The sequence below is a fragment of the Castanea sativa genome, chromosome 1, assembly GCF_040712315.1.
Source record: "Castanea sativa cultivar Marrone di Chiusa Pesio chromosome 1, ASM4071231v1".
NCBI classification, from domain to species: Eukaryota; Viridiplantae; Streptophyta; class Magnoliopsida; order Fagales; family Fagaceae; genus Castanea; species Castanea sativa.
Window position 1 is genome coordinate 70,265,382 of NC_134013.1, and position 72,089 is coordinate 70,337,470.

Sequence of the window (72,089 nt, forward strand, 5' to 3'; positions counted from 1 at the left end):
TGCCGATTTTTATGAATTAGTGTGCAGTGCAAATTTTTGAGACATTTTTTCAAACACACATCATGCATTATTGTTGCAACCATTCCCTGCATATAATGTGATCAAAGAACTACCTTGTTGTCAAAAGAACTACCTATAATTTCAACAATAATAAAATACCATAATACCTCTAAAATAGTCAAATAAAAATTTCAACAATAACTGACTCTAATCAAGAGTATAGTCGAAACAGACAACTCAATAGTTACAGTTCCAAAGCCAAAAAATAAATGTCGTTTCCAATTCTTTCAAAATCATCTATGTTTGTATATGCAATCAAGGAAGACTCTATTCAGCCTTGCAGTAATAAGAGCAACAAAATATCCAATAATGAAAACCCAATATGCACTTTAAGATATTTCATTAACATAAAAGTAACATTCTAGGCAGCAAAAATCCAGACACTACAAAAAAACAACAACAGATGAAACATGACAAACATCAATTGCCTTGCCATAATTCAAAATAAGGAGCACCCAGTTGAAATCAGAAGGAAGAAAAGTTCCATGTACCTAGCATATGTCTTCTTAGTTGAAAGTTCATGTCCTAAAAATATATGTATGAATTTCAAAAAATACTTGCTGCAAACAAAAGCCATCTGCAAAGCAATAGCTACAGCCTAATTGAAAACATAAAATTAAGACCTATAAATTACAATTTGACACAAACCAAGACAAAAATATTATATTACCCATTGAAATGGCTTTAAAATACACAAACAAATTACCTGCTATATGAAAAAAAAAATCATTAATGTAAGCATATATTGTTTACACTTTAAAAAAAAACTGAAAATCTTCAAGACAAAGTAAGCCTAGATAACTTTTCACTCTGCTGCAAAACTTAGATTAAGAACCAATTGGAATCCAAATATCTACCAAAACTGAAAACCCAAAGAGTGAGAGAGAAAAACCTGAATGCCCAGTGCTCCAAAGAGAGAAAAAAGAGAAAAGAAGTTACCTGTGAAAGAGGAGATCGGTGGTGAATCAATAGCAAACACTATGAACGCAGATATTAGAAAACAAACGATGGAGATGCAGAGAGAAATCGATGTGGTGGCGGCGATTTGTGGTGGTGGTGATGACGGCGGCGAAGGCGGTGGGAGGAACTGAGTTTTGGGTTTTGATTTTGGGGGAAGGAAAGGGTGAGTTTTAAGTTTGGGGGAAGGAGACTTTAGTGTGACAAACTGAAAAATTACTGTATTTTGTAATTATAATATTTAATTAATTAATGTTGATGTGGAAAACTATGGGAGCTTCAGACTTCGATTTTATATATATTGATGATATAATTTGAATTTGAAGATCAATTTATAATTCATATAAAAATTAGGAGATTATTTAACTATGGTTCTCTTAAACCTTTAAATGATTCACTTGAGCACATGAAAAAACACTTCTATTGACATATGCGAAGTTCATCTTGCAAAACAATATATCCACCTTTCTTTCGTTCACAATTCACAAAGCAAACAATATATTCACCTTTATCGTGTTCACAATTTACAAATCAATATTCTTTGCGGAAACAGATGCTGCTTCTGGAATAATGTGGTGAATTCATCAAGCAAATCTGGATGACCATCAAAAAACGTGGAAATCTGAAATTGTAAAACAGGAACCTCTAAGAATACTGACAATTACATTAACGAGAAAACATTCCAAAACAAGAGCAGTGAAACAAATAGAACCCCTTCCGGAACTCATTGTGGACCTTATTTATGTCCTTGAGCCCCTTCCGAAACTCATTTATAAACGTGTTCATTATTTTGAAAGCGTCTCTGTAGAACAAAGGTCATCATTAAACCACAAGGAACCAACATTTGCAGTTGAAATTTAACAGAGAAAAAAATATTTCACGTTTATCTTGGTCACAAAGTTTGGTACGTAGCTTCTTCAAATTAAACCTTCTTAGTTTGTGGACCAGCTTTATCATCCTCAAGGGCTATTTCATACTTCTTCGGCAAGAAGATGTTAAATCCAGAAATCAAGTTATTATGCCCTTCAAATAATTCCTTCACTCTGATCGTGACGTCAACATTGCCAATTCTGCAAGTAGAAACAATGGCACAATCCACAAGGTTTTAGATGCAATGTTCCATTATTCCAAGACAAAAACTGCATAAATGCAATGAGTGTACCTTTTAGCCTTAAAATCTTTGATGACCTTAAAGAACCTGCCATATTTCTCTCTTTGGCTTTGAAACGTTTCCTTCACTTCCATTAGATAGGTCCAGGCATCATTCAGTGTTATTTTCCTTGGAGTACCACCACCACCACTACCGCCACCACCATCTACTAGGATTTGTGATTGCCCATAGCTTCAAATCCACAAATATATATATATATATATATATATATATATATATATATATATATATATATTTATATAATTAGCATAATAACAATTCCTCCCAAACTATGAACATCTATAGTACAGTGATTCCATAAAAACAACATATTCGTACTATCAATGTGATCTCTATGACAGTACAAATGTTTATAACTTGTTGATACCCAGTCAATTTTAACAGCAAACTAATTCCCGGCATTGAAATTCTCCTCAGTGGCGTTGCCTACTCTTCTTTGCTTGGAAAACTAGGATTCAAATCCCTCTCCCCCTCCATTGTTGTAATCTTCAAATAATCAACCAGAAAAAAAAAAAAAAAAAAAAAAAAACCCACAAAATGAAAAAATTCCAAGCTTTCATATGTCACAAGTCACTTAAAAAATCCTCACATGAAAACTTGCCAAAACTTAAATTTCAATTACAAAAAGCAGAACCTATTTCAAAACCAACCGAGAGCATGATTCAAAAAATTCAGCAAATTCCATCACACAAAAAATATCAAGCAAAAAACTAACCTTACACAACATTTTCTAGCAAACCAAAAATAACTTAAGGAATAAAAAAACTGTACCTCTAAAAAAAAACTTATAAACAACAGAAGAGAAAAGCCTACAGAGGAAGAAACTTATCACTCTTCACTCAAAGAACCAGACGGCAAAGACTAATGGCCTGTTTGGATGTTTAAAAAAGGAGGGGGAGTAGAGTAGAGGGAAGGGGAGTAATTCAATTACCTTGTTTGGGAGTTTTTTAAGGAAGGAGGGGGAGGGGTTTGAAGGGGTTTGAAGGGGTTTCAACTACCTCCAACCCCCTCATTTTTAATTCCCCCAAATTGGAGAGATTTGGAGGGAGAGTAGAGCACATAAAATTATTGATAAAGTAAATTACCTAATTTACCCTTATTATATTTATAAAATTACAATGTTAAAAACAAGGGGAAGGGCTAATTACTCCCTTCCCCCTTACTAATTATAAAAACATCCAAACAAGGTGGAAGGTAATCATTCTCCTCTACTCTCCTCCCCACTACTTCCCTCCCCTCTACTCCCCTCTACTCTCCTCCTTCTCTAAACTCCCAAACATGCCATAAGAGCTATCATCGTCTCTTAATCTCTTCATTTTCGAAATTCTCAAATCGATCACTAACCCAAAAGAAGAAAAGAAAAAGAGAGATCTATAAGAATTTGTGAAAACACATATTTCCCATGAAATTTCCCGATCTTTCTCACAACTCCCCCCCGCCCCCTTCCCTTTCTCTCTAAAGTCTAAAGTTAAACCTGCTTTCATTTTACTTTTGATAACTCGGATTTGATTAATGAACATTTTCTTTGGAAACACTACCAATTAAATTATTGATGTTAAATTACCGATTATCTCAAAAGCTTAAATTATTGGAATATGGTAAATTTAATCATTTAACCAATACTTCTAACACTCCCCCTCACATGTGGGCCAAAACTACCTTTTAATAGATGAGGCCCAACACGTGGAAATTTAAATGGAAGGTAGAGTAGAGGAGACAATGATCGAACTCAGAATCTCATGCTCTGATACCATGTTAAATTACCGATTGTCCCAAAAGCTTAAGCTATTGGGATATAATAAATTTAATCATTTAACCAATATTTCTAACAATTGACCTTAAAAATGCAACTACAAAGTTTGTGTTGGCTTTATAAAGCCTTGACTTAAAATTCAACAAAGTACTCACAAGAAAGAGAGGAATGAAAATTTTATAAGAGTACTACAAACTCACAAACAAAGAGATTAGGCTACTGACTTGAGAGCTCGCTGCAACTTTTTCTCTTACACACTTTCACATCATACATCTATTCTCTTTAATAGGGTGAAGTTACAAGAGCTGTCATGATTGTCATAACTCTTTATTTCATAACAGAAAACTCTAAAATGTGAAAGACTTAAAAACACAAACGTTATGGAATGACAATAGACACAAATAGTTATGGAAAAACTAAAAACACAAACTGTTATAAAATATCAAGAGGCATCTTTAGGTTTACCACTTCCAACAATTTGTGTTTAACCCAAATTTGTATTCAATACATTGCCAAAGTTTAAACATAAAAAAAATTATATCGAAATTTTATAGCAGGGAATTTTCATTGCTTTGCCATCGTCTAGCTCTGGCTGGTCAACACTATCAACATGGGAAGTAATGATTGAATGCTGAATGAAATAGATTTATTGGCTTACCATTTCTTTGCTGAAACAGGTTCAGCGTTCGGGGGAAGAAATATAGTGAACTCATCAATTAAATCCGCATGACCATCAAAAAGAATGGAAATCTGAAAATTGTAAAATAAAAACCTCTAAGAATACTGAAAATTACATTAACAAGAAAACCTTCCAAAACAAGAGCAGTGAAACAAACAGAACCATAGCACATATTTACCTGATTTTGGACTGTATTTATGTCCATGCGCCCCTTCCGGAAGTCAATTAAAATGTCTAATAATTCTCTACAAACACTCGCATAGTTCCTTATTAAAACGCTAGGAACCAACATTTGCAGTTGAAATTCAACAGAACAAGACAATAATTTCACCTTTATCTTGGTCACAAAGCTCCAAGCTTCATTTAATAAATCCTGTGGCTGAGCCTCATCATTGTCAAGGGCTATTTCAGATCCCTTTGGCAAGAAGAAGTTAAACCCAGAAATCAAGTTATTATGCCCTTTAAATAATTCCTTCACTATGGCAATGACATCATAAGCATCAGTTCTGCAAGAACAAACAATGGCATAATCCTTTATAGGTTTTAGATGCAATGTCCATTAATCCAAGACAAAAACTTCATAATGCAATTACTGTACCTTTGATCCATAAAATCTTTCATGACCTTAAGGAACTTGTCATATTTCTCTCTTTGGTCTCGAAGCGTTTCCTTCACTTCCTTGAGATAGGTTAAGGCATAATTTTTTCTTTGTTCCCGCAAGGTACAACCAAGATCACTACCTCCTCCGCCTCCATTACATCTATAGTACAGTTATTCCATAAGCACAACATATTCATCATATTTACTAATGTGATCTCTATGAGAGTACAAAAGTTTATTACTTGCTGATACCCAGTCAATTTTAACAGCAAACTGATTCCCAGGGTTCAAATTTCTCATCTGTGGCATTCCCTGCTATCCTTTACTTGGAGAACCAAGATTCAAAACTCTCCCTCCCACAAAAGAAAGAAAGTCCAAGCTTTCATATGTTTCAAGTCACTTAAAAATTGTCACATGAAAACTTGCCTAAAATTAAATTCCAATTGCAAAAAGCAGAACCCGTTACAAATCCAGCCAAGAGCATGATTTAAAAAAATTCAGCTAATTCTATCATACATAAAAAACTAACCTTCCACTAAATATTTTCTAGGAAACCAAACAGAATTTAAGGAATAAGAAGTTCTACCTAAAAAGAAAAAGTAAAAACAACAAAAGAGAAAAGGTACAGAGAAAGAAACTTACGAATCTCCATGTGAAGAACCAGACGGTGGCTTAGGTTGCGAAGAGCTACGGCCGTCTCCTAATCTCTTCATTTCTGAACTAATCCCACAGGAAAATTTCAAATCACTAACCCCGCAAAAAAGAAAGAGACCAATAAGAATTTGAGAATTTATAATAAAAACTATAAAAACATATATCTCCCATGAAAGAAAAAAGAGTTTTATCAGACCAAAGATACCCCAAGAACGACATTGCAACATGATAGTGACGTTTTTAAGAAGGCTGACGGGAATACACAACCCGTCAGCCAATCTCATTAAGATGCCTCCTTTTTCGGCGTTCAGGGCTATGTCCCTTACATAGCAACGATAAGCTGACGGATCACGTTGACGAGACAGGGCTGACGACCTTGGCTGTAAGGTCCTTGGCTGACGTCCTTTGTGGAGGCATACATAAGCTGACGATAGTGTAGGAGGTACACGTGGGCTGACGACCTTGTCAGGTGAAAGCTGAAGGAGTAATCCAACTTTCATTTTTAGCCTATCTTGATTTCTGCTTATGTGAATATAAGGAAAGTTCTTGCGATACACGTTTGACTTTAGTCAAGAAGATTCCTATAAGGAAAGGGCTCAATACAATAGGCAAAGATCCGCGAATTACTCTTTTAAAAGGAAAGTACTTCTTCACCAAGGCGCACATTTCAGCCACATACCACTATATATACCCCAAGACCCTCATGACCCAAAGATACGCACAATTATCTCAACTCTGGCACTCTAGGGTTGTTTAAGACTCTAACTTGATCGTCGGAGGGTTCTTGGCCGGCACCACACCGGTGCTCTCTGTCGATCATCTATTTTCTCTTTGCAGGTGTTGCTTCAATCGGAGGAGTACCCGCAGCTTACTGGTGATTTCTTCGGCATCATCACAACAGTTTATCAACATGAGTCTTCAATAGTAAGCAGTGAAAGTAAATTTGTGTGCCCAAGAAGGACGAAAAAGACAAAAAGAAACCAAAGAAAGTGTTGAAAAAGAAAACCAGCTGTTGCAAATTGTAGAACACCAGCTTTTCTTGTTTTCCTTTGGATAGGAGTATTAGGAGAGAAGAGATGTAAGCATATAAGTAAACGTACAGGTGGGGTGGCCACCGATGCAGTGGAATGAGGCATCAGGCGTCAGCAGTGGAGGGTCTCTCTCTCTCTCTCTTTTTCTCCCTCGCCAATACAGAAGTGTTCTTTTGTTTTTGTTTGTTTGTTTGTTTTTGTTTTTGTTTTTTTTCTTTCCTGCTATTTTTTTCCCTCTCATTTTGATGTTAACGTCTATTTAAATGATATATGGGACTCGGGTCAAAACTAGACCCATTGGGATGAGAACTTGGGCCAGAACTAGACCTGTTGGAATGAGAACAAATGTATTTGAAACACTTGTCAGGTGTTCTCATCTTAACGGATATCCTTGCCTTAAATCGTATCGCGTTGAGCCAAGAGTTGGTAATTCAACTAGTTATGTAGTCATGTGTTTGGGGTGCACTCTTTTAGTCTGATCTTGGGTGCCTTATCGCCATAAAAAATTTACATGGGATGGGGCTAAGGTTTAATTTGTTAATTCTTAGTTATAACCTCATAGATTAATTTGCAATTTGTTACTTATACTTTTTAAAACACAATTTAACTCTTAGAACAACAGGTTTTATTTATCATACCCTAAACTTTACAATGAAATTTCCCTGTTTTTCTCACAACTCCCCCCCCCCCCCCTTCCCCCCGCACCCACAAAGTTAAGCCGCTTCCATTTTCCTTTTGATAAATCAATAAGTGGGGTGGGGATTTGAGCAATGAACATTTTTTTTTGGAAATACCAGAAGGTGCTAATTAAATTATTGACCAAAAATACAACTAAAAAGTTTGCATTAACCCAAACCTACCACGTGTGAGCATTGGTGCCAAGTAGTTTAAGAGCAAATATTCAATAAATTACGAAAAATCAAACATAAAACAAATATATCAAAATTTGATTGCAGGGAATTTTCTGTTGCTTTATTTGTCGGCGTCCAACTCTGGACGGTCAACACTAAGATCTTGATTAACATGGGAAGTAACTATAGGTTGCTGAAAGCAGCCATTTAAAGAATAAAATGATGAAGCATAACATGATCTTGAGTCCATTTGAAGTTAATTCTCCTTCTGATTTGTCAAGTGTATTTCTTCCCCCTTTGGCAAGAAGATGTTAAACCCAGAAATCAAGTTATTATGCCCTTCAAATAATTCCTTCCCTTTGGCAATGACGTCAGCGGCGTTAGCTCTGCGAGAACAAAAAATGGCATAATCCGTTAGGTTTTGGATGCAATGTTCCATTAATCCAAGACAAAAACTTCATACATGCGATTACTGTACCTTCGATACTTGAACTCAGTTAAGACCTTAATAAACTTGTGATATTTCTCTTTTTGGTCTTAAAACGTTTCCTCCACTTCCTTGAGAAAGGTTTTGCCATCACCTATTGTTAGTTTCCGAGAGCTATCACCAAGACCACTCGCTGGGACTTGGGATTGCCCATCTCTTCACATCAACAATATATATAACATATAATTAGCATAACATCAATTGATCCAATCAATTAACATCTATAGCACAGTTATTCCATAGACACAGCATGTTCATATTATCAATGTGATCTCTATGAGAGTACAAAAGTTTATAACTTGTTCTTTAGTGACATTGCCTGCATTCCTTTACTTGGAATCATCCAATTATCAACCAAAAATTATCCCACAAAAGGAAAAAATTTCCAAGCTTTCACAATTCATTTGAAAAATTCTCACACAATAAGTTGCCTAAAAATACAATCCAATTACAACAAGCAGATCCATTACAAAATAAGCCAAGAGCAGGATTCAAATTCGAACAAAAATTCATATCTCCCTTCGCTCACCAAAAAAAAAAACCTTCGCACCAAACATTTTTTAGCAAACCAAACCGAACTTAATTTAGGAATTGAGCAATTCTATTTCTAACCCCCCCAAAAAAAAAAGTGAAAACAACAAAAGAGAAAAGCTTACAGAGAAAGAAACTTACGAGTCTCCACTCCAAGAACCAGACAATAGCTTAGATTGTGAACAGCTACCATCATCTCCTAATCTCTTCATTTCTGAACTAATCTTCCACGAAATTCTCAATTCTCAAATCACAAACCCAAAAAAAAGAAAAAAAGAAAAAGAAGTAAAGAACTATAAAGAGCATATATCTCCCATGAAAGGAAAAGATACTGCAAAAGTTTCAGGGATGTGGCAGAGTTGCTCGACATGTCTCTCCAATAATATGAGTTAAAGCAAACTTGAATGGTATCTTTGCCACCCCTTAAATGGTGCTGCCCCAAGGCTCAAGTCAAGACCTTATAAGTCAATTAATTGACACAATGAGACTCTTCAGATGTTTTAATATAAAACACTTAGAATTCAAGTCTCTTAGTACCCCTAACTATTTATCAAAAAGGTGTTGCCCCAATTTTGAAGGGATTTAATTTTTTAAATTTCAAAAGTTCATGTTCAATTAATTAATTAATTATATATATATATATATATTTTTTTTATATTTTAAAGAAAAAGTTGGTAAAATTGAAAAATTAATTAAGCATATATCAAAATTTAGTGACAAATTTTAAATTAAGTTAATAGTTGACTATTTGGTGATAATTATCTTTATTAAAATAAATATTAAGATAAACTCTTTCAAGGATTAAAAAAAAAAAATTCTCAAGTTAGAAACTTCAAGAATCATCAAAGTACATAAAAAGTAAAAAAAAAAAAAAAAAAGTTCATAACATATTCGATTCCAAAGATTCCAAAGAGAATATAGTTCAGATGCAATAAAAAAGGTCATCAAGGGGTGTCATGTTTGGAGGAGATATAATTTGTGTGGAATAGAGACCACATGCACTTATTATCGGTTTTATTCTTATTTCGATACAATGATTCTCATACTAATTAATCCACCGTGAAATTTATCTCTCTTGTGAGATCTGTGCATGTATAAGCAACGTGAAAGAAAATCAGCATGCAAAGAAAACAAGAAGAGAAAAACAAAATTCAATGAATAGAGAAGAGGACAAGTACCTGATGCAAAAGAGAAAAAACAAAACTCAATGAATAGAGAAGAGGACAAGTACCTGAAGCAAAAGAATCTGAAGTGCTGGTGCCTTATAACAACAGTAAAATGGTGCCTTATAACAACAGAATCTGAAGTGCTGGTGCCTTATAACAACAGAATCTTAAGTTGGACTTGTTAGAGTTAGAAAGATAGAGTTTCAGTTTTTTTTAAATTTGGACTTGGCTGTTGATGTCAAATATAGTCCCCCTCGGATTGAAGATGATATAGTTAAAAAAAAAAATCTTATCCAATATCCATAGTATATGTAACACCTACAGTCATTGTGTCCGAGTTTGAATCCAACATGAGTCAGTGGGCCCAGGATATCTGTGCACGCATATAAACAGACAAAGGAGTTGACAAAATTCACTCCTACAAGAACTCTTCTTCCTTAATTTTCTCTTATAATTGCCACCCAAGCCTTAACTCACACTACTTTATGTTATCTGACTTCACAGTACACACAGAAAAAAACTTTTGGGCCCTTCAAGCACCTCTTTTCCGCTCAACTTAAAGCGCTGGTTCGAATCTGATCCATTGTGTCAGCGAGTTCTGGCCACAGGCAGGTAACCATTATACTCCATAGGCTTTTTTATTCGTTTTGATCAGTTGGGGTCTGTTTTTTGTTGTCTAGAAATCTAAGGCTTTGATGGGTTGCGTTTAGATTAATGGAGAATGTTTTTTCGTTTGTTCTTTTGTTGAACCTGAGTTCTGGTTTAGATATATAGATATATTGAATAATGTGTTTGTGCACAGTAAGGAAAACACGCATGCATATTTCTGGGGACTGGTTTTGTTTTGAGATTATTAAACGAGAATTTGGTGGAACATTAACTTAAGTGGGTCTATTTTATCAGGCAAAATTGTGTGATGAAAGCCTTATAGAAGCAGTATATTTTTGGACTTTTTTCCTGGTTTATTTGTTCATTTATATTATTATTATTTTTATCAAAACTTATAATTGAGTTTCAGTTTGTTCTAAGTCAAGAAAAAGAAAATTTTATATATTAATCTAGATATTTCTAGGGACTGGTTTTGTTTAGAGATTATTAAATGAGAATCTGTGAACCATTTTATTTATTTTCCTGGTATATTTATTTATTTATTTATTCATTCCTTTTTTTGTGTGATCAAAATTTATAATTAAGTTTGAGTTTGATTGAAGTCAAGAAATATAAAATTGTATATTTTACTCTCAGCCAAATTGATCTAAAGTAGGATTAAGTTAAGGATATAATTTGATTATGCGTTGATGTGTTTATATTTGATCCCACGCTCCTGAAAGCTTAAATTTTCTGGGAGATTCATTCTACTGTAGTTTGGTGCATGAACGGAGTCCACATTGACTGTGTAATGAATAAGAGTAAACTGTAAAGATGTCACCTTTTAGAGATCATGAATATCTTTTAAGCAGAATTATTAGGCTTAAAGATATCACCTTTAGAGAGCATTATTATCTTTAGAGTGGGATTATTAGACATCATCATTAGAGATGGAAGGTGGGTCTCCACCATGTGTATGTGACTGTGTGTGTGCGCGTGTAGGTTCATAGTTGTTTGGTATGATGTAGAGGATGCTAGTGGATTTCTTGTGGTGGTAAACAAGGAATATCATGCAAACTCAAGTCTAATCTCAATCAGGTTTTAGAGTTTGAGTTTGATAAGGTGTCTCTCTTTGCAGGCTCTGAAGTAAACTAATTTTTGTGGACTTCGTTAAAGCAAAATGGTTTCCAACGCTACAGCAGGACTGATATGTCCATCTCCAATGAAACCTACATCAAATGGAATATTTCAGGGAGATGATCCTCTTCAATTTTCACTGCCTCTTGTCATTTTGCAGATATGCCTTGTACTTGTAGTTACAAGGGGTCTGGCTTTCATCCTAAAGCCATTAAGACAGCCACGAGTTATTGCAGAGATAATTGTAAGTTCGTTTCTTCTTCCCATACTTGCATTAAATTTAATTAAATATCAGTTTCTCTTGCCTGATATGACATACTTTTGTGCACCCACTATCACTTTAATCCCTTAAGGCAGATATTAAAGAGTAGTGCATAGGTCCTTTACTCTAAGATATCTTTACTAATTTTTTCCCCTCAACATCTGAAGTTCAAAAAGGTAATAAGAAAACCTATGTGGGTTAAAAGTTTTCCAGTTTATGGTGTAAACTTGGAGTTCTGATGATGTGGTTTAGGTGCCACAAATTTGTCGGTTACAGTCGCAATATACCTTGTAAAGTGCAAAAGAAGTTTTATTTTTCAGTTTAAACAATCACTTGGTTCAACACACCTGCATTCTTGTTTGCGAATGTATTTATCTATCTATCCATCTACTGTTTTTTATTTGTTTTTCCCTTGGACATGAACTTCAAGTCCTTAGTTTTCTTGAGGTTTACTTTTCAGAACAGAGGAATGATGGTTGCTTTTGAAAAGATTAAAAAATGAAAAGAAAAGAAAGAGAAATAACTGTTTTTATATAGGTCAGATCACTGAATAACGTAAAATGTTGGAGTTATGGAGCCTGCTCTATGGGTTTCACCAAATTGACATTTTCACATTTAAAATTACTCAGCCAGACAGAAATTGCTACCATTGCTTAAATTTGTTTTCATTTAGTGAGTTTACCTTGTGTTGCTATTTGACAGGGAGGAATATTACTTGGGCCATCAGCACTGGGACGAAGCAAAAGCTATATGCAAGCAATTTTCCCACCAAAAAGTCTCCCAGTCTTAGATACTCTAGCAAACATTGGTCTTCTATTATTTCTATTTCTGGCAGGACTGGGGTTAGACCCCAAATCTCTTCGTTGGACTGGAAAGAAAGCATTGGGCATTGCTCTTGCAGGAATCAGCCTTCCTTTTGCATTAGGAATTGGTTCCTCATATGTCCTAAAAGAAACAATATCTAGGGGTGTAAATAGAAATGCGTTTCTTGTCTTCATGGGTGTGGCCCTCTCCATAACTGCCTTCCCTGTCTTAGCTCGTATTTTGGCTGAGCTGAAACTTTTAACCACTGATGTTGGAAAAATGGCTATGTCAGCTGCAGCAGTCAATGATGTGGTTGCATGGATTCTACTTGCTCTTGCCATTGCACTCTCTGGCACTGGCAAATCTTCCCTTGTCTCGCTTTGGATCTTCTTATCTGGCTGCGTTTTTGTTGTTTGTGCAATTTTGATTGTCCCCCCAATCTTCAAATGGATAGCCCAGAGATGCCATGAAGGCGAGCCAGTAAAGGAGACTTACATTTGTGCTACATTGGCTGTTGTTCTGGCTGCTGGGCTTGTTACTGATGCTATTGGAATTCATGCCATGTTCGGTGCTTTCGTGATTGGAGTTCTCATTCCAAAGGATGGGCCATTTGCAGACACTCTTGTGGAAAAAGTTGAGGATCTTGTATCTGGTCTCTTCCTGCCACTGTACTTTGTTTCAAGTGGATTGAAGACAAATGTAGCCACAATTCAGGGGCTTCAATCATGGGGTCTTCTGGTTTTAGTCATATTTACTGCCTGTTTTGGGAAGATATTTGGCACTCTTTTGGTGACTCTTCTTTGCAAAACACCTCTTCGTGAAGCTCTCACATTGGCATTCCTAATGAACACTAAAGGCTTGGTTGAACTCATTGTTCTCAACATTGGTAAAGATAGAAAGGTAATGTGAGTGTTTTATGGTGGGAATCAAAATCTTATGGTTCTAACAGCTTTGCTTTTTCCATTTGCAGGTATTGAATGACCAGACTTTTGCCATTATGGTTCTAATGGCCCTGTTCACTACCTTCATCACCACACCTATTGTCATGGCTATATATAAGCCAGAAAAAAGGAAAAGAATGGCTGATTACAAGAATAGAACAATTGAAAGGAAGAATCCAAATACCCAACTTAGGATTTTGACCTGCTACCACAGTGCAAGAAACATTCCATCAATTATTAACCTCCTTGAGGCCTCAAGAGGATCTGAGAAGCGTGAAGGACTTTCAGTGGATGCACTGCACCTCATGGAACTCTCTGAGAGGTCCTCAGCTATAATAATGGTACATAAGGCAAGAAAACATGGGTTGCCCTTCTGGAATAAGAGCCAGCAATCAGATTCTAACCATGTTGTTGTGGCGTTTGAGGCTTACAGGCAATTAAGTCATGTGTCCATCCGGTCAATGAAAGCAATCTCATCAATTCCAGACATGCATGATGACATCTGTAACGCTGCTGAGACGAATAGAGCTGCAATTATAATTCTTCCATTCCATAAGCACCAAAGAGTAGATGGTTCGCTCGAGACTACCCGAAATGACTTTCACTTGGTTAATCTTAAGGTTCTTGAACATGCACGGTGCTCAGTAGGGATTTTGGTTGATCGTGGGCTTGGTGGAACCACTCAAGTAGCAGCAAGTAATGTTTCTTATTTCATTATGGTCCCCTTCTTTGGGGGCTGTGATGACCGTGAAGCCCTTGCTTATGGGGTTCGCATGGCTGAACACCCTGGTATAAGACTAATGGTCATTCGTTTCATAGTGGAACCTGAAAGCATGGGAGAAATTGTCAGAGTGAGTATAGACTCCTCTTCTAGCACCGAATTGAGGTCATCAGATGAGGAGTTCCTTGCTGAATTCAAGCAGAATATGGCCAAAAATGACTCCATCAAATATGCAGAGAAATTGGTCAGAAATGCTGCAGATACAATTGCTGTGCTCAGTGAGCTAAAGTGCTGCAATCTGTTTTTGGTTGGTCGAATGCCTGAATGTGAAGCAGCATTGGATTTAAGCAGGAGTGATTGCCCAGAACTGGGGCCTGTAGGAAGTTTGTTGACTTCACCTGATTTCTCAACAACAGCATCAGTTTTGATAGTCCAGCAATATAAAAGCGGAACATCTCCAAATTTGACCCTGCAAGTGGAGGATGAGTCACCTGACAAAGACTCAGAATCCAACTAATTGAATTACAGAATGTACTACAGAATGTAATTGAAAGCTGTCAGATTAGCTTGTCTTCTTAGGTTATGATTCTCACTCTTAGACAAATCATTGTCTCCCTTGTTATGTAAATATATATATATATATAAAAGATACTCATCATATGGTCATCTGTTTAGAATCTCATATGTTCTTATTCACTTAAAATGATTGTCATTTTACATCTCAACACATTAAAGAATAAAGAACAAAATGAAATTTCTTTATCCATTATCTTGTCCTTTGTGAATGTTGTGTTATCTATGATAATATGAATCGACGCATAGTCCATTACTGTCTAGATTTTTCTCTAAACACAAGCGTAATAGTGAATGCTTAAGGGCTAAACTAAGCATCATTTTCAAGAATAGAGGGGGCTGCCACAATTCAGAGTTCAGACTGGTATAAATTGTTAGAGTGTTACCTGACATAGAATAGCTGGAATTTTATAATTGGAGGGATTCTTTATATGTGTTTGTATTGCTTTATGGAATTATAAATTTGTAAGGTCACTAGAATGGAAGTTTTGCTAAATTGCTATAATCTGCAACCTTCTCTTTTTATATCCGTTCTTTGCCTATTCTAATTGTATCTTTAATAAAAAATAAGGCTCCATGGGATGCATAATGCGAGTTAATTTTTTAATGCAAATTAATTAAGGATATTCAATATTTAAGGTTATTCAAGTCATTTGCAAATTAAGTGTACCATTCCGGGTACCCCACAGGATTTAATCAACTTGGCCAATCAACCTGGCCATATGGGTGGTTCTTTCAAAAAGGGCCAAAGTTACAAATTCTTGTTCCCCCACAAAATTCTCGAGTTGTAACGTATATCTATACCCAATATATATGTAAATTTTGTTCTCTTGTAAATTTCAATGAAGTTATTGATCCCAAAAGCCCATATGTAGGTACACAAGTATGGCAAATATTATCTCTCTCTCTCTCTCTCTCTCTCTCTCTCTCTCTCTCTCCGTGATCTTTGTGCCAAATAATTCTTTAAAATGTGAAATACTTGGGGGTGACGTCTCAAAGTCTGTTTCTTTGTTTGTTGTAACATAGTGTTTGGCCTTTTGGGAATATGAATGGCAACAAGATAGGATCGGATCATGAGTGTCTTGTCTTCATCTCGTCTCCTCTTCAAGGTGAGGCAAACCCATGCGAAAGAGGCAAATCCAGTTCGAAACTGGGAAGGAAATATTTTACTTGTTCTAATGAGATAGCTCTAATATGATGACATAAAAAATAAAACATAAATGGAAATGAAAATTGTGAATATTTTACTAGTATCTTCCACATGTATGTGGGCATGACAATTCAGTTTTTCCACTCATTGGAGCACTCATTTCAATTTCGTAGATATGGAACATTGCATGCTAAAAACACGCTGCTTTTGGGAGAAATATAGTGAACTCATCTAGCAAATCCGGATGAAAAAAAAAAAAAAAAAGTGGCAATGTAACACTCCAAAATCATAAGCAATAAAAGTCTATTCAATCTATATAATCCATAAAAATATTAAATAAAAGCAACAAGCAACCAAAAATCTCATCACAAATGTCAGAGTTCTAATCCACCAAAGATAAAACATCCTCAAAATAATTCTCCAGTACAATGTTTAATACCATAAAAATAATAATAAAATCCTCAGTTTCACAAAATAATTTGTAACTGTTGTTTTCTAAGAATCTCTACTTCAATGATCTCTCTAATTTATCTATAAAGGAGAATAAAGGGGGGTGAGATAACTCAATAAGTGGAATTCACTAACATTGGGGTGTGGGAACAAACCTTTCAAATAAATAATTTTTACAACAAATTCATAACTTGTAACTCATCAATATTTTATTATCAAGTATTTCATATAAAAAATATCTTTATATTGTGAGCCATCATATTATATATATCAATACCATCATATAAACAATTTTCTAGGCTTTTCTCGTGGTCAACGTTTACGCCTCGTTGATAGGGTTGTGTTGTCCCCTTTTTGGGACTGAAATCTCTTTTTCATCCCCTTTCTTAAGGGTGGCTCCTTTGGAACCTAAATGTGCACTCTCTTGCTAAGGAACTTCCTTTTTAGATCCTCAATAGTACACTCCCTTGCTAAGGTGCTATCAAATGTACACTGTCCCCTTTCCTAGAACCGTTCTTTGTTAAGGACTAGCTGCAGTATGATTGTTCCTTGCTAAGGACTGATACAATACTGAGTTTTTAATTACGACTTGCCATAGGTTTTCAAAACATATTCGATATGCTCACAAAAATAATCCATTCATAATTCTCAAAAATATAAAGATATATTCACACATACAAGTTTAAATAAATTTAGGTTGTCCCACAAGTTTTTCATAAAATGAATAGTCAATGTGCACATTAAATATTTAAAAAATATCAATTTATATATAGAATATCAACATATTTCTTTGATATAAAATAGTTTAATAATCAATACTGTTTTAGGAAAACCCCCAAAATCAGTAAACACCACTTACTTCTCATTTGCAAAAATATGAAACCAACCTTTTTTGAATCACAAAAAATCAGTAGAATTAGCAACAAGAAAGATAGGTCCATCAATACACAATTTCCCACTTAAAATCAGTTTTCACATTCAAACAATTTTATCCTAGACAATACTAATATATCCAAAATTCTCCATTTATTCACTTAACTATCCAATTCACTTTCAGCTTTGATTAGATTTTTGGCTTTGCCTAATCAGATTTTCCATTAATGTAATCATAGATATTCATGAAACTTCAATATGGCTGAATAATGAATATCTGATCAATCTGACTGTAACAACCATATGTTTTATTCATATCTTTTCACTCTAACATTATATCTATTCAATCTAGTATTGGAAGCCACGTATAATAGCCTTAATTTATCAATCCAATTGCCTATTATTCCCTTAATGCCGCTGGACTAGTATTTAGACAATAACAAAGGTGTGGATGCATGTCAGTTTGACAGTGAACTTAGTGAGGCTATATACGAATATATAATAACCACTGAGCACCCTTTTTCCCATTAATAAAATCATAGATTTAGATCCATAACAGCAACACCTATTTTTCTATCAGGTACACAAATCATAGATGCTTCCTATAAGTGTGGAAACAATTGCTAGCCATAATATTCCAACTTTCTATATTTACAGCAAAACAAAATCATACTTGCAATCTCACGTGCAGCCCCAGAGCAAAAAAATAAATTCACCCGTGTGTGCCACTAAAAGAGGGGAAGTCTCATATATATATATATATATATATACACACACACACATATAGCTCAAGGATAAGGCTAAGGTTTTAAAATCATTAAGGTCCATATATATACTTATGCCATCTAACTTGGGCCTCATATACCATAATAATTATCTAATTTAAATATCTTAGGCCCAAATCAATTAAATTCATTTAATTATGGAACTTCTCTTTAATTTATGCATATGAAATAAATTTATATAAAATTATGGGGTGTTACAGGCAACCTAACAATTGTAAACAACCTTCTCAAAAAAAAAAAAAAACAATTGTAAACAAAACCGCTAGGAAAACTAAAAAATCAAGGCCACTAAAAATACTGAAAATTACATGAACAAGAAACTTTCCAATAAAACAAGAGCAGTGAACAAACAGATCCATAACATATCGTAGACCGTAGTTTTGAACTTGTGCTCCCTGCTGTACATTTTTAAAATGTCTACGAATGCTTTATAATGTTTAGCGTTTTGATTATAGTGTTTCTGTAGAAACTAAATTCATCACTAAAACGCAAGAAAATAGCATTTGCTGTTGAAATTCAACAGAGCAAAACAATATATTCACCTTTATCTAATTCACAATTCACAAACCAAAATCCTCTGCAGAAAGATATGCAGCTTCCAGAAGAAATCTTCTGAACTCATCAAGCAAATCCGCATGACCATTGAAAAGAGAGGAAATCTGAAATTTGTAAAACAAAAACCTTTAAGAATACTGAAAATTACATTAACAAGCAAACTTTCCAAAAAAAGAGCAGCAAAACAAACAGAACCATAGCATATATTTACCTCATTGTAGACCTCATTTATGTCCTTGTGCTCATTCCAGTACATATTCCAAATCTCTAAGAATGCTTTATAAACATGTTCATCATTTTGAAAGTGTATCTGTAGGAACAAAGGTCCTCATTAAACCGCAAGGAACCAACATTTACAGTTGAAATTCAACAGAGCGAAACAATATTTTCACCTTTATCTTGTCCACAAAGCTGATAGCTTCCTGACATTCAACCGTCTTCTCTTGTGGAAGAGACTCATCATCGTCAACAGCTATTTCATGTCCCTTTGGCAAGAAGATGTTAAACCCAGAAATCAAGCTATTATGCCCTTTAAATAATTCCTTCAATCTGGTCGTGATGCCGACAGTGTCAATTCTGCAAGTAAAAATAATGGCACGATCCATTAGGTTTTAGACGCAATGTTCCATTAATCCAAGACAAAACTTCATAAATGCAATGAGTGTACCTTTGAGCATTAAAATCTTTCATGGCCTTAAGGAACATGTCATATTTTTCTCTTTGGTCTTGAAACGTTTCTTTCACTTACTTGAGATAGGTCCAGGCATCATATATTGTTAGTTTCCTCGGAGTACCACCACCATTACCACCATCTACTGGGAGTTGGGATTGCCCACAGCTTCAAATCCACAAATATATATATATATATATATATGTTCAAAATATTAGTACAACCACAATTCATCCAGACTCTATAGCAAAGTTGTTCAATAAATCACAACCTATTCAAACTATAAATGTGCCCTCAAAAGTTTATAACCTTCTGCTGATAGCATGACACTCGGTCAATTTCAACGGCAAACTGTAGAGAATTGCCACTTCAGAAGCTTTGTCAAAATAAATTTGACACTAAAAGAGAAAGTATCTTGTCAAATACTTTGTGATAAATCTCCCACACTCAAATAGAATACTCAAATGAGTTATCATTAAAATAGAAGTTTTATTGATGCTTAATACAGTACTCACACTTCGCTACACACTACTCTCACTATTTCTCTCTTGCTATTTCCCTCACACTTGTTAAATACTACTCTTTGTAAAAAAGACACTTATTGGACTACTATACTCTTCTTGGATGCTGGATACAATCCGTAGAAGGCCTTTATATGAAAAACAAGCCATTAACTCCTACAAACCTACAAGTTGAATATGTAGAAAAACTTGGTAAAAGAAAAGTCAACAAAGGCAACACGTTTGCTTCTTGGAACTTCTCTTCGCCTAGCCTAAGTTATTGTCCCCAATATGCAAACAAATAACACATGAAAAATGTTTCACCGTCCAAACTAAAGTTGGTGATGAATCCTACACAAACTAATTAACAAAAGAAAACGCTCCAATATTTCATTTGTCACAATCCACTTAAAAAATTCTCACATGAAAACTTGCCTAATAATAAAAATCCAATTACAACAAGCAGAACCCATTACAAAACCAGCCAAGAGCATGATTCAAATTCAAACAATAGAACAGAAATATGACCCATATTTCTTTTCCCTCAAAAAAATTCAGAAAATTCCATCATATAAAAAATCACCAAGCAAAAACATTAGAGGTGTTTAAAAGAAAAAAAATCTACCCTCGCACAAAATATTTTCTAGCAAACCAAATAGAACAAAGGAACAACTGTAAAAACAACAAAAGATAAAAGAGTACAGAGAAATAAACTTACAAGTCTTCAGGTGAAAACCAGACGGCTGCTTCTTTGGTGGAGCAGCCTCATCATCCTCAAGGGTTATTCCATTCCCCTTTCGCAAAAAGGTTTTAAACCCAGAAATCAAGTTATCATGCCCTTCAAATAATTCCTTCACTTTGGAAATGATGCCAACAGTATCAGTTCTGTAAGAACAAACAATGGCATAATCTGTTAGGTTTTAGATGAAATGTTCCATCAATCAAAGAAAAAATATTCATACATGCAATTACTGTACCTATGAGCCTCAAAGTCATCCATAGCCCTAAGAAACTCTCCATATTTTTCTTTTTGGTCTTGAAACGTTTCCTCCACTTCCTTGAGATAGGTTTTAGCATCATTCATTGTTAGTTCCTGAGAGGTAGCACCAAGATCACTCACTGGGACTTGGGATTGCCCATCTCTTCACATCAACAATAAATATATATATATATATATATATATATATATATATATATATATATATATATATAATTAGCATAACAATTCACCCCAGACTATTGAACATCTATAGCACTGTTATTCAATAAACAGAACATATTCATACCATCAATGCGATCTCTATGGGAGTACAAAAGTTTAAAACTTGCTGATACCCATGATTCAAATTTCTCATCAGTGGCATTGTCTGCTTGGAGAACTAAGATTTGAATCCCTCTCCCCATTGTTGCAATCAACCAAAAAAAAATCCCACAAAAGGAAAAAAATTCCAAGCTTTCACATGAAAACTTGCCTAAAAATAAAGATCCAAATACAACAAGCAGAAACCATTACAAAACTAGCCCAGAGCATGTTTCAAATTCAAAAAATAGTATAGAAATATAACCCATATCTCTCTTCCTTCACAAAAATTCAGCGAATTCCATCATACAAAAATCACCAAGAAAAAGCATTAGAGATTTTTTTTATTTTTTTTTATTTTTAAAGGGACAAAACACTACCCCCACCCCCCATGAAACATTTTTTAGCAAACCAAAAACAGAAACTTTTTATTGAGTGAACCTAACAGAACCTAAGGAATCAAACAATTCTATTTCTGCCTAAAAATAAAAATGTTAAAAACAACGAAAGAGAAATTAAAGCGTACAGAGAAAGAAACTTACGAGTCTCCACTCAAAGAACAAGACGGCTGCTTGGATTTTGAAGAGCCACCATCGTCTTCTAGTCTCTTCATTTCCGAACTAATCCGCCACGAAATTCTCAAATCTCAAAACACTGACAAAGAAAAGAAAAAAAGAAACGAAAATATTTACAAAGCATATATCTCCCATGAAAGAAAAAGAGTTTCAGGGGATGTAGCAGAGTTGCTTCACATGTCTGTTCAATAAGAAGCTGTTAAAGCAAAACTTTTTTGCCCAAGAAGGATAAGAAAGAAAGAAACCAAAGAAAACCAGCTCTTGCAAATTGCAGAACATCAGGAAAGAAAAGGTAAGATAGCCATTACAAATTATTTACATAAGAGATGCAAGAAAAAAACTTGCTGTTTTTTTGTTACATTTTTCTAGCTAATCAAATCAATATCCGAATTCTAGAGAAACAAACAGAAAAAAGAAGTAAAACTTACAGATGTTGAGCTTGAGCCAACAATCACCGAGAGGGGCACCACCAAGCGAGATCGAGACCAGCTGATGCGAAGGGCCTCTCTCTGTCTCTCTTTGTTGCTCACTTTCTCTCTCGCCAATCCACACCACACGGCTTTTTTCTTTTCCCTTCCCATTTTGATGTTAACGTCTACTTATATGAACCCACTTGGGCTAGAAGCCTAGAACATTTCAATAAAAAAAATGGTGATGTGGTTGATAATTCGGTTCACTTCGGTCCAATTCAATCTAGTTTGATCCACTTGGTCCATTTTAGTCCAATTCAATCCATTTTGGCCAATTTGGTCCACTTCAATCCATTTAGTACAATTCAGTCCTATTCAATCCATTTGGTGTCCATTCTATCTATTTTGGTCCACTTCAATCCATTCAATCCACATTGGAATATTTTGGTCCTTTTCGGTCTATTTCAGTCTACTTCAGTCCATCCAGTATCCAGTTGGTCCATTTCGTTGCATGCCCATCCTTCTTGTTGCAGAGACCTTTGGGGAGCCAGAAGTTGCAGTAGACAAGGATATGTCCACCGTTACTTCCTCGGCCACACTCGTAGCACCTGTTTTTTCTGTTCCCATAACCCCCCCTCCCGCAGGCCCTAGTGAGTTTTCCTTTCCTCTTCTCTTCATCCTCCTTTCATTGTGTGTCTCAATCTTTTTGCCTTGCGTATCCTTATTCTGCTCCTTATACCTTCTGCCAAGTTCGCTTCCCACTGTTCCCTCTCAGTTTGAGGTGGGTAGTAGTTCTGCCGCAGCGCCAGATCCAACGAGTGAGGCTACAACCTTTTTTACCCGCTTCAACCAGCACGAGGTTAACGATCTCGATCCTGCAGATTTTTGGGGTTCCAGGCCTCTCTACGTTGACTTCCATGGCTTTAGAATTCTTGAGGATTGCGCTTCCCATCTTGAGGCGATTTACAGTAGCCGCGGTGATTTTATGCTGACACTGTTTCAATTGAGAGGATCCTACAGTGGAGGGTAATGGTTCAGGAGCTTATCAGTGTGGGATTTGCTGTAGAGTTCATCTTGGACCATCTCCGTGAGATTGCTCATGCTCTTTTTATAAGGAAGGTCCAGCCTGCCATTGAAGCTATTAACGCGCGCCTTGAGGTTCTAAAGAAGGAAGTGGCAGACTTGGAGGGCCGTTGCAAGCGCCTCGTTTCTAGCACTGGCGGTTCTAGCCGTTTTAGTGACCAGACTCTTAGCTCCGGACTTCGCTGACGTGATTCTATTTCCTTTTCTATTGTTTAATACCCTTTAAGCTAAATCTTTTCTGCCAAAGCTTTCTTCTTTATTTGTTATTACATGTTTTACTTTTGACTCATTATCCTGCCATAAGTATATATATACATATAACTTGTTTCTCATGTTCTGCATAATATATTTTTTAGATGTATATATGCATACGTATTAGTATATTTACGAATATACGTATGTATATTTTTGAGAATATGCTAACCCATGTAACCTAACGTTTGCTCGATTGGTATTTTCTTTGGGTTTTAGATTTGTTTATGTGCAGGAAGTAGAAAAGTATTTCTGCCGTAAAAAATGAAGAGTAGTCATTCACATTGCGGAAGGTTTTATTGCACGACAGACAGCTTTATTGCAAGGCAGAAGGCTATACTGCACCATAGAAGGCTTTAATACATGCCAGAAAGCTTTACCGCACAGCAGAAGCTTTACCGAACAGCAGAAAGCTTTATTGCACGACAAAAATTTTTACTGCACGGCTGACAGTTTTACAGCACGGCAAACAGTTTTACAACACAGCTGAAAAGTCAGATCTGCGACAGAAACTGGAGAAAAGTTCTTTCTATAGATGAAATAGAGGATATGCCCACTTTGCAGCGTTTTTCCTTGGACTTGGACTCAACGTTTGTGCACAAACTGACAGCGACAGAATGGTACTTTGGAGCCCATTCCGCAGAGCGCCAGGCCCAACTTCCTTCGTAGAAAATGCCTAGACTAAGCGTTGTCTAATAACATCAAGACGCGTGTCTAAAGCACAAGATGGGAAGAATGAGATACTTCTCCCCTGCGAACACGTTTCCAAGTCCATACCAAAGCAAGACGTGGATGTTCTTAAACCGTCCAAGCTATACTCTTAGGAAAGTTTCCAAAACATCACAGCAGTACCATAGTGGAATTCTATGGTGGAGTATTACGACAACATTACAGCAAAACGGTGTTGCGAAATTCTATGGCAGAATATTGCAACAACGTTACAGTGATAGTACTATAGCAGAATTCTATGGCAGAATATTGCAGCAACGTTACGGCAGGATAGTACTATAGTAGAATTCTATAGCAGAATATTGCTGCAATGTTACAACAAGACAGTACCATAGCAGAATTTTGTAGCAGAACACAACAACATTAAAATAGAGCATTATCATGAGCAAAATGCTATGGTAGAATATTGTAGTAGAATGTTGTGGTAGAATATCACAATGCTATAGTAAGAGTTCAATGGCATTGCATCAAAATGTAGTGGAAAAATATCCTAAGAACTCTACAATAGAAGGCCTTCACAATATTTGGTCCTATCCTTTAAATGCCACTTATTCTCCTTGTCATGCATGTGAGACGTGGCAAGCCACTTATTCAAATATGCAAAACCAAAACTTCCACCACTTTTTGCTCTCATTTCTTTTAAGGAAACACTAGAAGCTTTTCAAACTCTTTCCATCTCCACCTTCGAGTCCAGTATTTAGAAGAGAAAAATCCCTTCATTCCCTCATAAGGTTTCAATCATTTTTTTTTATGCTAGTGATTCTAGCTCTACTTCCCCTCAAGAACCAAAAGCTAGAAACAAAAAAATGAAGCATTAGAAGCCAAAGGAAAACTTTCATCATTACTACACTGTGGCGAATAAATTTTTTCCTCTGTGAAGTATCCTTCAGCAGACTTTTCCATAAGTGCAAAATGTCCTGCCGCAGAAATTTCGTAGCAAAAAGTACAGATCCTTCAATAGACTGTTCACAGCAGAATCTGCTGCATTCCATAAGTGCAAAATGTCCCTCCGCAGAAATTTTGTACTAGAAAGTACAGATCCTTTGGTAGACTATTCACAACAGAATCTGTTGAATTTCAGAAGTGCAAAATATTCGTCTGCAGAATATTTTATAGCAGAAAGTTTCAGAAGCCAGAATGTTCATTGGTTGAATATTTCGTAGCAGAATCCCAAAAATGCAGAATGCTCAATGGCAAAATATTTCGTAGCGGAAAGTTTCAGAAGACAAAGTGCAGATCCTTCGGCAGACTGTTCACAGCAGAATCTGCTGAATTTCAAAAATGTAGAATGCTCATCTGTAGAATATTTTGTGGCAGAAAGTTTTAGAAGCCAAAGTACAGATATCTCAATAGAATGTTCACAGTAGAATGTTTTGTAGCAGAATTTTTTTATTGAAGTCCAACAAGTCTTTTCACAGAATATCCTACCACAAAATTCAACATCGAATTCTTGAACTTTCTAAGTGCAATCACAAATCCAACGTTATTTTTCTTCTACAACAAAAGTAAACATTTCCCCATAAACAATTCATGGGAACACCGACAGTGTGAAGATGTGTAAAAGGGTAATGGACGATTCTGCTACAGCAAGAAATTCAAGTCTAGATCTTATTCAACAAATTTGAGACTTGTTCTCAAAGCAAGAGAGGTGCATACAAAGCCTTTCATGTTCACTTTTGTTGAATCAATCTTTTGCTACTACATTAGCAAATATATCAGTATCAATGAAAGGAGGAGGGAGAAGTAATCGATTCGGCGATATCGAAACATCCGCTTTCAACCAAAGAATACATTGAAGGCATGTGACAGGGTGGTGAAGTGTCCAAATTAAATCCAGACCTTGGAATGAAGCCAACCACTCAGTTATTGCGTACTCTCCATAAAGAAGCCCAAATCTACAAGCTGCTTGGAAACTGCTCTTTATCCATTATCGGGTCTAGCAAACCAATTCAGCAACCTTGAAGAGTTGAGAAGTTTTCTTTGAAGCACCTTAGAGAATTTATGCCTAGAGTGGCATTAATGATCATGATCTTTATGATATTTCTAAGAAGGAATGTATCAGATCACTTGTACTACAAACTATGTAACTCCACCAACACTCTTCAAGTCATGAAGCTCATTAATGCCCATGTCTCATCCTAGAAGAACTTAGCAACAGTGACAAACTCAAAGATCCTTCTTTTAGCTTGTGTACAAGAGGGAAATAGCAAAAACAATTGCTCATAGACATTCTGCCGTGAATAGAATTGCTTATCTTATTGCTGCAGAAAATTATTATGTGGTTTTTATTAAAGGCGTTCTGCTACAAGGGCATTCTGCCACAGGAATAAAGAAGCATGCTGTCCCAAGAAGATTCTGGTACGTCATGGGAAAATTCTACATTAGAAGCCTCTACTCTTGGCTATTACTAGCCAACCATGAAGCAAGAGACGTAGTAAGCTCCATCTAAATATGCCCATACTCAAAGCAAACATAGAAGAAATCAGAGGAATATGAGTTGTGGTCATGAATTCTTGGCTAAAAGCCAGTAAAGGAACCATGGTTGTAAGTTCTTGTCAAAAGCCCATAATGGTGGCTACACTTAATCAAACCCGTAAAGGAGTCATGATCGCAAGTCTTTGGAAAGAATCTGTGAAAAAGCTATAGCCACAATCATATGTAGCAGAAAATACAAGGGAAGCAGTCGTGCTTGCAGTGGAACAAAGCCAAAGCATGCTTGGGAAGTATCTCTTTCCCAAATTCTCTAGCAATGAAGAATTTCTACCATATGATAATGTGTAGATCCATGACATCTAATTCTTTTAACGAAGAATGCGTGAACCACATGATGGAGCATCAACACCAAGAAAAGGTGATATCAAGCTCATCCAGTTGTCTCACATGCTAGGGGCTAAAGCTCATTCTATAGCAAATATGGGAAGCCTTCTACTGAAAGCTAAGGGCTTATTCTCGTATACTGGGGGCTATCTTATTCTACAACAAAATTTGGGAAGCCTTCTACTAAAAGCTAAGGACTTATCCAGTTGTCTCACATGTTGAGGGCTAAGGCCCATTTTGCAGCAAATTCGGAAAGGCTTTCGCAAAGCGCTTAGAGTATCAATATGTAGCAGCAACATTATCCACTACGAAATAAGCATTGATGGTGGCATTTCAACAAGTATACATTCATCTGTCGCTTGATCTACAGCAACTTCAAACTTTATGATATAGCATAGTGCAACACCCATGCAATTTGTTGCAACCTACCATGGTCAAGTAACATTCTAGTCTATGATAAAGCAGCAACATCATCTATCTTCTGCGGAAGCATCAACTAGCAATTGGAGAATGTGTTCTCACACGATATAAAATCTATGCAGCAGTGAATTCGTGAGAAGAAATTCTACCACCCTTGTTGCGGCAAATGTCAAAGAAGCAAAGAAAGGAAGCAAGAAGATGAGGCCTACAAGCACTCTAACAAAAACATGTGTAAAGGTGAACCAACAAGCACTACAGTAGAAAATAAATGCTCTTCGTGAGACTTTAAGGCTTCAAGAATGCCCTGCAGAAAAGTTGAGTGACAAAGAACCTCACAACAGGAACAAAAGGTGGAAATCAATGATGAAGTCCAAGCATCTCTCTAGCAACGCATTCAATGGCAGGCCACCATCCACAAGAATTGGAAAGACACTACCAAGCTTAGTAACATGAGAAAAAAGAATTGGGAGAAATAAGATCTGCGGAAGACTATAACAAAGTTAAGAGATTTAGTTCACAACAACATCTATGCCTTTTCATCAAAAAGGCAGTGATATTCTCACCAACAGCGGTTGTGGTAGAATGACAAGAAGAATATGTTAAAGAAGAAAAAAAGCAAACACGAAGGAATCAATAGTTGCTGTGGCAGAATGACAAAGGAAATGTTTAGAAGGTGAAGATTTCTCAAGAAAGCATCCTCATTTCCCTTGGAAAAATATATGTAGTGGCACCACTTGTAGGCGCCTTAAAATGAGTGGCAGACTCAGTCACTTCTGCGGAAGATCAATTTTGTAGCAAAACTAGAATTTATGGCAGAATCAAAAACAGCCCGCAATGCAAACAACAAAGGTACAAGAGTATTGATGATCTTGGGGGCTAAAAGGTCCTCTACTATTGCAACAATACATTTGCCCATGTTAGTAGTAGCTCCGAATAAGGAGGCCCTCCATAAATACATCATCACTGTAAGAAACTTGCCTTTCTACAAGGCCCAACATCCTTCTCCGCAAAAACTTCATCCTGGCAAAGACAACATGTGTTCTTCAACACAGTAGAAAGTATTATCAGCAAATGAAAGAGTACTCTACTATAATGAGGGCTTGCAATTTTAGCAGAAGAAATGAAGATATGTGAATGCAAAGAGAAGAAGAAGGCACAAGAAAAGGGAGTGAAGCCAACCTTTGATCTACACACTTAGAGGAAGTTTTTCTCTTGTGAAAGAACTCTACTTGAAGAAAGTGATGTGGCGAAGCTATTTTGATGAAACTCTTTTCAGTTGTCAGCTTAGATGCGAAGGTAGTAGAAGACAACACTTTCTCTTTCTTTAGAGAATGAATGAAGCCTAAAGTGAAGCAACCTTAGGTGGCTAAAAAAAGGATCCTTGCTTTGCAAAAGTGTTGTTCGAGAAGTTGGCAAAAAAGAAGAGTCAAAGAGTCCGAAGAGCCAATTTTGAGCATTTTATAGAAATAGAACATCATAATGACGAAGAACCAAACAATGAAGGATTCCACGACATCTGTCTTCCGACCATTCTTAGAAAGCAACTACACTTATGGAAGAATGACGAGATAATACTAAGGAATATATGGGAAAAGTAAGTTAGCTGAAGCAGTCAAGCCTAATTCTTATGCCGCAAATCCTACTACAACCTTCACTTCCTACAGTATAGATGCTACTCTAGTAGAAGCAGAGTAAGTAGTGTATTAACGCAAAGAAATAAGTGCATATATTACATATTCTACGGAAGCAGAAAAATGAGTTTTCATCCCTACAAAAGCAAAGAAATGAGTACCATTGTAAAAGTCCAAGATCACAAGGAATTTCCAAGAAGCAAACCAAGAAACAAGCAAAGGAATGAAGAAGAGAAGGATGCACACATCATCAACATCATAAACAATCCCTTAAAATGAGGGTAGTGTTGATGCCCACTTTGGCAAGGAGGCTCAATAGCAGAAAGAAGCCCAACAATATGGGAAGAAAAGAGTTAGTAAATTGAGAAGAAAACCATTAAGCCCGAATGGCAGGAATAATGGATCACAGGCCTAGAAAATAGTAAATGGGCCTCAAAGATAGCAAGCAGGCCTAAAGGAGCCCAGAGAAAGAAGTAGTAAACCCGTGGGCCATTATGAGAAATAGAAAGCAAGCAAGAATGGGCCAAAGAGGCCCGAGGTAATGAATTAAGTGAGCAAGGGGTTGATGGAAAGCCCATGAACTCCAAAAGTAAAGGATGTGGTAATTTGGGCTGGGGAAGCCCAAAAGACTTATCAAAGGCCCATGGAAGTAAAGAATTAGAATGGGCCAGGAATGCCCAAAAGAATAGAATGGGGCAAAGGAGCCCGAATCAGACGAAGGAGCCCAAAAGCAATGAAACGAGCCGAGGATGTCCAAAAGAATAAAATGGGACAAAGGAGCTCGAAAGCGATGAAATGGGTTAAGGAAGCCCAAAACAACATGAGTACAAGTCCAATGATAGTACTGGGCTACTGGAGTGTAGCAGAAGGAAAGTATACAGCAGGCCCAAAAAAGGCCCAGTAGGCACAAGTCAAATAATAACATGCAGGCAATCATCAAGAACAATTGAGCTAAAAAGAGGCAAAGTTTTCAGCAAACTCACTTTGGAATGACAGCAACAAAACCACCACCCTCATGAACAACAAATTTTTGGCTACTCTTGGAGGATTATAAATTTGGAGAAAGAAAGAAAACGATTTGCCTAAGGAGAGTAAAGATTGAAGCAACAAGCCCACAAAGAAAAGAAGAGAAGCATTAGCATGTGAGTTGTGAAACAACCCGCAAAACAAAACTGCATGAGTTTTTGCATACGAATTGCATGAGCAATCCATATGCTTAGGGGGTTGAATGTTGATGCCCATTTTTGCAAATCCATACCCAAAAGCCTGTGAGGAAGAAAGCCTAATAAGTTGTAAGACGAAAAGCAAGGCCCAAAGGCTCACTAAGAAGACCAAAGAGCAAGAGAGGTCCAAAGGAAGAAATGCAAGGGAAAGTGATTTGCAGCAATACAAATCTGCCGCAGAATACAGTTCTCTGGCAGAATGGTTTCAGCAAATGAAGATAAATTGGGCCCAAGACCCTTTTGATCCAGTTAACATTATTTAGCCCACAAATGCCCAAATCCTTTTGTATAAAAAAAAGATAGGCGTGAAAGCTAATATGAAGAAGCACGATGAAAAGAAACAAGGAACAACATGAAGTGTCAGCAGCAGGAATCATGTGAAGGAAAGAAAAGTCAAACCAAAGGAAATGACAAACGCAACAGGAAATGCATGAAAAAATAAGACAAAAAACACACAACACAACAGAACAAAATAAAACTAATCTGCTAGGGCAAAAATGGCGTGGGAACAAAAGGGGATAAAAACAGAAGACAATGGAGCAAGCATAGAAGGGCTGGAGCACCACCAACCTGTACCCAGCCAATACAAGGGAGGTGGGTCCACGGTCAAGGGGATTCAAAGGGTGTGGTTTGGTGGTGAGGGGAAAATGGGGTTTATATTTGGTTTCCTGCCATAACTTCTTTTGGGAGTATACCTTGCTGAAATGGTATCTTACCCAAAAGAAGTAGTAGACGGTTAGGACCATTTGATGCATGCCATAGAGTTAGGTAGTGAGGTAGCCCAATCCTTACCCATTTAAACCTAGAGATAGAGGTATACAACAAGAACAAACAAAAAGGAATTTTGTCGTGAAATGAGTTGTGGTGCAGCAAACATGTACTGAGCAATGGTAATGGTCGGGGCAACCAATGAGTTAGTGGGTAGTCCTAAAGGGATGCCCACAACAAACCAAAAACAGTTGGTGAAACCCTAAGGGTAAAATGGAGAGATCCCGTTGAATTAGCTCAATATAAAAGGAGGAGATAGCCATGGATGAAAGAGGGACCGAATAGAGGAAGCACTTGAGAGAAAAGACCCAAGTGTAAAAAACAACATGCGGCAAGAGAGCAGTAAGAAACTAAGAGTAAAAAGAACGAAGAGAATGAAAGAAAGTGGTAAAAAGAAGAGAGAAAATACGGCAGGAATAGGGGCATGCATCAATAGACCATCTTTTTCCTCCCTCTTAGCAAACCCACTATTTGAAATCTCCAAAAGTAATAGCTAGTAGCCATTTAGGCCTATTTTTCAAAATGCACATCTTTGATGGCAAAAGCCTATGACAAGGTCGTTTAAGTTGGGGTTTGGGTTCTTTCTTAGTTTATTTATTCTATGAGAAAATTCAATATTTGATTTTGATCGCAAATATATTTGATTTCACTCATTAGAACTTATATCTGTTGTAGCACGCTTTTATCATGTATGTCGCATTAGTTGTCCTGTTGTGGTATATTTACTTGTTGTACTAGTTATTCTACTGTAGCAAATTTTTATTGCATTTACCATGTTAAGCTAAATCTTTTCTGCCAAAGCTTTTTTCTTTATTTGTTATTACGTGTTTTACTTTTGACTCATTATCTTGCCATAAGTATATATATATACATATAACTTGTTTCTCATGTTCTGCATAATATATTTTTTAGATATATATATATATATATATATATATATATATATATATATATATATATATACACATACGTACAAGTATATTTACGAATATACGTATGTATATATTTGAGAATATGCTAACCCATGTAACCCAACGTTTGCTTGATTGGTATTTTCTTTGGGTTTTAGATTTGTTTATGTGCAGGAAGTTGAAAAATATTTCTACCGTAAAAAATGAAGAGTAGTCATTCACATTGTGGAAGGTTTTATTGCATGGCAGATAGCTTTATTGCATGATAGAAGGCTTTACTGCACTATAGAAGGCTTTAATACACGTCAGAAAACTTTATTGCACAGCAGAAAACTTTATTGCACGACAGAAATTTTTACTACACGGCAGACAATTTTACAGCACTGCAAACAGTTTTACTGCACAGCAGAAAAGTCAGATCTGCGGCAGAAACTAGAGAAAAGTTCTTTCTACAGATGAAACAGAGGATATGCCCACTTTGCAGCGTCTTCCCTTGAACTTGGACTCAACGTTTGTGCACAAATTGGCTGCGGCAAAATGGTACTTTGGAGTCCATTCCACGGAGTGCCAGGCCCAACTTCCTTCTTAAAAAATGCCTAGACTAAGCGTTGTCTAATAACATCAAGACGCATGTCTAAGGCACAGAAAACGTAAAAAGAACCCTCGACAATACTTAGACAATCATGGTAAAAGAAAGGAAGGAGATTAGTTTGCTAAACTTGACTCCTTAGCAAAGTTTAAGTCTAAGAAGGGAAGCAATCTCCAATGTGGGCAATCTCACAAGGAAATCCTAACTTAGAAATTGCCTACTTTGGAAAAATAGACCTAAGTGGCTTAATCTTAGATCCCCTAACTTGCTAGAGAGTAGGCTATTGAGAGAGAGAGAAGGGAGTAGCCTATTGATGCATGCTTTATCACTCGTCACACATTTGTTTTTCTCCTTCTTTTACACTCTACTCTTTTGTTTTTCTTTTCTGTTTTCTTTTGTTTTCTATTTCTCTCTTCTGTTGTTCCTCCTTGTTGTTCACTATGCATGACTAAGGCCTTTTTATACTATCTGCTATGATAAAAGTTACTGTTTTACCCCTCAACAACTTTTGGCCTGTTGTGGGTGTTCTTCCTAGACTGACCATTGGTCTGTTGGCTGCCTAGCCACCACCACTACCCTATGCTGGCCGTCCTATGCTCCAAGGTAATTTTTGTTTTATTTTCTTACTTTCCGTGGCATTCCCATCTGGATAAGGGCTGAGTATTCTCTCTTACTAGCTCCAATGGCATGCACCTAGCGATTCCAACTCATCTTTCTCTCTTTTGGGTGATATATCATCCCAGCAAGACATTTCCCCCAAAAGAGCTTGAGCGGGAATCTCAGAATAGACTTCCACCTTTTTCCCACTTCCAAACCATACCTTCTCCTACCTCTAACCCATGGCCCACCGCCCTTATATTGGCTGGGTACAAGTGGGTGGTGTTTGAGCCTTATGCGTGCTCCACTCCCATATGAGTTCATGGCTTGTTTGGTGTTCATGCATTTGCCATTGCCTGGAGATTTGCCTGGTCTTGCTACGCGTTCTGTTGCTCGTTTTAACTCTTTGTGGCATGGATGAGTTATTGGGCCTTCATTCTTTGCATTTCATTTCTTCTTTGGGCCGAGTATTGCTTGGGTATGGGCCTTCTCTTCTTTAATTCAGTCCTTGTCTCCTTTTACTTCCGATTTGTGGGTCAACTAGTATTCTTACCACACCACTGCATTACTTCTGCCATGATATCGCTTAACTTGTTCTTGCTAGGCCTCCTTCGGGCCTACCATGTATTATTTTTTCTCTTAGTTCACGTCGCCTAGTATCTCTGCTGGGTTAGTTCTTATATCATCTTGGGCTTCCTCGGCCCATTATATTCTTTTGGGCATCCATGACCCGCTTCAATCCTTTGGATATAAATGGCCCATTACATTCCTTGGGGCATCCTTAGCCCATCTCATTCTTATATTCCCATGGGTTTTTGCTAAATCTTTTGGGTTTCCCCAGCCCAATTACCATATTCTTTACTTTTGAGTTTATTGGCCTTTAAACCAATCCCATTTACTAATCCCTTTTTTTAGGCTCCTCCGGCCCCTTTTTGTTTGCTTTCTACTTCTTATGATTCTCATAGGCTTACAACTTCCTTTTTTGGGCTCCCTTGGGCCCATTTGCCTTCTTTGGGACCCTTTTACTATATTGTGAGCCCGCGTATCATTATTCCTGTCATTCGGACTTAATGTTTTTCTTATTTTACTAATTCTTCTTTCTTCACCCCTTTCATATTGTTGAGCTTCTTCATATCATTGGGCCATTTTGCCAAAATGGGCATCAACACAAATTCATCAATCTAGTTGATTTTCATGGCAACTAAAATCTCTGTTTTCAACCCCATTCACTCACAACAACTTTTATTAATTAGTTGAATGAGTTGCTATTCTCGGGTGCTCTCCTTTGGAGACTAACAAGTGAGTAGTAAGCTCCATTGGTTCCCTTTGCTAACAAAGATGAGTGGGTTCCTTTCTCCACCACTTTTCCTTTATCCAACACAGCAATCATATCACAATTTTGGATGGTGCTTAATCTGTGTGCCACAACCACACTAGTCCTCCCAACCATGACTCTTTCCAGTGCATCTTGCACTACTTTCTCTGATTGACTATCAAGTGCACTAGTTGCCTCGTCTAGCAATAACACTGATGGGTTTTTCTGTATAGCCCTGGCTATTGCAATACGTTGCTTCTGACCCCCAGATAATTGCACACCTCTGTCCCCACATGATGTTTCGTACCCTTCTTTTAACCCTGCGATAAAATCATGAGCATTGGCTAACTTAGCTGCCTCAATGATTTCTGCTTCATCAACTTCATCCGTTGCTCCATAAGCAATGTTTGCCTAATTGTGCCAGAAAATAGTGTCGGTTCTTGGCTAACAAGTGCAATGTGTTTCCTTAGTGACCTCAAATGGTATGACCTTATATCTTAAACATCAATTTTCACCATACCTTTAAATGGGTCATAGAATCTCTCAATTGATCCTATGATGGTTGATTTTTCAGACCCACTTTGTCCCACCGATGCTGTTGATTTCCCAGCTTCTATGTTTATTGAGAAGCCTTGGAATATGATCACATCGGGCCTAGCTGGGTATGAAAAATACACATCACGAATTTCAACATGGCCTGTTATTTTTTCAGGCTGGTACCCTTCTGAGTCTTCAGGCTCAATTCTTGTGTAACGGTCCAAAACAGCAAAGACTGACCCAACAGAATCAGAACCCTTTGCAAGGTCTGTAGTCATACTTCCAGCAATAGCAATAACACGGCCTGTACTTGCCAAAATCATATAGGTCTCAATGAGAGCTTAATCTGAGACATAACCTTCGGCCATAAGCTTCCCACCATACCAAAAGTGTAAAGCCCAACTAGCAGTAGAGAGGCTTTGAGACAAAGCAAGCCCAATACAGAAGGCGCGGGCTTTCTTGGGCTTTTTCAAGCATTTGAAGAATTCTTTCTTGGGAAGAGAAGGCAGTGACAGTTCTGAGGTTGGTAACAGCTTCAGCAGCGAGTTTGCTGCTTTCATCTTGGGCTTTAGTGGCCTTTTGAGACATGTTTTGGAGTAGTACACTACACGCCTCGTGTAGAAGCACATTACGGTGAGTGGTTGGACTGCTATCATAACAATGGCAAGCCTCCATGCAATGACCATGCTCATTGTGAAGGCTACAACTATAGCTGAGATGGTTTGTACAACAAGGGCTATTCTGTCACCCACTACAGATCTCACCTGCCACGTAATAAGAGCATTAGCATCTACTATGCTAAAAAATTGCTATATAAGAGCTACAATATATGCAAGTTCTATAATGATTGTCTTCAATTGGTTATATTGGGGGGATGTCTAGTCTTTACTTGTTTTGGATCTTCTTCATCTCATTGGTAAGAGTTTATTTCAGTGTCTAATAATGTTCAAAATACAACATCATTTAAAATTTTATAAAATGTGACACTTTATACACTTTTAAAATTATAATATTTAAATGAACTATGAAATGTATACAATTCAAATGGATAGAGTCTTTATCTAGTCGATACATTGTGTCAACAACCAACTCAAGTATACAACCAACTCAACCAATATAGCTTAATGAGATGCATTCTTTTATTTATTTAGTTTCGGGGGAATAAATATGAGCTGTTATTTTTATTTTATTTTTTAGCTTGGTTTAGAAATATATATAGTACTAAGTATACCCTAACCCCCGGTCTCGAACTTAAGACCATCAACAACTCTTAGGTACTAATACCTAGAGGGTTTGGGTTACCTCAAGTATTTTTTAACTGAAATCTCCTTTTGTTTTAATGAGAAATTGCTACATCACCTACTAATTAATAAAAGGTAGAGATTAAAACCTACTACCACTTGTCGTAGTATATTTAAAACAAATGAAGATGTTCAGTTAAAAAAGTACTAGAGGCAAACCAAACCCTACCTAAAGAGATGTTTTTAAACCAACATGGTCATTGGCTAAATGTGAGATGTTTTTCATATTTCATATAGTAACAAATCAGCAAACGTGTCATTCTCGGACCATCTAAATCTCAACTAATTCTAGCCTATTAATAATTAAGATCGTGATTAGGGAGCTAGCTTAGTTTAATGTTTTCTATTATGGATGGACAGTTATGATGCAATGTATATTCGAACTTATGTCATGACAAGAACAAAATTTGTCTTTAACCTCATATAGAATTAAAGATTAGAAGTTAAATTAGTTGTAGTAATAGAGTAATAATTTTTATTTTCTCTTGAAAACAATGCATTTGTTAGAAATAAAGCCTGATTGGGAGGTTTAAAGCTTGGGCAATGAAAGTGTTATTTGGGATGTGTAAAATCTATAGAGGAGATGTATTTCCATAATTGTACTCAATATTACACCCTTATCCCATGAATTCTACAAGAATTCTAAGATTATGTGTGTGTGTGTGTGTGTGTGTGTGTGTGTGTGTGTGTGTGTGTGTGTGTGTGTGTGTGTGGGGGGGAAGAGATTGTTTTACTGTTATTGTATACATCTAAGATATATCAAAAGAATTGCGAATGACCATTTAAATACAAAAGTTTATCAATATATTTCTTGTTTTCTTCTTACTTAGTTTATCTATTTCTATTATTTCATAACAGAATTCACAAAGCAAAAAAAAAAAAAATATATATATATATATATATATATATATATTTATAACAGACAAAGCTAAATAATTAAGGCAAAAGCATCTGTTCCAATTATTGAAGTGACTACTTAGACTGCTGTTATTGTCCAATGATCATTGTTAATGCTTTGTGACTTTGTTCACCATCGGCACGAATACAAGCAAGCTCCCCATTACATTTCATTACAATTTAACCAATGATTCCTTATCGATTCTAAAAGGACAAAAGCAAAGTAAAAAGAAAAGTAAAAAGCAATGATTCTTTCTTAAGGAGAACATAATTTTAATGAGCCACATGATCTCCCACCTAACCTCCACTTAACCTAAAGATGTTTTCCAAACTTTCACATTAGACTAGACCTAAAGTTGGAATATCATATACTTTATACAACTACCAATTAGGGCTAAACTTTTGGACTCTTGAGCAATTTGGTTCTTTTATGGTAGAGCAAAGGAGCATCACAACCGCAAGAGCTCACTATCTCAACTTGGAAAATTCTTTTAATTTTGGAAACTATACAAAGAATATTAGCAAAGCTCATGCTCATAAATTGTTCTACAACAACCTCTCTCATATATAGTGTTTAAAAGAGGATAGAGGGGATTAAGATGTTCATAGGTGTCCCAAAATTCTATCAATTTATTTTAATTTAAAATGAATGGATTGTATTTTATCATTTCATCAATAATTTTTTAAAAATATTAAAATAGTAATAATCAAAGTGTATTTCAATGTTAACAATATGATAAAATATAATCAACCATTGGTCTACCTTCCTGAGATAATATAGCACCGATTCCAACAACTGATGCATCACACTCCACTTGAAACAACGCTTCAAAATTAGGCAAGGCTAAAACTGGTGTGGTACTTAGTTTTTCCTTGATCAGTGCAAAGCTCTGTTCTGCTACCTCACTACAAAAGAATTTCCTCTTCTTCAAGCATGCTGCGATGAGGGATACGATGTTACTAAAATTGCGAACAAACCTCCATTAAAAGGTTGCTAGGCCATGAAAACTTTACACATCGCTCACTACCTTTGCGGTTGGACACTCCCAAATAGCACGGACCTTTTCCTCATCGACATGGATCCCCTCAACACTTACTACATACCCCAAGAACAATAACCTATTTGTAAAGAAATTGCACTTCTTCAAGTTGACATACAACTTGTTGGCCAATAAAAAATTCAGCACCTCATGCACATGATTGTAATGAGTAGCTTCTGTCTTACTGTATATCAAGATATCATTAAAATAGACAACTATAAACTTCCCAATAACTAGTTTCAAAACCTGATTCATAAGTCGCATGAATGTACTAGGAGCATTTGATAAGCCAAATGGCATAACCATCCCCTCATAAAGCTCCTCTTTTGTCATGAAAGCTGTCTTCCACTCATCACCGGTTCAGATACAAATTTGGTGTACACTATTCAGATCCAATTTGGTGTAACACTCAAACCCACTTAGAATGCCAAATATATCATCCAATCGAGGGATAGGGAATCAATATATGACTATAATCTTGTTCATGGCTTGACTATTCACACACATACGCCAACTTTTATCCTTCTTGGGTGTTAATAGGGTAAGTATTGCACATTGACTCACGCTTTCTCTAATCTTTCCCTTACTAAGAAATTCATCCACCTGACCTTGCATGATATGGCTCTCCTACGGATTCATCTGGAAATGTGGCAAGTTTGGTAGGCTAGCTCTAGGGACCAAATTAATGTGGTGTTGAATGTCACACATCAGTGGCAAACCTACAGGCAGCTCGTCTGGAAATAGTTCCCCAAACTCCTTAAGTAATGGCTGCACTGTTGTCGATATTTCAAGCGTTAATTCGGGCCTGCCATTAGTCACCACAACTGCAAATACCTGCTTTGATTCCCTAGCTTCCATGTCAAATGCATCCTCATTGTTACCCAAAAGAAGCGACGACTTCCCCTCCACTTTAGAAGCTTTGGGTATACTGCCCTTTTTGATAGGACCAAAAACAATTTCTTGTCATTATTAAAGAATACATACACATTGTCCCTACATCTATGAGTAACATCTACATCTTATTGCCATGGCCTTCCCAAAATTAAATGACATGTATCCATCTCAACAACATCACATAGCACCTTATCTACATAATTCTTACCCATAGAAAAATTAATTCGACATTGATGAGTAATAAGAGTTTATGTACCTTTCTTAATTCAACTTATTCTGTATGGAGAGGGGTGTTTCTCTATCTTCAACCCCAATTTGGCTACTAGACTCTTGAAAGTGATATTCTCCATACTGCCGCTATTAATAATGAGGTCACAAACCCTCTTGTTGATGGTACATCGTGCCCGAAAGATCTCTTGTCACTGATCATCCAACTCCCTCCTTGGTGTGAGCAATAGTCTCTAAATGACTAGGGACCTCCCTAAGGGCTCACCCTCTTCATCATCCTAGATCTCATTAGGGGTAAAAGAATAGGGATTTGCACTTTCAATTCCTACATCTTCATTCTCTACTTTAGCCCCCTCCTTCACTTGCTCTACTAAATTCATAATGGCCCGCTTAGGACAGGAGTGAGACCGATGCCTTGGTTCACCACACCTGTAACACTTATCCCCAACTGGTTTGGCATTAGGATTAGCATTGGCTCCCTGTCATCCTGTAAAAAATATTACTTTGGCCTTTGGCTGACTCCTACCACTACTAACCTCCTTGATATCCAAAGTGTTGCCCTAAGTTGAGATATTGTAGCTAAATTGGTTGACACGTTTTAGGTGTTTTTTTTTTTTAAACGGAGATCAATAAAGAGATTTAGGATTCAAGTTTCCCACCCCTAATTATTGAATTTCCAAAACATTGTTGCCCCAATTTTGACGAGTTTTAATTTGTTACTTTTCAAAAGTTCAAAGTTTAGTTTTGTACTTTTAAAAGTTTTAGATAAACTATTAATTTTTACCATTGATCGAAAATACATCCTCAAGACCTAGGAAGATGCTTACATATGATATCAAAAAAATAATATATAAAAATGGTAGATATATTAATTTTTTATATATTTAATATTATCAAAAAATCAGAAGAATAAATCAATAAAAAAAACTAATGGTGACGCGGCCGATGATTCGGTCAACTTCGATCCATTTTGGTCCACTTTAGTCCATTTGGTACATTGAGGTCCAATTTGGCCCACTTGAGTCCATTTGGTACATTTTGGTCCAATTTGATCTATTCTATCCACTTCGGTTAATTTGGTCCACTTCAATCCATTCGGTCCATTTCTGTCTACTTCCGTCCATCCAGTCCACTTTGGTATATTTTGGTCCATTTAGGTCCAATTCAATCCATTCGGTGCCCAGTTGGTCCACTCCGGTCAGTGCAGTCCACGTCGATCTTTTTTGGTCCATTTCGATCAATTTGGTTCACTTCAATCCATTTCGATTCACCAAATAAGAAAATATGAGTTTGGGTTGAGAGTAGCTATTCTAAATATGAATTTATTAAAAAAATATAGATTAAAAAAATTAATATTATTATTTTTAATTTTTTAATTTAATGATTTGTGGTATTATCTTTCTTTATGTTCTTTTTTTTTTCTCCCTTTGTTGATGTTAGTGTTTTTGTTTTTGAGTGAATGACACAATTTTAATATTTTGATATGATATAATTTGAATTTGAAGACTCATTTCTAAGTCAGATAGAAATTAAAAGATTGTTGTAACAATGGTTTTTAGGCTTTTAAATGAGCATAAGTTATTAAACATATCATGACAGAAATTCCTTTATAAATAAATTTATTGTCATCTTCATTCTTTTAACAAGAATAATCACATATATATTTTCATTCTTTTCCATTCTGGCAGTCTAATATATAACAATCATCCAAAATATGGACTTAGTTTAATTCACTAGCTATATGACTCGAGATAGTGGAGTTAGTTTAATTTATTCAAGATAGTATTCTATTGTTTAATTAAACTTTCATATATAATTTAATCAGGTTTTGATTTTTTTTTTTTTTTTGAGAAATAGGTTTTGATTTAATTTATTCAAGATAGTAGCTTCCAAGTTAACGAGAAAAGAAACAAAGATTGTATATATGGATATAAATCATTGCAGAATAAATTAACTAGATGCAAGGTTTTCATTTTGAAAAGGAAAATAATTAATAATTAATAGTCCCCTTCTGCGGGCAAGGTCTATACCTTTACACTTGATTAAAGATTAGATCATTACTTAAAATAAAAAGCTCAGAGCTCATGCAACATGGAGTGCCATTCGATATGGTAGGGTCAATTTTACCAATCCAATCTATTTTCATGGCAACCAAAATCTTTAGTTTCAATCCCCATTCACTTCCAAACGACTTATTATTAATTAGTTGAATGAGTTGCTATTCTGGGGTGCTCTCCTTTGGAGACTAACTAGTGAGAAGTAAGCTCCATTGGGTCCCTTTGCTAACAAAGATGAGTGGGTTCCTTTCTCCACCACTTTTCCTTTATCCAACACAGCAATCATATCACAGTTTTGGATGGTGCTTAACCTGTGTGCCACAACAACACTAGTCCTCCCAACCATGACTTTCTCCAGTGCATCTTGCACTACTTTCTCTGATTGACTATCAAGTGCACTAGTTGCCTCGTCTAGCAATAAAACTGATGGGTTTTTCAGTATAGCCCTGGCTATTGCAATACGTTGCTTCTGACCCCCAGATAATTGCACACCTCTGTCCCCGCATGATGTTTCATACCCTTCTTTTAATCCTGAGATAAAATCATGAGCATTGGCTAACTTAGCTGCCTCAATGATTTCTGTTTCATCAACTTTATCCGATGCTCCATAAGCAATGTTTTGCCTAATTGTGCCAGAAAATAGTGTAGGTTCTTGGCTAACAAGTGCAATGTGTTTCCTTAGTGACCTTAAATGGTATGACCTTATATCTTTACCATCAATTTTCACCATACCTTTAAATGGGTCATAGAATCTCTCAATTAATCCTATGATGGTTGATTTTCCAGATCCACTTTGTCCCACCAATGCTGTTGATTTCCCAGCTTCTATGCTGATTGAGAAGCCTTGGAATATCATCACATCAGGCCTAGCTGGGTATGCAAAGTACACGTCACGAATTTCAACATGGCCTGTTATTTTTTCAGGCTGGAACCCTTCTGAGTCTTCAGGCTCAATTCTTGTGTATCGGTCCAAAACAGCAAAGACTGACCCAATAGAATCAGAACCCTTTGCAAGGTCTGTAGTCATACTTCCAGCATCAGCAATAACACGGCCTGTACTTACCAAAATCATAAAGGTCTCAAAGAGAGCTTTAGCTGAGATGTAACCTTTGGCAATAAGCTTCCCACCATACCAAAAGTCTAAAGCCCAACTAGCAGTTGAGAGGCTTTGAGACAAAGCTAGCCCAATACCAGCAAACCACGATTGCCTTATGCTCTCACGGCGCGGGCCTGCTTGGGCTTTTTCAAGCATTTGAAGGATTCTTTCTTGGGAAGAGAAGGCAGTGACAGTTCTGAGGTTGGTAACAGCTTCAGCAGCGAGTTTGCTGCTTTCATTTTGGGCTTTAACGGCCTTTTGAGACATGTTTTTGAGTAGTACACGCCTTGTGTAGAAGCACATTATGATGAGTGGTTGGACTGCTATCATGACAATAGCAAGCCTCCATGCAATTACCAAGCCCATTGTGAAGGCTACAACTATAGCTGAGATGGTTTGTACAACAAGGGCTGTTCTGTCACCCACTAAAGATCTCACCTGCCAAAATAGTCCACGCATTAGCACTCGGTATGCTAAAAAATTGCTATATAAGAGTCACAATATATGCAAGTTCTATAATGATTGTCTTCAATTGGTTTTATTAGGGTGATGTTTAGTCTTTACTTGTTTAGGATCTTCTCCCTCTCATTGTTGAGAGTTTATTTCAGTGTCTAATAATGTACAAAACACGGCATCATTTAAAACTTTTAATAATGTGACACTATATACACTTTCAAAATTATAATGTTTAAATGAATTAGAAATGTATTCAATTCAAATGGATAGATTCTTTCTCTAGTCAATATAGGGCTAGACTTATGAGCTGTTATTTTTATTTTATTTTTTAGCTTGGTTTAGAAATATATATAGTACTAAGTATACCCTAACCCTGGTTTTGAACTTAAAGACCCTCAACAACTCTTAGGTACTAATACCTAAATAGGTGTTAATAAACCAACAAGGTCATTGGCTAAATATGAGCTGATATTCATATTTCATACCGTAACAAATTAGCTAACGGGTCATTCTCGGACCATCTAAATCTCAACTAATGCTAGCCTATTAATAATTAAGATCGTAATTAGGGAACTAGCTTAGTTTAATGTTTTCAGTTATGGTTGCACAGTTATGATGCAATGTATATTCGAACTTATGTCATGACAAGAACAAAATTTGTCTTTAACCCCATAAAGAATTAAAGATTAGAAGCTAAATTAGTTGTAGTAATAGAGTAATAGTTTTTAATTTCTCTTGAAAACAATGCATTGACAAAGCTAAATAAATAATTAAGGCAAAAGCAACTGTTCCAATTATTGAAGTGACTACTTAGACTGCTGTTATTGTCCAATGATTATTGTTAATGCTTTGTGACTTTGTCCATTGTCGGCAGGAATACAGACAAGCTCCCGATTACATTTCATTACAATTTCACCAATGATTCCTTATCAATTCTAAAAGGACAAAAGAAAAAAAGAAAAGTAAAAAAGCAATGACTCTTTCTTAAGGAGAACATAATTTTAATGAGCCACAAGACCTCCCACCTAACCTCCACTTAACCTAAAGATGGCTTCCAAACTTTCACATTAGAGTAGACTTAAAGTTGGAATATCAGATATTTTATACTTTTTTGATGAATATCAGATATTTTATACTGCTATCAATTAGGGCTAAACTATTGGACTCTTGTGTAATTTGGTTCTTCTATGGTAGAACAAAGGAGCATCACAAGATTCACAACCGCAAGAGCTCACTATCTCAATAACTTGGCAAATTCTTTATTTTTGGAAACTATACAAAGAATATTAACAAAGCTCATGCTCATAAATTGTTCTACAACAACCTCTCTCCTATATAGTGTTTATTAAAATGGGATAGAGGGGATTAAGATGTTCATTCTTCATAGGGTGTCCCAAAATTCTATCAATTTATTTTAATATCATTTCATCGTTAATTTAAAAATTAAAAAAAATTAAAAAATCAATTTTTGTTTAAAGATTAACAATATGATAAAATATAATCAACAAATTTCAAAATAGATAGATAAGATTTTAGTTAAGAATTCCATGCCCCATGATACTTAAAAGAGGATTTTATAATCATGTCAAGAACTTCCAAACTCATCATTCACTAGTGTTTGTTTATTAACTATTAATTTCTCTTTTCTTTTCTTTTTTTGTCAAGATTAGTTATTGGCATCATTCACTAGTGTTTTTATTATTATTTATTAATCATTTTTTGTGTCAAGATTAGTTGCAGGCATAATTCCCTAGTGTTTGCTAATTTGTTAATTATATTTTAATTAATCATTTTTTGTCAAGATTAGCTTCTGTCATCATCAAAACCACATAATTTTTATATAGTAGAGAAGCATACGTACCACATTGGCATCTTTGGCAAGTCTAGAGCAAATGGCACCACTTGAATTCTCATCCTGATCAAACCAACCAACTTCAAAAGTGAGAATCTTTGAAAGCATCCTTTCCCTTATCCTCTTGGTCAAGTACTCTCCCATGTAAGCAAAATTATAATGCTGTGTAATATTAACAACCATCGATAACACAGCCAACCCAAGAAAACACAGTGAGTAAATCCTTGTCTTATCCTTAATCTCCTGATGACTTGTCAAAAAATACACTGATATCATTGACCCCATCGCAAATGCATACAATGGTTGAACCGCACCAAACACTGTAGCAGCTAAACAACCTAAGCTAGCTTGTTTCCACTCTGGGAGATTCAAAGCCAACAATCTTCGAAAAGATGGAACTGGGAAATTTTTATCTTCTACTATTCCATCTTCTTGATCACCTAGTGAACCACCACGGCTTGGCCCAGCTATTGAGTTAGCTGAACTTGACCTACTCACTACAGAGAGTCTACGACTGCTTGTGTTGTTGATATCCATGCTTGATATAGAAGATGAAGCATGAGTGTTCTCTTCTGGTTCTCTCTGTTGAAGGTGTACAAGTGAGGTGTAAAGGCCATGTTCGTTTTCGATTAACTCGTTGTGGGAACCTGTTTCCATGACTTGGCCGTTTTGGACAACAGCAATCACATCGGCATTTCGAATGGTAGATAATCGGTGAGCAATGACGATTGTGGTGCGCCCAACTGAGGCCTTGTCAAGAGCTTCTTGGACAACTCGTTCGGATTCTGAGTCTAGTGCACTTGTGGCCTCGTCTAGGAGTAGGATTCTTGGTTTCTTGATTATTGCTCGTGCAATGGCTATTCTTTGCTTTTGTCCTCCTGACATTTGAACACCTCTCTCACCAACCTGTTCATGTATTTTATCATTTTTCATTAGCTATATATACTGAGGAAACACCATAGATATGGAGTAATATTTAAGACAACTCTCTTGTCACAACTTATATATTAAATCAACAAGTTTTTATTTCTAGATGTTCCTCATGAGCACTTTGTTGATTCATTGATATGTTAAAAGCAAACAGGCACTAACTAGGTAAATAGGGAAAGAGGTGAGGCAGGTTCAAACCCCAGATACCGTATATTCCAAAGAGTGTTAGTACCATTAGACTAATATCCTAAGTTATGATTGCAGTTAAGTCACTTTCATATAAGCTCACATATACTTTTTTTTTTTTTTTTTTTTGTGTCAATTACAAGAAGTTACATCAACAACTACTTAAAAGAATAGTGAAAATTTTTGTATCATGGATTTATTAATAATTATTTGTGATGTTTTGCCAACTCTATTAATAAAAACTTGTGTTGGGTAGTAATGGTATAGTACTAGCTCCACTTACTCAACGGTAAACAGTTTATTAGGAAGACAATCATAGTAGGAAACATTGAGGAAGTCTCTCATGCCACTCTATGATGTACTACTACTCATATAGCTAGTGGAGGAATAATAGCCCACAAATAATTAAATCCACTGACATGTTCTATGTCTTCCTTTTAACTATTCTGTTTTTTCTTTTGGATTAGGATCCTGCTCTTGATCCTTTATTTTTACTGTAATTTTCAACGATTCCTTGATCATATTCTTTCCCTTTCAATGTCACACCCACTCGAGTGAGTGAAAACATTCTTATAAATGATCTGTTGTTAGGTCATTTTTATCCTTTTAATTACCAGCCTTTTTCATCAGTGGTCATAATTATTTTGAAGTTCTTAGGTACAAAAGACTGAAAATAGTCTTTCGCAAGAATTACATCAGTTTTTTTTTTTGTTTGTCCCAACTAGAACGCAATTACAAATGATTTGGCTTCCTTTAAGTGGTTTTGAGCACTTGAGGGGACACCAGAGTGTCCTCCCACCTTGCACTGTAGTCCACAAAAGGGAAGCCTTGCCTATTATAAAGGTAATTAAATATTATTTCACATGACCTCTACATTTTCATATTAAATCTTCACATTTTACGCATGATATAAAATAATATGGATATAATGTAAAAAAAAAAAAACTCATTATAAATTTTATTACAAAAGATGTAAATTGATTGGTTAGTTTTGAAAATAATTGAAGATATTGCAAATTTTACTATATAAATTTCATAAATGGATGAAAATGTAATGGTTGGATTTCAATAACATAATAAATAATTGTCTAGAATAATGCCTTTCGTGACTAGTGATACGTCATTGTAAATACTATGCAATAACAATTATAAGCATCTCTAGCATCATTAGTCAATTTTAACACATGAAAAATAATTTAAAACTTCAATTAGTATGTTATTGATGAGACATCACTCTTATTCACAATTTTAATTTTTTTTAAATAATAAAAAAAGAGATAAATAATGATAGCTTTGATATTTTCTTTATGGATTATCTGGAATATCTTGGTGCTCATGAGCTGTGTCATTTAGATAGAGAAAATACATCATGCATCAGATGCTTGTTTCTTCCCTCTCACATGGAGGAAACATGCATCTGATGCATGGTATACCACCTCCTTCGAATAAAATTGGTTTAAAACTTTAAATTATATTTGTCAAATAGTATATGCATAGTGGGGCACAAAATAATAATTCTAGATGTTATAAATTATATGTTGATAACTACCAACAAACAGAAAAATAAATAAATAATGTCGAAATGGGCAAGCTCTGAATTACATCAGTTTGTTTGTTTGTCCCATATAGAGCGCAATTACAAATGGTTTGGCTTCCCTTAAGTGGTTTTGAGCACTTGAGGGGACACCATATTGTCTTATGTCCGATCTTGCACTCGTCCACAAAAGGGAAGTCTTGCCTATTATAGAGGCAAGTATTGTTCAACACGATCTCTACATTTTCACATCAATTGTCTACATTTTACGCATGATATAAAATAATATGGATATAAATGTAAAAAAGTGTGGACACTATTGAATATGAAACAATAAAAAATCATTATAAATTTTATTACAAACTATGTAAATTGATTAGTTTATTTTGAAAATAATTAAGACATTACAAAATTTTCACAAATTGACAAAAATGTGATGATTGAATTTCAATAAAATAATAAATGATTGTTTAAAATAATCTCTTTTGTGACTAGTGATACTCATTATAAATACTATGCAATAACAATTATAAGCATCTCTAGCATCATTAGTCAATTTTAACACACAAAAAAATAATTTAAAACTTCATTTAATGTTATTGATGAGACATCACTCATATTCACAGTATTTAAATTTTTTTAATAAAAAAAAAAGAGATAAATAATGATGACTTTAATATTTTCTTTACAAATTTACTAGATATCTTGCTTTTCATGAGTTGTGCCCTTTGAATAAGATTTTTTTTAAAAAAAATAATTACAACGTGCTGCTAGCCTTGCAGTTCAAACTCTTTCCTCCTTAGATCTCCAAGCACTTTTACATGAGGAGATGCTAATTCAGTTACGAGGCTTTTGGCATTGAATAAAATTGGTTTAAAACTTTAAATTACATTTGTCATAGCATATGCATAGTGGGTAATAATTCTAGATGTTATAACCTATGTTGATAACTACCAACAAACAGAAAAATAAATAAATAATGTCAAAATGGGCAAGCTAGGACGATTGGTACAGAAGAAGACATTAACAATGATGATAATAATGTCAAAATGGGTAAGCTCTGACAAATAAGCAGAACTAACCTGTGTATCATATCCCTGAGGCAGCTGACTAATGAAATTATGAGCATTAGAAGCTTTGGCAGCCTCTTCAATCTCTTCCATTGTAGCATTTTCTTTACCAAAGAGTATGTTTTCCTTAATTGTGGTTGCAAACAGTGCAGGCTCTTGGCTCACCAAGCCCATCTGTGACCTTAGCCACTTGAGCTGTAACTTATTAATGGCAACCCCATCAAGAAGTATGTCTCCGGAAAGTGGGTCATAAAACCTCTGCAGCAGTGATATCACAGTGGACTTTCCTGAGCCACTCCCACCCACTAAGGCCACAGTTTTTCCTGCTGGAATCTCTAAGCAGAAGTCTTTGAAGATAATGCTCTCGGGCCTTGAAGGATATGAGAATTCTACATGCTTGAATTCCACGTTGCCTGAAACATTCTCTATAATTTCACCTTCCATGTTGTCAGAATCAATCTTAGGGACCCTTTTTATTACTTCCATTATGCGTTCTCCTGCTGCAGATGCTTCAGAAAAGTACTTCAAGTTGGATAATCCAGAACCAAATGCCCTATTCAACAAGACAATCACAAACAAAATATGTCACACTTAAATTAAAATTTGAAGAAAAAATCATATAATTTTTTGTCATATTTACCATGCATTCGTACAGTTTGGATTAAATAACATAAAACTTTCAAAAGAAATACATAAATAGATAAGTTAAAAAGTTAAGTTATACTTAGTTGAATCGTACTAATATCTTAAGTTTTAAAAAGTTATATATGAACAAATAAGCTAAAAAGTTCGTGTATTCTTACAATCCACCAACGGCAATGGCAGCGCCAACAACGAAAACAGTTCCACCTTTGGCGTTATGGTACATAACAAGTCTGCTACCATAGTAAGCCATGAAAGACCAAATAGCAAATACAATACCGTTGCTTCCTATGGCCAAGCCTTTAGCCAAGCCTTGCCTTAATCCCAACTCAACTGACCCTTGTAAAGCTGAAGAGAATGTTTCTATTGTCTTGCTTTCACCAACAAAGGCATAGACGGTTCTAATAGAAGATACTGCTTGCTCAGCTACTGTACCAGCTTGATTATACTCTTCCCTGATCTTCCTAGCCAGTCCAGTTAGAGTCCTCCCATACATCAAACCAGGTATTACCAAAAGCACAATAAAAGGAAACCCCACAATAGCTAATCTCCATAGCAATAAGAACGCTGCTATGTAGCTTCCAAAGAACATAGACGCATTCATCACAAAGTTCGGAACCTAATAATATAAAAAAAAAAAAATTAATTAATTAAAAAAAAAATAAAAAAACACTAAGTCTTAGTCTTAAAATAAGTTTATAAAAATTATAGTAGGACTTGGAATTTAATCAAAGACCTTTTCGCCTAGAACATCTTGGATTACAAGGCTGTCATTAGAGACACTTGTGATGACCTCGGATGTGCTTGTCACATGCAAATCAAAGTAACCCACATCTTGCCTTAGCACTGCTTTCAAATATCTAGCTCTCATTCTTGCAGCTTGTCTCTCACCTGTTCTTGTCCAACAATACCCCTCTGAAAAAAAAAATCAAAAAAAATCAAAAACATTCATAACCAATCACAATTTAATATATGATAAATTCAAACAAAAAAAAAATTATCACAGTGAAACCCACCTAGGAAACAAGCTACAAATGACCCACAAGCCAAGTACACTAGAGCCAATGCATTCTGTCACCCACAAAAACCAAACCCAGTTAGATTTTGTTTTTCTGTTGTGTGCATGCGTGTATCCACGTGAGAGAGAGAGAGAGAGAGAGAGAGAGAACCTTATTGATGTTATTCAAAAAGCTGTCTGATAAAGAAACCGCTGAAGAGCCAGTGCCAATATTGTTCATCAAGTGGCTAGTGATAAACAACACCAAAGGCGTAAGAAGCCCATCACCAACGGACCCAAAGAACCCAAAAATCATCAACAACAAGTCCACACCATCGGCATGCATGAACATGGAGCTTAAAGAACCCCTCCTACTATTCTTCTTCATCGTGACCACACTGCTTTTTTCTTGTTCCATGTTTCCCAATAATCTTTTATTGGGAAACTAAAAGAACAATAGTAGTAAAGATTCTCAAATCCCAAACCACTCCTCTTTAATTAGTTCCAAGATATATAAATATGGGCTTTTAAAGTTAAAGCCTGAACCTTTACATTACTTGGTTATGAGCTGAAATTAATAAGATCGCATATATATAGGTGTGTGCGTGTGAATAAAGCCAGAATAGGTGGACCAAAGAAGTGGTGGTCAGGTCAGCCAGTAATTAATACTGCATGTGGACAGGTCCAGTATAATAAAAGTTAGGAATGGAGATTAACTTGTTCTGAGAGACACGATCATGGTTGACTTTAAATGCTGGCTCTCTTCGCAATTAGCGTCATTAATGACGATCAGTGGGTATCCGGGACAATTTTTATTAAACCGCTTTCTTCATAAAAAATTGTTTAGTGGTCTATGTTGCTTTCCTGTTTTAGTTCATTCACAGAATCTAGCGCCACGATAGGGCATGTGTTTATACGTACATCTTAGGCAGTACACTCAAAAAAATTTCTAAAATATTGCTTCCACCCGACTTTCAATTTTCAGCCCTAAAGTTCATCTTTGCCCTTCAAATTTTTTTTTTTTTTTTGATAAAACCCTTTAAATTATTGAAAATGCTACAATTCTATCTCTAAATTTCTAAAAAAACATGTCTTTATTTTTAAACTATAGATGAAAAAAAAAGTTCATTTTTGTCCTTAAACTTATAAAACAAAACTCTTTAATAAGGTTAAAGACAAAAAATAAGAGGTCATTTGGTAACGTTGTTCTAGTAACATTATTTGTATTTTTTGAAAATACGTGTATGTGAGGAAAAAAGTATGTGAAAATACATATAATGTTGTTCAAAAATTGAAAACATGTGTTTAAACACATGTACCAAACAAGTCCTAAGTCTTTTAAAATTTATAGACAAAAGATGAGATTCATGCCAAATTTTAAAAAAAAGAAACAATACTTTAACTTTTATATATATATATATATATATATATATATATGGGTTGGGTTCAAGTTATATCTAATGTAACTTTAAGCAATGTTATACTATCACTCAATATTTTTTAATTAGATGCAAATTTTGACAAATCCACCATTAGATTACATTATCTTCGTATATTTTTCATGCTTACAAAATTTCAAAGTGATTAAAAACTAATAGTTATGTCATTAATCAATTATTTAAATTCAAGTTTTTGTAGTTTAAATAAAGTATAAAAGCTGAGTTTATGGATCGAATGGAAAATAACATGCAATTGACATAACAATTGGTATGAATTAAGAACATGTAATTCAATGGTGGGATTTTCAAAATATGAATTCTATAACAAGTTATTGGGTAGTGTAACATTGTTTAGACTTACACCAGATATAATTTGAACCCAACCATACACACACACAATAAGATATATAACTTATTAATACCCATGTTACATTACTTACTAACTTTTTTATTAATAATAAATTTACTCTAGATACCTAACTATCATGTGTGCCTAATTTTACTTCAAATTTATATTATTTATTAGGAAAAAACTTATGTCAATATCTTAAGTTCTTTAAGTTACCGTCTTAAAATTTAATCATGTGACAACTTAACTAAAAAATACACTTTCATCCCATGAGAAAAAAGTATTGTCCTATCTAAAAATAACTCCTAAGTACTATATTTAAGTTTTACCCTATTTATTATTCTTTTCAAACCTTATATTTATAGCATTATTTTATAATACTATTAAAATTATGATTTTTTAATATTAAATATGAGATAGTTTTAACCTTCAATGACTTTGATATTTTGCAATCTTGGACCAAACCAAACTAGTAAGTATTACCAAAAAAATTCAACTAAATTTACGTTATGATTTCCCAATGTCAATATCTAGTATTCAACTAGTGCTGGTTTGGGAGATAGTCCATTTTCAATAGTCTATTAAGCTTGAAAAAGGTTATTAAGAAAATACAATTAAACATATGTTTCTATCAACTTTATATTGGATTGTGTAAATATATATATATATAAAGAGTTCATGTGGGAGAACATGAGGTTTTACCAAATAGCAATTTCCTTAAGATTCTTTCATTTAGGCTTCCACATCATCAAAGTTTGCATTTATGTTAAATCTTTAATTCATTGAATGTGTTAATGGAATAAATACACATATTAATTATCTACATGTGTGCACTAATTTTATATATATATATATATATATATATATATATATATATATATATATATATATAAAAGTATTTTAATTGTTTTAAAAGAATTATATAAGAAAGCAAAAACCTCATGCGGGATATTATATAGTTCTTTCATATGGCGCTTTATTAGAATAATTTTTCATTTAATTATCTACCTCACCTTCTTTACATATTTTGGATTATAATAAAATTATATTAGTAGGATATTAATATTTCCACTGAGTATTTAACTTCCCATTATCAACTTGCATATGAGGAATTTAATATATATTATGATCAATAGTTTTTCAATAATTTAATAATTTAAATAAGTTGTTCCTCAATTTTTTTTTAGTAAGATCTCTCATAAATTTATTTAGGATTTTCTCAACATCTCAATCAAATATCACAAAAGTTGTTTTGTTAGTTGCAACAACAACTTCAAATTAAATCTTGTATTTGAAGTAGTTTGTAATTGTATAGTAGTTATAGTGAGATAAATATGTCCCTTTATATATACCTATTCATAGCTCTTTATGCAATCCCATGTAAAATACACACTGACCAAAAAAAATGTCATTTACTTTCAATCTTTCAATGACACCTACCTATCTCTAACATTGTTGTTTATTTAATCCTAACCTGTATAAATTGGCTACAACCAAGGAAGAGGGGCTTACATTTTTTATTGAGTGTCAACGGCAATTACGATTTTGATGTTAAGGTCGGACATTTTGGATTTGTGGGTTTTGTAAATGATGCGATTGATTGTGGGTGTTTGGAATATGTATTTTGTTTTAGAATTAAGAAGAAAGAGAAAGGCACATTCTATATCAGCTTTTATTCTATATTATTCCTCCAAAGTTGTTTTTTTTTTTTTTATCTCATTACTTCAATTGAATAATTCTAATAGATATATGTGTGTGCAATTTATAATTGTTTCTTTTTATGATGAACTCATTACTAATAAATTTCTATAACAATTATGCTATAATACATATACAACATTCTCCAAAACCATCTTATTTAAAACATTACAACATTATTTGTGCATTGCACGGGTGGCTTACTAACATAAATAAAGAGTTATACCAAGTATAACTTGCTCCTAACCCGTTATCTCTCTTGCATTTAAGGTGAATTTAACGCTTCCTTAAATGATATTTTAAGGAAACATCACTGAATGCATTATTTTACAAATAAAAAGGTACAAGAATCCAAACCATCTTCCTTGATTTAAATTAGCATGTAACTCATCCATACACATGGATGCATTTAAAAGTAAACATATTTTTTATCATAAAAATATAAATTATTAGTCAAAATTTTTTTTTAAAGTAAATGTAATTAGTCACATTATGGCCGCAAGTCGCGCAAGGGAGTGCACCTTGGCCTTAGAGTGGACTGTGGCGGAGGGTGAAAAATGGAGTCGCCACCTAGATTAGGTCTAAGAACTATATTGGGGCATTTGGGCCACTTACTTACATACATAGGTCTGCATATCAGATTATGGGTTCGAAATTTGGGTACAGCTTGGAAAGGTGTTAGGCACCCAAGACCGTCCGGCTTGTAAGCCGGTCTCCATTATGTGTTACTAAACATACATCATGCACTTAAATGAAATAACACACACAACAAGCTAAAGATCACATCACAATATAGAAGGGAAAAAAAAAACACATTTAAACAAATATATTATAAAAAAGGAAAAGATAACAAATAAACAAACAAAAAAAGAAAAATATCACAAACAAACCAAAAATGGCAGAAAGACTCAAACAAACACTGAAAATAATTAAACACAATTAACTAACCTAATCAAAATCAAAGAACATGTGAAAAATTATTAAAACAAAATTTTTGTCAAATATAAGTTCAGGGTGCATACACATACTCAACTATGTGTACGCATGGTCAAAACTGTGCACACACATGCTCAATGATGCATACGCATCCTTTAGCACAAAAATGATAAATCACATTTTTATAAATTTAATCAAACAAAGATATAGCACTTGAGATCAAATAAGCATGTTAGAAACCCTAAATACTAAACTAACATGAAGAAAATAAAACAAACATCAATATAAAGAAATAAACAAGAAACAAAATCAAATAAGTATACTAAACTAACATAAAATAAATAAATATGTTAAATTTTACATAAAACCAAAATAATAAAACAAGAACAACAAAAACAGATTATAATCATCCCAAAATCATATTAATACATATCAAAAGAATTAAGATCAACAAACAAGTCAAATAAAACAAATATAAAAACTATGTTAATAAACTCATGTGAATCCTATTAAACAAAGAAAGAATTCATGGGAAGAACACTCAACTTACTTTTGATTATGAGGTTGAGATTATTTAACTGACCCCTCAGTACCTGCAAGAAAAAGATTAGATTGAGGGAACAAGAATAATTAAAGAACACAACAATAGTTAGTAATCACAACTCAAAAACAAAAGACTTTGAGAAATCTAATTAAGAACAATTTTCTGCCTTAATTAATTTTGTGCTAGAAAAAGTTTTGATTCTAGAAAAAAACATGCTAGCTTCTGCCCTAGGGTTTTGAAGAGAGAAAATAGGGTTTAGAAAGCAAAGAGACACTCTTTCTAGCTAGATTTTTAATTGGAGACCTAAAGTGAGTATTTATAAGTTAAAATTAGGTTTTCAGGGGGCTTTTTAGAGGACTTTTAACGTTCCTAAGGGTCTCAGGTCCAGCCCACATCAAAGAACGATGTTTGGGCCATTAAAAATGAAGTTTCACTGCCTAGAAAATGAGTGTGCGTACACATCTTTCGAGTGTGTGCACGCACACTTGATTCATGCATACACATACCCTAATTCCTGACAGCTTTGATGACCTAACTTCAAAAAGTTATAACTCACTCATTATAAATTCAAATTAGGAAAAATTTATATTCAATTTGAAACCCGGTATGTCTACTTTCCAATAAAACAAACCGCATTCAAAATTCCTTTGTGGATCAAACGTTATGGTTAAAACAATGAGCAAATGTCATTTTTCAATATCGTTTTCAAAGTGATTTGAGCACTTCTAAGCTGTGATTACTTCCAAACTATCATGAACTCTTGAATTACCCTTTGTTGACATATTTCAAGCTCATTCTTGGGGAAGATGACCAAAATTTGTAAATAGGTACAAAATAAAGTGTCCACACAGATGTTAAAATTCTTACCTAACTCTAATACTATTTATGATCATTTTTTTTTCTAATTTTAGTAAGATAAAACATGTAGTGGTCTTTGTTTTATTTTTTATTTTTTTGTTTTGTGTTGATTTTTATTGAGTATATATGATTATTTTTTTAATTTTATAGTTCATTAATATTAGACTCTTCGTATTTTGCACTCATTAACTCACTTGTGAAAAAAGTTAAAAAATTTAAGCTGACACACGGCACAAAATTATCCCTCAATTGAATTCTAATTTGGAATCTAATTGAATTTTTTCTAAACTTTGGCTTCAATTATATATATAGATTCTCATGAAATAGGGGTATTAACTAGCTTCTTAAATAAACTACAGGCAAATTAGAAAAGTTATAAACATGTGTCCATTGATTTTTCAAAAATGAATATATTTAAAGAGGTCTTCAAATAGCATAGAAGACTAGGGGGATTTTTTTTTTCAAAGTTGTTATTAACGAGGACACAAGTTAAGATGTATTTATCATGACTTTTGAGTCGAATTGTAATGTGTCTTTGTGTTAGAACTCATTTTCCTTTCCCTTCTATGTGTGTGTGTGTGTGTGTGTTTGTTTCTAAAAAAAAAAAAAGTTAAGGTGTATTTAGTACTTAATATTTTCTATAAATACAATAGGATTTGAAGTTTATGACATCTGCTTCATGATATTTAATATTTACTGTCAAAGCTAAACACCTACGAGTTCCCTTTTGTTGTAGGTAGGATTTGAATGCATTTTCACATAGTAGACTCAAACTATCAAACTATTTACAAATATCAAGAGAATTACATTCTACCACAATAACTATGTGCGGATAAATCAATGATTATTAACGAATAGAATTTTCTTTACAAAAAATGTGCATCACAGCTTATAATTGAATTTTAATATTTCCTTAATATGTGCATTTTGAGCATTGATTAATAAAACCGTGAAAAAATAAAGTCAAATTGTGTGCACAAATGGGAAAATGAAAAATGTGCTTTTAATTACATTAAATTTGTGCATGCAACCCGATGAATTATTGTATATTAATAAGTTTTTTTTTTTAAGAAGTGTGTGCTATTTTTCATTATTTTTTAACAAGACCAAAGATATACACTATAGTGATTTTTGTCAATATTATACAACTCAGTAATTTCTATTCAACGTATATTAATTTTGAACAATTTCTTATTGGGTTAGATTTTCTCCTTTTCTGGCTTTCACACTTGCAAAACTTCCAACTAAATAGAGATAAATAACTATTGTATCTATAAAAATTTTTATGTTTCAAGTTTTCTAAAGACTAAAATTATATATAGTACATGAATTTATAAATCTAAAATCAAACAAAATATAATTGACACCAAATTTGGCTATATATACGTGTGTCCCTGTCAAGTTACACTTGATATAACTATTTATCAATATTACACCATTAATAACTTTTTATTGAATAATCTAATTTTAAGAATCTCACCATTAGTTGGGTTACATGTTCATTTTGTTAGTACCACGAATACCAAATTCTATGTGAATTAAGTGTTTTTACTGTTTGATTAATAATCTTATGTTTTGAATATAATCTTAAAGTTCTGAAATCTTGAAATTTAAATATTTATTGATGAAATAGTTATTCTTCCTTAATGATTTTGAAATTTTGTAACCATAAAGAGTATTATAAAAAAAAAAAAATGTAATTCATTAGTGGATTTACTCCTACTGAGTTTCGCTTGAAGGATTTGCCCCGCGATGATGGAGCTTGTTCTTGACCTGTGTTGGTCTATTGTTGGTCTTGACCTAACTCGGTCTATTTTTGGTGAGTTCAAATTTATATATATTTTTTAATCATATGAGAATGCTCTTTTATGCCTTGTTCAATTACGTAGGAATATAATTGAACAAGGCATAAAAAAAAAAAGATTATGTAGGAATATATGTTGCATCCAGGCGTAAAACAATTATTGTAATTGTGATCATTATCAATCCCACCATGTAACGAAGTCGAACAGCGCTGATAGTCAAGCAGAAGACATGGAGATTGTCTGTTGCTGATATGTTCAAATTTCCTTCATGTCATGCACATGGCACACCTAATAATTAACCAGTAGTGTATTTTTTTTTTTTTTTTTCTTTCTGATGAAGAACCAGTTTTGTTTTTAAACACCCTACACTTGCTTAATTATAGTATCTTAATTATTTTAATTCAATAAACCTATTCCAACTTTGTGAGAGAATATTAAAATCATTGGAAAATTCAAAGCATACCAGCTATGGAAATTGTGCATTCTAATTAAGACCCACCAACATTATGCCCACATGATATATACAATGAGATAAGTGTAGAAGGAAGAAAGAAATGCCAAAAATCATTAAATACATCAAACTTCCTTAAGGATGAGGATTTGGGTTGGGAAGAGCAAAACGTATATTCTACTGAGAAAATGATAGTATATATAAAGTTATTAAATTTAAGCACATGTCGGCCATGAGTACTTGAGTGGCAACCTCATTATTATTATTTTTCTTTTTTATACAATATATTTGTTCTTCTTCAACTGAGAGATTGTAAAGAAAGTGTCAAACTCGTGTACGCAAGGATATGTATTCTGGTCCATAGGTGTATATTTGCATTTTCTTCAAGTCACTTATAGTGTCTGATAGATATAATATATGGCACTTACAACAGTAAACTGATGGTCAAAAGTTGCCCCAAAACCATTATTTTATCCTTTTGCAAGGATAAGGAAGAGCACCGAAGCAAGAGATAAAGAACAAAGAAGGAGGCAATGTTTGAATTTTATTATTTTAGTTATAATGTTAAAGATATTATAAATTTGACCACCATGCACTCTTAAAGTGATAGTCATTTCACAAGTATATGGAGGTCAAGGGTAGATTAATTTGTGTAACATATTAAACAAATCCTTGAATTACTTTTTCATGATTAGTATAACACATCAATTTGTAAGGTTTTTCTTTCTCCAAAAAAATAAAGGAAAAAGAAAGAAAGCTTGTAAGAAGTTTTTATATATTAATTAAGGGAAAAGTTAATAGATGCTCTAAGATTATTGGTTAAAGAAACATTTTTTGGAATTTTTTATGGGAAAAGAAAAAACAATTGAATTTTTTGACAACTTATTATATTTCCCATGAAAGTGGTATTAAAATTTTCATAAAATAATTCATTAACAAATGCCCATCCGTTAATCAAATCCATTACTAAAAGAGTTATGTTAATACCATAACTTTAATCACACAATTTCTCACAATTATCTTATGTAAGAGTCTGTTTTTCACTTTTATATGAACCCACCACATTTTCTATACCACTTATAATTAGCTACATATGCTAGTTGTGGGAAAATTTTTGGTCATAGAATAATTATTCTTAAACTAATCGAAGGTTTTGGTCATGAATTTTGTAATTGCATTACGGTTTTGTTAGAAAAAATATTAATAATTATGATGATTATGATGATGAAAAAAAGCATTAAAAGTATATTTTACCATTGAGGGGCTGTTAATAGCTCTTAATATGCTATGTTTTTAGGTTATGTTTAATCTATGCCTTAGTCAATACAAACAATAATCAATAAAATAATTCCTCAATACCAAATTTTTTCTAGTGATAGTCTAATTAGAAAAATCAACACACTCACAAATTAAATACAATAACCAAAACTCAAAATCAAAACATACACAGAAGAGTTCAAAAATTGAGAATTAAAACAAAAATTAAAAACTTACATAAGAGAACCAAAAACTTATATGAGTATTCATTATTTTGCTTCTTTATAGTAAACTTCCTTTGACATAATATCTTGCACATAAATTCAAAATCAAAGAATAATAAGTAAGGTAAATTTAATATATTAAAACATAAGTGTAAGTTGTATCATGGGAAAGGAAAGTGAAAAAAAAAAATACAAAAACGTGGGGTGTATTTTGTAAGATTTAATTATAGGGTTGGAGTAAACTTCTGTTTTTTTTTTTTTTTTTGAGAGAAATATAGACTTTTAGTTGGGGTAGAATTTAAATATCTAAAACTTAGAGATAACCTTTCATCTAAATTAAATTAGTGTTCCTCTAAAAAAAATTTAATTATAAAATCTTATCCCTAGGTCAATAGCCTTGTGGCTTAATATCCTAATAAAATATTAATTTAATAAGATGCAACCTGAGTTAAAAAAACAAAAAAAAAATAATGAGTTGTGTGGGATTTAAGTTTAGAAATTTTTGATAATGGACTTTTAGTCTTAATAGAATTTAAATTTGTTGAAATTTAAAAGATAAAATTTTATCTAAATTAAATAGTTACTAAATATTATCACTTAATTTGAGAAAATATATTCTAACAAATAATATAATTAATTTACTAATTAATTGTTCTTAAATGTTGATAATAGACTTTTAATTGGAATATAATTTAAATTTCTAAAACTTAGATGATAAAGTTTTCTTCTTAGTCAAATTTGTAGAAAGAAAATGTGGGCTATTGTGTGATATTTAAGTTTAGAATTTTTTTTTTATAATAGACTTTTGATTAAATAGAATTTAATTTTATTGAAATTTAAATGATAAAATTTTACATAAATTAAACAGTTATTAAATTTATCCCTTAATTTGGGGAAATATATATTCTCTCAAATAATATAAAATTAATTTATTAATTAGTGAGAGTAACTATTTGGTGTAACTATAACTTCTAAGAACAAAGTTTAGCTACAAATTAGTTGTAGCCTAAAACTACAACCTTACTCAATAAAATAAATATTACAACATATTTTGAAAATATAACGATTAAATGGCATGTTCTTTACGCTCATAATACACATGTCGAATTTTATGTCAATCAGATATTATTTACTATATAATCTATAAGCTTATATTTTATGCATAATTTTAAACTACAAAAACTTGCAATTTAAAAAATTTACCGGTGACCTAACTATTGATCTTTAATTTTCTAAAAAATTTTCAAGCATGAAGGGTATAAAAAGAATATGTAATCTAATGGTGAATTTGTCAAAATTCATCTCCAATAAAAAAATATTAAATAAGGTTGTAATATAAGGTTACAACTAATATTATTATATATATAGTGTGTGTGTGTGTATAAAACCAAAATCTCTGAATTTCTCATTCTTCGTCAGCACAATATTTAAATAAAATTATTATTTTATTTAAATAAAATTATTTTTGTTTAATTCAAACTTGATAAGGAGTGAAACTCTATCTCTTTAACAATTTCAACTTAAACTCAAATTCATCATTATCATTTTTTTAAAATAAAATTATTTTTGTTTAATTTAAAGCTTCTGAAACTTTCACAATTTTCCACGTCAGCATAATATTTAAATAAAATTATTTTTGTTTAGTCCAAAATTAACAAAAAGTGAAACTCTATCTATATAACAAGTCCAACTTAAACTCAAACTCATCATTATCATTTGTTTTAAACAAAATTATTTTTGTTTAATCCAAACTTAACAAGGAGTGAAACTCTATCTCTCTAATAAGTCCAACTTAAACTCAAACTCAAACTCAAACGTTGATAATTCATCTCCAAATTTGCAAGGTTAATTATGAACACTATAAAAGTAATGCAAACCCCAATATTTTTTTTAAGCGGATGAATGAGCTCTTCTTATGTTATTTTCCTTTACTTTGTTAAAATATATATATATATATATATATATATATATATTATGGTTTTTCATGTATTTTTTAAAAATTAATTTTCATACATGAATCACCAAACTCTCTCTAGCCATTTTTTACAAGATAAAAAAGTTTTCAATAGTTGAAATTATTCTTTCGAATGTAACTCATCTTTCTCTTATATTTCTCTATTGTTTAGTCCTGTATATTTTGTTTTGTTTCAATAATTTTTAAGCAGTAAATCATCTGATTTTTTTAAATTTTTTGGTCTTTCAAAAGTTTTAATATCTGAATTTTTAAATTTTTTTTAATTTATTTTTGCAGTATTTGAAAATGTTTGACAAATTTTTTGTAAGTCATTGCACATTCAAGTAATGGCTTCTTTATCAAATTGTAACACAAATTGTGATGTGGGACGAAAACGCTGACCATCCCTGGACGGTCATCACCTCGGCAGCCGTCCAGGAATTATCCTCAGAACGAGGGTAACGGGAAAGGCCGTCCTGAGGATGATGGAGAAGCTCCATCCCTCGTCCATGGGATGCGCGCAGCTTATCCCAAGAGGACTCGTCCACATAAAGATTTGTGTACGAGGATGCTATTGGAATTGTCAGGCACACTCGACGAAGGAATTCCAGGACGAGGACATCATACTTAGGAAAATCTCCAAATATAATGTGATAATCCCTTATCCTACGCATAACTGTCATATATCCGTTGTGAAATAGAAATGTAACTCCTAAACAGTTATGGCAGTTACATTTAATCCTTTTGCCTCCTCGAATCTAGGAGAGGTTCCAGTATTCAATAACCGTCTATGGGAACGCTATATAAACACTGATTTTGACAAAGCAAAGGTATGTGAATTTTACTCCAAAAAAGTTGGAATTCCAAAAATATAGAGAGAAAAACTAACTTTACCATCAGAGGATTTTTGGACGGCAGCCCCGGTCGCCTTTGATTGGCTTCTCTTTTTTCTTCAAGCCGCAGAGAGAGCGAGTGGTCCTATCAAGTCTGAAGCATCCAACTTACTGATCTTCTTAGCATCATCAGTTGGCGCCGTCTGTGGGAAGTTACAGTGTTCTTTTCGTTCGGTTATTTGTTCTGTTTTCAACGATTAGCCCTTCCCAGACAAAAGGCTGAATGGTTCAAACAAGATCAAGGGCTACAAGCCCAGGCCACCAGGAGAGTAGGGATGCTTCTAGCAACTCCCTTCGCGATCATAGGTCAGCGCCTGTCGTGCAACCACCCTCCATTCATCATATACAATCCATGGCCACCGCTATGGCGGAACTGACACGTCAAAACCAGGAGTTGAATAGGGAGATCAACCTCAGGAGGCAGCGCCAAGATGGGCACGCGGATAGACGGGCACCGAGTCAGGAAGGTGGAGGAGAAAATGTCGAGTCCGAAGATCAAACAAGGGGTACCACTTCAAGAAGGGTGCCGTACTTGGAAAAAGAGATGGACCAGATGAGAAAAGCCATGGATGAAATGAGGGAAAACATGAGGCGAGCGAACCCAGTGGATGATATGGTTCACCGAACGGACTCCCCCTTCACGGCTTCCATTAGCAGTCACCCATTGCCTCCAAAGTTCAAAATGCCTTCTCTGGACTCGTATGATGGAAATCGCGACCCTTGCGATCATATTGCAACTTTCAAGACGACCATGCACCTACAAGGAGTCCCAGACGAGATTATGTGCAGAGCTTTTCCCACCACACTTAAAGGACCAGCGCGAGTGTGGTTCGGTAAGATACCCCCAAACTCGGTAGGATCCTTCGAAGAGTTGAGTAAGTTGTTTGTCAACAATTTCATTGGAGGACAGCATCACAAGCGTTCCTCCTCCAACCTACTGACCATAGAGCAAGGGAAAAATGAGAGTTTGCGATCCTTTATCACCCGGTTTAATAGGGAGGCCCTGACAGTGGACGAGATGGATGACAAGTTATTGCTGGCCGCTTTCCACAATGGGGTCAATTCTGACTTGTTCATTCATAAGCTCTACGAGCAGGAACCACAGACCATGGCCGATCTCGTCCATTCGGCCAAGAATTTTATGAACGCCGAGGATGCTATCATAGCCAAGAAAAGAAAAAGGGCAGAACATTCGGAAGCGGGTCACCATCGTTATTCGGATCAAGGACCTCGTCCAAAGAAAGCTCGGATAGACGAGAGGAAAGATAAGGATGGTAAGAAGGCCAGTTCCTCCGCGAGGAATCGAGAATACACGCCCCCGACTATGCCGCTGTGAAAGGTGTACTTATGCGAGATCAAGGATGATCCGTCCTTGAAGTGGCCGGACAAAATGAAGGGAGACCCCAACAAGCGTAATAGGAGCAAGGCACTGCCGCTTTCACAGGACCATGGGTATGATACGGACGAGTGCTTTGACTTGAAGCAGCAGATAGAAAATCTCATCAGACAGGGAAAATTGAGGAACTTCCTTGGACGAGACCAGAGAGATGAGAAAATGAAGGCCAAGGTGGAAGAATCATCACGCCCCCCACTAGGAGAGATAAGGGTAATTATAGGAGGAAACTCGACGGCGCAGTCGTCCAAGTCAAGGAAAACATACCTGAAGGTGGTGCAGAACATCCAACCGTCTGGACGACCCCCTAGGATGAGGGAAGTAGACCAACAGGCTGTTACATTCACGGACGAGGAGGCAGGACGACTTCACCACCCACACGATGACGCGATAGTCATCACCCTACTCATCTCTGACTACATGACCAGGAGGGTATTGATAGACAATGGCAGCTCTGCAGACATTCTCTACTACCCCGCATTCCAACAAATGAGGCTAGGACGAGATCAGCTTCGACCAGTGAACTCACCGTTGGTAGGATTCGGAGGAATGAAGATGCAACCTGTGGGCACCATCACGTTACCAGTGGTCGTTGGAACGTATCCGCAGCAGATAACCAAGGAGGTAAATTTCCTCGTTGTTGATTGTGCATCGTCATATAATGCAATTATTGGAAGGCCAACTTTGAATAGCTGGAAAGCGGTAACCTCTACCTACCACCTGTCCATTAAATTTCCAACTGAGCACAGAGTAGGCCAGGTGCAAGGAGATCAGCTGGCCGCCAGAGAATGCTACCTAGCTATGCTGGCCATGGACGAGCACATGCAGGCAATGAGTATAGATGAAAGAAAGGTCGTGGCTGAGCCCACTGAAGCATTAGAAGACGTCCCTTTGGACGATAACCAGCCCGAGAAGTCTACTAGAGTTGGGGCGAGCATGGAAGAGGGGGCAAAGCACGCTTTGATTCAGTTTCTAAAGAAAAGCCTCGATGTCTTTGCATGGAGTCATGAGGACATGCCTGGCATTGATCCGAGCATCATTACCCATAGCCTGAACGTGTGTCCCTATTCGAAACCAGTGCGTCAGAAGAAAAGAGTTTTTGCTCTCGAGCAAGACAATGCCATTAAGGAGGAGGTGCAGAAGTTGGTCGCCGCGAAGTTCATCCGAGAAGTTCATTACCCAGATTGGTTGGCGAACGTGGTCATGGTCAAGAAAGCTAATGGCAAGTGGCGAATGTGCGTGGACTTCACTGATCTAAACAAAGCTTGCCCCAAGGATAGCTACCCATTGCCACGCATTGACCAGTTAGTGGACTCAACGGCAGGTCACAAGATACTTAGCTTCATGGACGCTTTCTCGGGTTATAACCAGATACAGATGGATGAAGCGGATCAGGAGAAGACCTCATTCATCACGAGCCAAGGGTTGTATTGCTACAAAGTAATGCCCTTCGGTTTGAAGAATGCAGGGGCGACCTACCAAAGGCTGGTTAACCAAATGTTCCGTCCTCAAATCGGGCAAAATGTAGAGGTTTATATGGACGACATGCTAGTGAAGAGCCAGGACGAGGAAAAACATCTGGACGACCTCCAAGAGACTTTTGATACGTTGCGATGGTACAACATGAAATTAAATCCGAGCAAGTGTGCTTTCGGGGTTTCATCCGGGAAATTCTTGGGGTTTATGGTGTCGCACAGGGGAATCGAGGCGAATCCAGATAAAATCCAGGCAATACTGAACATGGAGCCACCGAAGAATATCAAGGAAGTCCAATCTCTTACTGGACGAGTCGCCGCCCTAAACAGGTTTGTATCGAAAGCTACTGACAAATGTTTACCATTCTTTAAAGTCCTTAGGAAGGCTTTTGAATGGACGGACGAGTGCCAACAGGCCTTCCAAAACTTGAAGACGTATCTCATGACGGCCCCACTGTTGAGTCCTTCTGTACCTAGGGAAGAGTTGTACTTGTATTTGGCAGTGTCCCCACACGCAGTAAGCTCAGCGTTAGTCAGAGAAGAAGGGAGAGTCCAGAAATCGGTCTATTACACAAGCCACGTGATGAGAGGAGCGGAAGGACGGTACCCGATGATGGATTCGCATTAATCACGGCTTCCAGGAAGCTGAGACATTATTTTCAGGCACACATTATCAACGTCCTAACAGACCATCCCATAAAAAAGGCGATGAGCAAGTTGGAAGCTGCTGGACGGCTAGTACAGTGGGCCGTTGAGCTTAGCGAGTTTGATATTAAATACCTCCCAAGGAGTGCGATAAAGGTGCAGGCATTGGCAGATTTCATCGCAGAGTTCACCCCCAGCCAAGATGAGCTGGCTAAGGACGAAAGTGCTGAGAAATGGGTGGTCAATGTCGACGGGTCGTCCACACTGTATGCAGGAGGAATTGGGGTTATACTGAAGTCCCCCGAGGGAGACACTGAGTATCGCAGCCCGTCCGCATCAAACTACCAACAACGAAGCCGAGTACGAGGCACTACTCAAAGGATTGGAGTTGGCTAAGTCCCTGGGCGGAGTCGGTAACAATCGAGGAGATTCTCGGCGGTCGTTAATCAAGTAAATGGAATGTGCGATGCTAAGGAAGATCGAATGAAGAAATACCTCGACAAAGTGAAACGACTTGCACGAAAATTTTCGGCTGTAAGTTTTGTTCAACTACCGAGGGAGGAAAACACGGAAGCGGACGCCTTGGCAAAAGCAGTTTCGACAGGGGTGACGGACGAGTACGACAACATCCAATACATGCCGAGCATAGACATCCCTGACATACAGCAGGTAGGAGGAGGTGAAGATTGGATGAGTCCAATAATGATCTATCTCAAAGATGGAAAGCTTCCAGAGGACAAGGATGAAGCGAGAAAGTTGAGGGTCAGGGCAGCCAAGTACGTCCTCATAAATGAGGTGTTGTACAAGCGAGGTTTTTCCCAACCTTACTTAAAGTGTTTGGCTCCTGACGAGTCAAACTATGTTCTAAGGGAAGTTCATGAAGGAGCATGTGGAAATCATTCAAGAGCAAGGTCGCTGGTCCATAAGATCGTCCGTACCGGCTACTACTGGCCTACAATGCAGGCAGATGCTAAAGCCTATGTCAAGGTATGTGACCGGTGTCAACGCTATAGCAATGTACCTAGATAGCCGTCGGAATACCAAACCCCAATGATGGCCCCATGGCCCTTTGCACAGTGGGGACTGGACATCCTAGGCCCTTTTCCCACAGGAATCCGGCAAATGAAGTTTTTGGTGGTGGGAATCGACTACTTTACCAAGTGGATAGAAGCCGAGCCTCTTGCAGCAATCACTCAGCAGAACGTGAAAAATTTTGTATGGAAGAATATTCTGCGTGTGTTCGGGGTACCTGTGGTATTAGTATCCGACAATGGACGTCAATTTGACAACGCACCCTTCAGAGACTTTTGCAATCACTTCGGGATCAAGAATCACTATTCCTCACCCTCCCATCCGCGGCAAATGGACAAGGTATAGCAAACCGATCCCCGTCTGAAAATCATCAAGACTCGCTAGCATGGGGCAAAAGGGATATGGCCGTACGAGCTACCAGTGTGTTCTTTGGGCCTATAGGACGACCGTACGAACTCCGACAGAGAGACCCCTTTTAAGCTAGCCTACGGGAGTGAAACCGTTATACCAAATGAGGTTCATATGGCAAGTCATCGAGTGATGGAGTACCAGAGAAAGACAACGGGGAACAACTTCGCCTTGACCTCGATCTTGTCGACGAGGTAAGAATGAATGCGGAGCAGAAGACGGCAAGGTACAAAAATCTTATGGCCCGACAAGATGATGCCATGGTAAAACCCGTGACGGTTCGGTGTGGGGGACCTTGTTCTCAAAAGGGTCTCCTTGGCGACTAGGAATCCAGCTCATGGAAAACTGGGACCCAATTGGGAAGGACCTTACAAGGTAATCAACTGCAAGAGGCAGGGGTCCTACTACCTGAAAGCTCTGGACGGGCGGAAGTTAGAGCATCCCTGGAACGTGGAACATCTGAGGAGGTACTATCAGTGATGAGTAGGGACGAGAGAAGCCGGTGGCAAAGTTACAGCTATGATTTGCGTATTCGCTTATACTTACTGTTGTGTTCTTACTGCTATTATGGTGTGTTGTGAATAAAAAGTGCACTAGTTCTCAAACTTTTGCACCATTTACAGACCAGCTTATGAAAGACGAGGTTATGTATTTCTCTTAAGTATTTCAATAAGGCACTAGCTTATAAGCATGTGCCACGCTTGTGAACAATGTTTATGTAATAATATGGTGTGGATTTCTTATGTATTTGATGCATAGATTTAGTTTCCATAGTAATACCCACAGAAGGGGCGGGCAAAAGCCTAAGACGAATAAAAATCTTCGGACGCAGAAACACTCGTCCAAGTCTTTCCTTTAAATAAGGATAAAGCAAAGAGAGATAAGCTAAGGCACACTCGTCCAAAGCATTCCTTTAAAAAAGGATAAAGCAGAGAAAAAAGCCAAGGCCTTCTCGTCCAAAGTTTTCCCTTAAATAAGGATAAAGCAAAGAGAGATAAGCTAAGGCACACTCGTCCAAAGCATTCCTTTAAAAAAGGATAAAGCAGAGAAAAAAACCAAGGCCTTCTCGTCCAAAGTTTTCCCTTAAATAAGGATAAAGTAAAGAGGGATAAGCTAAGGCACACTCGTCCAAAGCATTCCTTTAAAAAAGGACAAAGCAAGAGAAAGAAGCCTAGGAATACTCGTCCAAGGTTTCCCCTTTAAAAAAAAATGCTCGTTTAAGACTTTCCTTCAAATAAGTATAAAGCAAAAGGAAAAAGGCCAAAGTCCCACTTGTCTAAGAAGGAAGAGTAAGCATTAAGGTATAGCATTCCAAAGACGATCACTCGTCAAGACGAGAAAACATAAACATTATGAACTTCTTGCGAGAAGTCGAGTAATAATGGCCTAAAGGACAAGCGAAAGTAATGCAGTCATCATCGTCTTAAGTGGGTCGTCCAAAAAAAAAAAAGATCATGTAGACGACCATCCAACACTTAGAGCGTTGTTTGAAAGACAATTGCATAAATAATAACATATAAGCTCGTCCACACAATATATAACAAGTAAAGAAGACATTCCTTAGCCTAAAGAGGGTAGACGGCAACCGTCCAAAAACCCTTATAAAATAAGTATTTAAAGGCATTGTGCATAAACTCGTCCAGAATTCTTTAGATGAGGTAATTATACTTGAATACATTTCAAATTCTTAAATACATTTTAAATAAAAAAAAGAAGAAAGAAAAGAAAGCTAAGCGACAATGACAATTGGTTAAAAACAGAAACATCTTCTTCAAGAAGAAGGGGCATCAGCGTTGGGGTCGTCCTGGGCTGGTCTGGTGGAAGCGTCGTCCTCGATGTTGACATCGTCTGAGCCTGTGTGGACGAGAGAACTTGTAGCAGCCGCAAGGTTGAGTTTAATGATGCTAAAGTCAACTTCAGGAAAGCTGTCCATAGCGTCCATCCTAAAGTCCTCAAACCCTGCTGCGTAGTTTATGTCCATCAGGTCAGTAAACTCTTTGGACGCCTTGAATTCCTCCACTGCCTTGTCTTTAGCTTTCTTAAGAAGAAGACTCAGCTCGTCATTCTCCCTTTGAAGAAGCTCCAGACGGTCATCCTTCTTGGCAGCGTCGGACTTCTCTCCCCACTAAAGCCTTCAACTCCTCAGCCTCGTCCTTGGCCTTGTTCGCCACCTCCGCCCACGTCCTACAGTCATTCTTGATCTCTTCTATTCTTTTCTCTAGAAGGATCCTCGTCCTGTCCATCTCTATGGCCTGCCTGGACGCAGCAATGAACTTTGACATTGCCTACATGGAAGAATAGAAAGTTCAGAAGATAGAATGGGCAAACATGGATGAACCAGACGAGGAAAATGCTCACCTTGAAGAGATCGTGGACGCCGGAGTGCTCGAATCCGTTTCAAGGACATGTCGTAGCACGCTACGTCCTCGCCTTTTCGTCAGCCTTCTTGGAATCGTTCCCAAGCCAGATCCTCATTCTCCAATAAATTGGTAGAAATCCTTCGAGGCTGGGACGAGTCAAGAGCAGGAGACTTGGACGGAGTGACGCTAAGGGGCGTGGACGAGTCTACGTCAACGACCAGACGGGCCGGCCGGAAGGAGGATCAGGCCTAGCGCTGTGCCTGGACGACCCAGACTTAGCCTTCTTCCCTCGACGACTTGGCAAGCTAGCCAAGTCCACATGCTTAGACAAGCTCTTCCTTTTTTCTCCAGAAACAAGACGAGGTTGTGGTTGAGGTTCAGATCTAGCTGCCTCGTCAACCACTTCCTTCCCCTTGTTTCCCTTCATGGTTGCCATTCCTAAAAAAAAAAAAAAAATAAATAATAATAATAATAATAAAACAAAAATGAAAAACGCATATCGTAAAAGGAGCACTCACGTCTACGGGTAGTTAGCTCGTGTGCTAAAGCTTCGACAGACGGTTTAGGGCCAAGTCCCCACTTGTGTAGACGCTTAAGGGTCACTAACGAGTGAAAGTCTCGTTCAGAATGTAGACGGGCCCTGTGGACGCGATCTCGGTGGAACTTGCTCAGAGAAGGTCGTCCAACGGCTGGAAAGGGAAGAAAGAAGTTATGGTTAGACCATCGTCCAAAGAGAGTATAATAAAAAGAAAACAAAAATGAAGAGCATAACATACCTTCTGGACGAAGGTTCCCTATGTCTCCAGTATAAGGAGCAAAAGAATCTCTACCAACCTCAACGGGATGCCCCGCCCAGAAACCAGAGACGAAGAAAAATTCCGTCTTCCAGTTTCTGTCAGACGAGGGCAAAGACTTAATCAGTCTACAGTCATTGCCCCTAGCTGTGAACTGATGGAAGCCTCGAGATTGATTTATCTCGGAGGGTTTATAGCAGTACAAGAACTCGTCCACGGTGATAGAACGGTCCCCGTCAAACACCTCCATCCATAAGACCTGCATGGAGACAATTAGTCTCCATGCGTTGGGGTTAAGCTGACACACTCCCAAGCCCAACCTAGTGAGTAATTCCCTAGCAAAGGTATTCAAAGGAAGTCTAAGCCCCCCTAACAAATAAACCTCATAGACACCTATCCCAAAACGAGGCTGGCAACACCATTCACCTCGGACAGCTAACCTAGGGTTTAGATCATCAGGAATCTGAAACCAAGTCCTAAGGGCATCTAACCTTCTCTCGTCCGTCCTAGAAGGAACCTCTAGAGCACAACTATACACGGTTTCCCGTTCGTCCAAAGGGGAGGACTGCGAGGAGCTTGTCGAGGTGTCAACCCCAGAGGCTGTCCTCGTCCTAACACTCTCTTGAAAGACTTCTACGGGGATTCCAGGAACACCAGATGTGTATTCCTCAGTTGTATGACCACTACTACTACTGACATTACTATAAGTGTCATAACTAGAGTCGTCATGATACTCGTCTATGGCCTTGACCACACTGTCACTAGACGAGCAGGAGGCCATTGAAAACGTCCTCACACTTAAAAAGGAAAGCTAAAATAAGTGTAGAAAGATTACCTGGCTCTAGATGAAGGACACTAAAGACGCTGAGGATATTCTTAGACGAAGTGACAGACGAGAGTGTCAAAGCAGAAAATTTGAAAAAGTGAAAGGGGCATGAGAGGGAAACCACTATTTATAGGCAGAAAAGTCTCGGTAACCGTAACGACGGAACCAATCAAAAGGCGACACATGGCGCATGCCTCGAAGGAATAAAAACAGATGACTGACCCCCTATGGATGTGCGACACACAGTGCATAAAAAAAAAAAAAAAAGATAAGATAAAAAAAAAAATAAAGGGAGATGAACTCGTCCTAAAATCTGTCGATACGTTGCATAACTCCTGGATGAAGTGGCAACTGATGTGGGACGAAAACGCTGACCATCCCTGGACGGTCATCACCTCGGCAGCCGTTCAGGAGTTATCCTCAGAACGAGGGTAACGGGAAAGGCCGTCCTGAGGATGATGG

The 72,089-nt window shown here is 36.0% G+C and overlaps 4 protein-coding genes and 1 pseudogene across 4 annotated transcripts; 1 reads left to right on the forward strand and 4 right to left on the reverse strand.

Annotated features, from left to right (window-relative positions):
* Positions 1-4,595: 4,595 nt before the first annotated feature.
* Positions 4,596-5,933, reverse strand: LOC142633373 (paired amphipathic helix protein Sin3-like 2). The gene is made up of 4 exons (XM_075807604.1): positions 5,863-5,933; positions 5,219-5,380; positions 4,799-5,126; positions 4,596-4,691 (listed from the first exon to the last, which is right to left on the reverse strand). The coding sequence occupies exons 1-4, from the start codon at positions 5,931-5,933 to the stop codon at positions 4,596-4,598; spliced, it is 657 nt and encodes a 218-aa protein (XP_075663719.1).
* Positions 5,934-10,411: 4,478 nt separating this feature from the next.
* On the forward strand, positions 10,412-15,027 carry LOC142621967 (cation/H(+) antiporter 18-like). The gene is made up of 4 exons (XM_075795367.1): positions 10,412-10,552; positions 11,667-11,909; positions 12,630-13,631; positions 13,702-15,027. Exons 2-4 carry the CDS (start codon positions 11,709-11,711, stop codon positions 14,908-14,910), a joined length of 2,412 nt encoding a protein of 803 aa, XP_075651482.1. The 5' UTR covers positions 10,412-10,552; positions 11,667-11,708; the 3' UTR covers positions 14,911-15,027.
* A 3,507-nt stretch (positions 15,028-18,534) lies between these two features.
* LOC142630606 (paired amphipathic helix protein Sin3-like 2) lies at positions 18,535-22,392 on the reverse strand. The gene is made up of 8 exons (XM_075804660.1): positions 22,253-22,392; positions 21,792-21,903; positions 20,927-21,091; positions 20,668-20,834; positions 19,447-19,617; positions 19,172-19,355; positions 18,991-19,089; positions 18,535-18,883 (listed from the first exon to the last, which is right to left on the reverse strand). The coding sequence occupies exons 2-5, from the start codon at positions 21,860-21,862 to the stop codon at positions 19,592-19,594; spliced, it is 429 nt and encodes a 142-aa protein (XP_075660775.1). The 5' UTR covers positions 21,863-21,903; positions 22,253-22,392; the 3' UTR covers positions 18,535-18,883; positions 18,991-19,089; positions 19,172-19,355; positions 19,447-19,591.
* A 12,111-nt stretch (positions 22,393-34,503) lies between these two features.
* On the reverse strand, positions 34,504-39,202 carry LOC142633378 (ABC transporter B family member 15-like; annotated as a pseudogene).
* Positions 39,203-41,382: 2,180 nt separating this feature from the next.
* On the reverse strand, positions 41,383-50,833 carry LOC142641585 (ABC transporter B family member 15-like). The gene is made up of 7 exons (XM_075816074.1): positions 50,459-50,833; positions 50,306-50,360; positions 50,026-50,204; positions 49,451-49,908; positions 48,660-49,200; positions 44,937-45,833; positions 41,383-43,057 (listed from the first exon to the last, which is right to left on the reverse strand). Exons 1-7 carry the CDS (start codon positions 50,702-50,704, stop codon positions 41,669-41,671), a joined length of 3,765 nt encoding a protein of 1,254 aa, XP_075672189.1. The 5' UTR covers positions 50,705-50,833; the 3' UTR covers positions 41,383-41,668.
* Between the last annotated feature and the right edge of the window lie 21,256 nt (positions 50,834-72,089).

Coding starts and splice junctions, on each gene's coding strand:
- LOC142633373 (XM_075807604.1), bottom strand. CDS start 5,933: ATGAAGAGATTAGGAGACGGCCGTAGCTCTTCGCAACCTAAGCCACCG. Junction 5,381..5,862: donor GGTTCTTCACATGGAGATTC/GTAAGTTTCTTT, acceptor ACTGTACTATAG/ATGTAATGGAGGCGGAGGAG. Junction 4,692..4,798: donor TAAATACAGTCCAAAATCAG/GTAAATATGTGC, acceptor TACAATTTTCAG/ATTTCCATTCTTTTTGATGG.
- LOC142621967 (XM_075795367.1), top strand. CDS start 11,709: ATGGTTTCCAACGCTACAGCAGGACTGATATGTCCATCTCCAATGAAA. Junction 11,910..12,629: donor GAGTTATTGCAGAGATAATT/GTAAGTTCGTTT, acceptor GCTATTTGACAG/GGAGGAATATTACTTGGGCC. Junction 13,632..13,701: donor ACATTGGTAAAGATAGAAAG/GTAATGTGAGTG, acceptor TTCCATTTGCAG/GTATTGAATGACCAGACTTT.
- LOC142630606 (XM_075804660.1), bottom strand. CDS start 21,862: ATGAAGAGACTAGAAGACGATGGTGGCTCTTCAAAATCCAAGCAGCCG. Junction 20,835..20,926: donor GATGACTTTGAGGCTCATAG/GTACAGTAATTG, acceptor TTGTTCTTACAG/AACTGATACTGTTGGCATCA. Junction 19,618..20,667: donor TGGTTTTCACCTGAAGACTT/GTAAGTTTATTT, acceptor GTGGATTTGAAG/CTGTGGGCAATCCCAACTCC.
- LOC142641585 (XM_075816074.1), bottom strand. CDS start 50,704: ATGGAACAAGAAAAAAGCAGTGTGGTCACGATGAAGAAGAATAGTAGG. Junction 50,361..50,458: donor TTTTGAATAACATCAATAAG/GTTCTCTCTCTC, acceptor TGTGGGTGACAG/AATGCATTGGCTCTAGTGTA. Junction 43,058..44,936: donor TTGCCAAAGATGCCAATGTG/GTACGTATGCTT, acceptor CTATTTTGGCAG/GTGAGATCTTTAGTGGGTGA.